This window comes from Durio zibethinus, chromosome 2, assembly GCF_047325235.1.
Source record: "Durio zibethinus cultivar Kanyao isolate XHJ-2024 chromosome 2, ASM4732523v1, whole genome shotgun sequence".
In the NCBI taxonomy this organism is placed as follows: Eukaryota; Viridiplantae; Streptophyta; class Magnoliopsida; order Malvales; family Malvaceae; genus Durio; species Durio zibethinus.
In genome coordinates, this window is record NC_143163.1 from 14,118,846 (window position 1) to 14,190,934 (window position 72,089).

The 72,089-nt window shown below is 31.0% G+C and overlaps 1 protein-coding gene across 3 annotated transcripts; it reads right to left on the minus strand.

Annotated features, from left to right (window-relative positions):
• Nucleotides 1-22,965: 22,965 nt before the first annotated feature.
• Nucleotides 22,966-26,542, minus strand: LOC111308474 (protein NRT1/ PTR FAMILY 6.1-like). 3 transcript variants are annotated; one of them, XM_022906799.2, is made up of 6 exons: nucleotides 26,379-26,542; nucleotides 25,846-25,944; nucleotides 25,234-25,485; nucleotides 24,749-24,966; nucleotides 24,060-24,640; nucleotides 22,966-23,917 (listed from the first exon to the last, which is right to left on the minus strand). In XM_022906799.2, exons 3-6 carry the CDS (start codon nucleotides 25,469-25,471, stop codon nucleotides 23,053-23,055), a joined length of 1,902 nt encoding a protein of 633 aa, XP_022762534.2. In that variant the 5' UTR covers nucleotides 25,472-25,485; nucleotides 25,846-25,944; nucleotides 26,379-26,542; the 3' UTR covers nucleotides 22,966-23,052. The 3 variants fall into 3 exon arrangements, with proteins under 3 accessions (XP_022762534.2, XP_089606789.1, XP_089606788.1); XM_089750663.1 differs by lacking the exon at nucleotides 26,379-26,542 and adding an exon at nucleotides 26,092-26,364; XM_089750662.1 differs by lacking the exon at nucleotides 26,379-26,542 and adding an exon at nucleotides 26,068-26,364.
• Between the last annotated feature and the right edge of the window lie 45,547 nt (nucleotides 26,543-72,089).

Here is a 72,089-nt window from a genome sequence, read left to right on the forward strand (position 1 = left end):
TTTTTGTTTCAGTTGTCTTTGTACATTTTAGAAGCACTTAATCTCGACTTTTCTTACATAGCACTTCTCCATCAAGAAAGAATCCCACAGTCATTCTTTGAATGATTTTTTTGTTATTTTTTGTTGTATGCTTAAGATACTGTAGACATTTAAGGTACTATAGAATATCATGGTACCAAGGTTGCCTATCCACTTCCTTTAATACTTGAACAATGTGTTGGCAGGTTTTTTACTTCCAACTTGATGGGTTGGATTTCAAAATTCTTATTCACTTTCATCCTGGTAGCCAATGTAGCTAGTGAATTAGCAATTTGATTTTCTTTTCTAGAAAAATGTTCAAATTGAATCTTTTCTAATTGCTTGATCAATTCATAGATGTAGTTATGGTATCAAACTACTTTGGCATCCCTTATTTCCTATTCTCCATGCAACTGATAAATTACCTTGGTTGAATCTCCATACACTTCTAATATTCTAAATTTCCTTTTAATTAAAGTTTGTAATCCCATAACACATGTTTCATATTCAACTATATTATTTGTGTAACTGAAATTCAACCTAGCAATGATTGGGTAATAATGGTCATCTAGTGGCATCAAGATTGCCCCAATCTTATGTCCAAAAGAATTTGAAACCCTATCAAAGAACATTTTCCATGATTTATCTATGGATCCCTCATCTTCAATAATCATTAAGTCTTCATCAAGAAAGTCAAGCTTCATTGGCTGATAATCATTAGCAACTCGATCTACCAAGAATTTAGTTATTGCTCTTCCTTTAATCAATTTCTAACTCATATAAATAATGTTATATTTTGAAAAGCATGAATTGCCATCTAGTGAGTTTCTCATATAATAAAGGCTTCTCAAAAATATACTTCAGAAGATCCAATTTTGCAACAAGCCAAGTGGTGTTGTATACCATATACTGCTTAAGCTTTCGAGTTGGTTAAGCTAGTACACACCACATTTTTTTCCAAAGGCATATACCTTGACTCATAGTTGGTAAATTTCTTACTTAAACAATAATGGCTTGTTTTTCTTGCCTGATTCATCGTGTTACTCCAATACACTTTTTATGAAATTCTCATTCATCATTAGATATAATATTAGAGGTTCCTAAAGACTGGCAGTACCAACAATGGTGGACTTGATAAGTATTCTTTAATTCTTTCAAAAGCCACTTGACATTCATTGTTACATTCACTTGGATTATTTTTGTGAATAAATTTAAAAATAGGATCACACTTCAACATAAGTTGAGAGATAAAGTGAGAAATGTAATTCAATCTTTCTAAAAAACCTCACTTTTTTTTGTATTCATAGAGGAGATAGATTTTGAATAGCATGCATCTTATTTGGATTCACCTCTATTCTTTTTTTTGCTAACTATGAACCCTACGATTTTTCAAATTTTGCACTAAATGTGCATTTGGCATGATTGAGCTTAAGTTGGAACTTTCTTAATCTTTCAAGCAACTTTATGAGATTAGTGACATGATCCTCTCCTTAATGAGATTTGGTAATCATAATATCAACATATACCTTGATCTATTTATGTATCATGTCATGGAAGAAAGTTACCATTATTTGATATATGGCTTCAGCATTCTTTAATGTAAAAGATATTACTTTGTAGTAGAAAGTTCCATACATTATTACAAATGTAGTTTTTCCATGTTGTTAGGGGTAATCTTAATTTGGTTGTAACCTGAAAAACCATCTATGAATGAGAACATAGAATGTTTGACAGTGTTATCCACAAATGTGTTAATGTAGGCAGTGAAACATTGTTTTTGGGACTACTTCTATTCAGATTTTGATAATCTACCCACATTCTAACCTTACTATCCGTTTTGGGGATTAAGACTATATTAGCCACTCATTCAGGATATTTGGCTACATTTAGAAAACCAATGTCATATTACTTTTTTACTTGCTCTTTGATTTTGAGCAACACTTCAAGCTTCATATTTCTTAGCTTTTGTTGTACTAGCTTACATTCAAGCTTCAAGGGTAGCTTACATTCAAGCTTCAAGTGCTTTACTATATCAGTATTGAGCTTTGGTTTATAAGACCATACAAATACATTCACATGCTCACAAAGTAGTTTTATTAACCTTTTTCTATCATTTGGTGAAAGTGTTGTGCCAATTTTAACTTTTTTCTTGTTATTTTCATTCCCTAAATTAACCATTTCTAGAGTTTTTTTGGTGTGGTTCAATTGCTTTCTTCTCTTGTTTCATTAGTTTCATTAACTCATGAGGAAAGGTATAATCATCTAAAGCTTTTTCATTATCAAATTCATCAATATGAATAGAATTATCAAATTTATCAATATGAATAGAATTTTCAAAATCAAATCTTAGATTATTATCATGATTGCCTTCACATTCATTATTTGGAAACCTAAAAATAAGTGTAGTGGAAAAGATGTAAGCAAGTGTATATGCAAAAAAAATGAAAGAATAAAAAGTGAAAAAGGAAATGTAATGATAATACATTATGTAAATAATTTTATTGGAATAATAATGAGTAAACTAGCCCATACATAAAAAGATACCTTTAATACTTGGGCTTAAGTAGCTGGGGTTTGACTCACTATATTACTTCTTAAAAGGTTTAAGAATAACAAGTAACTTCGTTACCTTCTAGTTCTTCAATTTTGTGCCTGGTAAGGTTAGATACACAAAAGGTATCTATTCTTGTTCTTCAGTTGCTTCACCATTCACCATCATAATAGAAAGCCCAAACAAGATCCTTCCTAAATTTCATACAATATCTTCATTAGCAGTTTGAGATAACTTGGGATAGATGTATCCTCTAGAATGAAAGGTATTATATAGATAGATCCTCAGGTTTATATCCTTAAGATTGGCCATTTTCCTCTCTTTCTTAACATTTCATTAGCTTTACCTTGTCCATTCTTATTAGTTTGTATCCCGAACCACTTTTATCCTTGTTATCTGGTATCACTACAAGTCTTTTTATTCCTTGTATTTTCATAATCTTTTCCTAACACGCCAACTTTTTTAATCATTTGCTTGAAAATCATTTTAGAACTTGTAGATAATTGAGAAACATGAAGATTAGATCTTTCCCCGCATATGTTGCATTAATCAGTTGAAAGGATCTGCAAGAATTATCAACTGCTTCTATATATGAAATGGATAATGGCTACATCACCAATAGATCTTCTTTAGAAATGCAAATAACATAACCATCAACAATGAATTTGACTTTTTGGTGCAAAGAGGAAGCAACAGTACCTGTCATGTAAATCCATGATCTTTTCAATAGGCAACTATATGCTAGAGAGATGTCCATAACTTGAAATTTGATAATAAAGGTGCAAGGACCAAAATAAAATAGTATTTCAATATCTCTCAACATTTCCTTTTGAGAACCATTAAAAGCCTTTACTGTCATATGGTTAGCTCTCATATAAGATATATTAATAAGTAGTTTAGCCAAATTATGATAGGTATAACATTGATTAAAGAGCCATTATCAATAAGAATATTGGCAATGTATGACTTTTGCACCTAGCAGTAATGTAAAGGGGTTTTGCATTTCCTCGTCCTTCAAGCGTTATCTCATCATCATTGAAGGCATATAGGTTGCGACAGTAATAGTGTTAACATCTTCCACAGATATGTTGTAAGACATATGTTTGATTTAAAACTTTCAATAGAGAATTTTTGTGTGATTTTGAAGAAAAAAGCAAAGAAAAAAATTAAATCCTTGCAGGCATCCTTTCAATTGTTCCACTACGCTATATTCGCTATGCTAGATTAACTTTAAAAATTCACATACTTCTTTTTAATGACTGGCTTTTGGTATCCCACATCAAGAACCTCTACATGATTGATTTTCTAACCCTCTTCACCTTCCTTGGTCTTCTTTTTTGAGGCCTTTTTCATCATCTTAGGTAAGTAGCATTGCCCACTCCCAGTTTTACCCTCTACTCTAGTTATATTTGTAGTATTGGTGGAGGTTTGATTATTACCCAATCCTTGAATCACCATATCATAGTTGTATTTTCATGGTACTGCGTTGTTGTTTTGGTATAAAAAAAGGCTTGGGACTTTAATTATTACAATTGGCTTTGGAAAAGGCATTTTTTTTACTTTAAGTTTGATAACACTAAAATATATAGTGTTTTACGAGCCATTTTTAGTCTAAAAATTTAAAAATTTGATGGATTTTGGTGCTTTAACGTTTATTTTCTTGATCTTTAGGTATAATGCACATGGGACGTGAATTTCATGCAAGATCATGCAAATTCCATGCAAAAATGGATAATAGTCGAATCCCAATGATGTTAGGACTTTTAGGTTCACTTAGAGAAAGGAATCCTAATGGCATTATAACTCTATACATATTTGGCTATCCCATTTAAGAAGAAGAATCCTACATCCACTTGGTAATTTGAGACTTATACTTGAACAAAGACTTCTAGTTGTATTTAGCCAAGAGAGATTTAATTGTAAAATGACTCTTTAATTTATCTTACAAGAGTTTAAAATGAAAAAAGACACTTTTACAAGTGATAAGGCTAGAGTTTACATTGAAGACAAATTTTTATCTCAAGAATTTGAGCCTAATCCAACCACTTTAAAAGGATATGCTATTAGATATTCATTCTAGTCGAAACTCCTTCAAAATTGCAAGATGAAGATGGTGTGACATATGGGTTGATAAGATTAACTCAAGAACTCCCATTCGGCCAAGGCACTCCATAATTGAAGAATCTTTGGTAGGCCATACCTCTTCAAGACTACAATTAAGCTTAATCTTTTAAGAGTTTGAGTTATAAAAGGACTTGTAATCTTTATCCCTATCTTAGTTAAACCTAACCCTATAAATAGTCTAGGCCTATTTAATTGTAAATCATCCTTCACTTCTCCTTTCCTCTATTTTTTCTTCTTTCTTAGTTATTTTCTTTATTTTTTAATTTAATTATTAGCTTAGGTGATAGATTTGCCAATAATAAAAGCCTTGTTCTTTAAATTACTTTCTTTCAATCAAAGAAGTATTTTTTCAAGATCTCTTTTCATTACTTTTAGATTTCAAATCTTGTTTTAATATTCTTATTTTTGGCAAAGCATTCTTTTACAAGTTTCATTTAAGAATTTCTACTTTAGTTCCTTGTAAGTTTCAGCCATTGCTTTTCGTTACAAGATTTCATGCAATTTAGTTTTTTTACTCTTTTATGCAATTTTATACCCGTCAGCTTTTATCATTTTTTCTTATTTTCCAAGTTGTTTTCATTAGTTATTTGTGGCTACTCTTTTTTACTTCCCAAATGATAGTTGGTGAAGTAAAGATCTAAGCCTACATCATTTTCCAATCTTTCATTTATATAGATTTGTAACCAAACCCAAGTTTTCATCTGTTTAGATATAAAATTTTAGGATTTCACCTTTGATAATTGTGAACAACCCAACATTACAATCTATAATCCCTTAGGAGATGATATTAGAATATTTCTATTTTATTACTTGATTTGTGCACTTGTAAGCTATTTAAAATGTAGCAATCAAGTTTTTTGCATTGTTATCAGGGATTCTAGCAATGTTTTTAGTATCAATAAGAATTTACTAAACTTTTATAATATAAACAATTTTTAACTTGCTTTAATGTGTTATCTTTTCTTTTACTGTTATGTCAGACTTTTATTGTAATGTGGCCAAAACCTTTTGAGGAATATGACGAGCCAACTTTTGAGTATTCTCGTATCTAACCACCATTCCAAATTTCTTAATCATGGAGCACTTTTGAAAGGTATGACGAAGACCCACTTAAAACTATATCCTCATAACTGGCATTTTTAGTTAAAAAGGTAAATGTTATTAAAAGAAGGAATAATCTTAATCATGTTTATTCAGTTCAAAGCTCATTTGATCATTATCATGTCTATGGTGGGAAATATTATAGTGATAGGTGTCAGTATACCCAACAATCCAACTTTTACCCAAACACTTACATTAAAAATTAAGAGTATCATCCTTATTATGCATGGGGAAGCTATTAAGAGCCATCATCCATATATACCTGAACCTACCTTATGAACCTTCCATCTTAACAATACTCTCTTCCACCATAAATCCACCTCAAGAAAAGAAGTCAAACTTAGAGATATTGGCCCAATTGATACAATCCAACAATGTAACAATCCAAAACCAAGTTACATACATTGAGAACTTGCAAACCTAAATAGGTCAACTAGCTTAAACTATAGCCAATCACCCATTAGGAATCTTACCTAGCAATATTGAGTTAAACCTTAAGAAACAAGGCAAGGAAGCATTAAACTATATGTACTCGTATGAGGAAAAAGGGATTTATTTTTCTAATAATGATGAGAAGGATCTAATAGATAAGCTTCTGGCAGTGAACTTACCTAGTTTGGTGAAAGTACTTAAGGAAAAAGAAAATCAAGAGGCAGATCCATAAAAAGATGAAGATAAATAAATAGATTCTACAAGGGATGATAAAGAACTCATCGTAGTTGCAAAGGCACTCTTGGCAAGTATAAAACTTGAGGTGGAAGGCAATTGTGAGGAAATGTATGAAATTGAAGAAGATCCAAACTCCTAAGAGGAGAAAATGGCTAAAAAAGAGTAAGATGATGAGGTGCCTATTGTGATTCTAACATCTGTTAAGAGGAAAGGCAAAGAAATGATGGAAGTGGAAGATCATCTTGATACAATGAAAGTAGAATCAGCTCTAAGATCTAACATTTTGAAGGAGTTTAGCAATAATGCCACTAAAGTTAAGCCTGTGCCTTGCAATCCACCTTTGCTAATTCTCTAACTTTATGAAGATCTTGATTTGGAATTGAATAAGGTGGAGAAACCTATTATTGAGTGTTGTTTGGTGGAAAAGTTACTTACACCTTTAGAAACACCCTCTATTAAGCTAAAAGAAAAGGATGGAACACATCACCCACTTTAATGAAACCAACCATGGAGGAACTTTCAGTTTTTGAAATCAACCTTATAGTTTTCATAGTTGTACCTCTTTCATTGATATTGAAGCCAGTGCCTACCTACTATAGTCTAACAGTAATGAAGATATTGCTAGAGATGAGAGATCTGGCCATAATAATTACGCCATATTACGATTTAGTACTTGTTAATGAAAATATGGTAAGTAGAAAGATCTTTAAATGGGTGGATACTGGTGTTAAATGTAGAGTAATTATGTAATCCTCTTTGGAAAAGGGTATGGTCAAGCTTGACCAAAACTGGCACTATTTGGGAGGCAACCCAATTTTATTTTTATGGTTTATGTTTTCTTTATTTTTATTAGGACATTTATGTTTTAATGTTTGGTTTTGTGTTTTAATTTGTTTTTGTAGGGATGAAGTGAAGCAAGGATGATGCCTCATACAAATTGATAGTAAGCCTATAAGTAAATTTAGGGAGTATTTTTTCCCTTTTTTCTCTGCTTTCGACATTGTTCAATTTAAGTGTGGGTGGAAAAAGAATGTTTTGAGTGCTTAATTTTTTTTTTTTTTGAAATTTGTGATCACAATTTTGCTTTCAAACCAAAATTGACATACTAGATCTCATTATTATGCACATTTAGTTGAATTTGCATATATTTTCTAAGATTAACTAAAGTATAACATGAAGTGTAATTATGAATATTGTGGAACTTGAAAGGAATTCTTAAACATGTCTATCTTTGGATATGATTTTTGTGCATATGTTTCTATTCTCTTTTAATGAAATGTTGTACTTTTTGTGAAAGTCTGCGAGATGTGGATTTACATGAGGTTTGTGGATATGAATAAGCGCTTTAGAATTCACCTATTTAACCATCGAGGCAAAATCTTATACTACATTTGACTCAAGAGATGATCTAGGTAATTTTTTGGATCGTTTAAGCCTTTTTCAAGCACCTTGTTACGATCTAGCACTAGTACCTTTATTTTGAGCCTGTTCTAGTAGAGATATATTAGTCTTTCCATAGTGGTCCAATAGCATTAAAAATGCAACCTTGGGCCATGAATGTTCTCAACTATGGGATGATCTTGAGGGGCTGGACCAATGGTGAAAGGTGGCTTCTTGCAAAACAAAACAAGGGAGAAAAGATGGCCACTAGTTGAAAATTTGATCTAAGGGTTTGCATGGCTTGTGCATAAGATATTTATTCTTCATTAAAGGCTGGAAAAAGAGAAAAAATAAGAGGCAACTAGGAGTGGTGTGAACACAGTGAGAAAAATAATAAAAGAAAATTTAGAAAAGCTTGGAGAGAGGTATAATTTCTATTACTTGTTTGAATTTTCATAACATTCCATGACATTTTATCATATTTTGTCATATCATTTAGTGTTTAATTTTTCATATCATATCATTCTATTACTTGTGTCTCCCATGGCTAAACCTTCTTTAGTCTATTCTTAATGTTTTCCTTTCTTCTAATTTTGCTCATGAATGATTTGATTGTTGGTTTACTTGTTATTTGCATGAATTTTGCTTAGTTTAGTGATGTATGTTTGGTGATTGGATATATATGTTTGTTTTTATGGTTTCCTCATTTCTTAATCGATTACATGTTTGATAAAATTCTTCTTATGATATCTTTATATTATGATTCTATAAATGCTTGATGCATCATGTGGTTATAAGAGATGTGAAATTGTGGGGATGCCATAAAGAAGTTCAACCAAGCTATTCCCATGCTTGGACAAAACCCCCTAGCATGATTGGTGGCTAGATGCTATTTATACTATATGTGTTATGTTCTTGTATTGTTCTTCAAGTTTTCAATGTGTTTGATCAAATTTTCCATGAGTAAAATACTGGTATAGTAGACTCTTTGGTTGTTTTATGATTATTTGCATGAATTTCAAAAGAAAAAAAATGGTGAAACATGCATTTTAAATTTTAAAAATCTTAGTGTTTGATCTATTTTCATCATGTTTTTGCATAGACATTTAGCTTATAATATAGTTTCAAGAATGCCTAGATTTGTACTAAGTTTGTTTCATAGTCATACATTTTTCATACATCAATATTTACATTTTTGGCAATGGCATTTTCATTTTTTATATTTGTCACATTCATTTTTCATGAAACCCCAAAACCACCCTCAAAATCCTAAACCACTTCTCAAACCATACACCACCTTCCAAACCTTAAATCACCTTTAAACCCTAAACCCTAAAACTAACTTAAACCCTAAGCTAACCTTAACCTCTAAACCCTAAAGCCCAACCTAAACCCTAAACTAACCCTAACCCTTAAACCGAACCCCAAAATCCTAACCAAGACCCTAACTAACTCTAAATCCTAAGCTAAACTCCAAACCCTAACTTAGACCTTAAATCGATCCAAACCCTAAATCAAGCCCCAAACCCTAACCTAGACCCTAAACTTACTCTTAACCCTACAAACCTAAACCAACCCTCAAACCCAAAAATCAACCTTTGACCCTATTCATGCATTTGCATTTCATTTTACTTTGTTGTTAAATGCATTTTTAAATTGTCATGCATTCATACTTTATCATTATATTCAATTGTCATGCATCAATGTTATTATTCTGTACATAAATGTTATGCATATGTTTCCTAAAATGAGTTTTGCAAAAGAAAAGAATTAACTTCTAAACATTAGAATAAGACCATTTTCATCAAACTCTAAAGATAAAATACAATCAATTGGTATGGTTTTCGATAGGCACTGTGGGTGTGCTAATCCTTCCTCACGTATAACTAACTCCTGGACCTAAACTTTATTTTCGTAGATCACAAATTATTCTTTTATAAAACTTTAAACCCGTTTTAAGTATATTATTGAAAGGACAAAATTTTTGGGTGATTAATCGGACCTTGAAAAAGATTGGTAGTGACTCATTGTTTTTGGATTTTATCGAAAATGCTTTTAAGCATCCCACTCATTTTTTTTGTTCCCTAAGCTTAGTGGTTAGGTTCCTCGAACTCGTATGCCACAACAGCTTAATGACTCTATTGGGATACATTTTGAGAGAGTCAAGCTAAAGATTGATTGTATGTTATCCAAGAATTTGGTTTAATGGTCCTAATTAGTGTTTAATCTTAATTTCTTGATTTTGATTTTCTTGTTTTCTTAAAAAGTGAATTTTTTTTTAAAAAAATAAAAAACTAAAAAAATGAAAATGAAAAAATATTTTGATTTTAATTTCTTTCCAAAATTTTTTAAAAATCTGTGTGTGTTTTACATTTCATGCATATTTTAATAATTTCATTTATTTGAAGTTGTTATTTATTCTATTTTTAATAATTGTGGGACATTTAGGATAGGTGTATTTTAGGAAAATGCAAAAGGTTTGTATGTTTCTTCATGCACACTCACATTATATTGTATGTAGAAGCTCTATACTTGGGCTCTAACCTTTTAGGAGGAACTAAAGTAGCTATTCTCTTGTGAGTTGTAAACCTCTAAAATGGCTAGTAAAACATTTTCACTCGAATTGAACTCTTTCTGTTTAAAGCCTGTAATAAGTGAGTATTGGGATGTCTCATTAGTCTGTGATGGATGATGATATGCGAAACAATTTGAGAAAATTTAGATATGTCAATTCCCAAGCCCGCATATAATTAACCGTAAGGAGTCAGCCTTAAGAAGAGCCATGCCCCTTCTTATAGTAATTACCAGAAATAAGCCACATGGAAAAACACTCTGATACAATCTATATTTAAAGGTAATAATGGTGTGAATGAAACTAAAATTTTGAAAAAAAAAAAGCATTCTTTAAAAAAAAATTCCTTTTGACATACAACTTGATTCACTTTATGTTTGTCCAAAATGTGTATCTTCAAGAAATGTTTTAAAATAAAATTTCTTTTTACCATATAACAAAGCCAAAAAAACAAAAACAAATTTTTTTATAAAAAATAAAAGAAAAAAGGAAATTTTTTTGTTTATTAGCTAAATAAAAAAAAACTTTTGAATCCTAGTCATTCTATGTAGAATAAAAAAATGTGTGTTTTTGAATTTTTTCCCTTCTAAAAAAAGAAAAAAAAAGAAGAGAGAGTCAAGGTTGTTTCATTCTTTTCATTTGATTTGGTTCTGTTTCCATACATTCTCATGTTTTTGGAGTTGGAAATAATAAGATAGCACATGCACTCCATTTCATGCACATATCAATAGATAACACATGCATTCCATCTCATGCACATATTAATAGATAGTACATATATTCTCCTCATGCACATCATAATAGACATACATGCAATCTATCTCATACATATCTTAATGGATAATATAAGCATTCCATCCCATCCACATTTTAATGGTAGTGTCAACCTCATTAGGTTTGCATAACATAAGCATTGCGTTTCATGTAAACATATCTCATATATATAATATGTCAATGCATCTCATATAAGTATGCTGCATCAATCATAAGTTACATCTCATTACTCATGAAGTATGTCATTGCATTTCATGCATAAAGATTCATGAACAGTAGGATGTTATAAAACATGTATTGTACAAATTGCATTTTATGAGAACATATACCACAACCCCTACAATAAGAAATTAGATTTCTCGCATACATATTCATTTTTATCATTTAGGGCCTTGTACATATGAAATTTTATTATTTTAGACATCTTTGCATTTCATGACATTCTCTTGCATCATTATCATATTCATGCATTCATAAATATGTTTGGTGTGTCAAGCAAAAAATTATTTTATGACATTCATTCATAAAAGTAAAACCATAGACTTATGGTCAAAACCCTTGAACTAAAATCTTAAAAATAAGCATTAGGAAGGTGAAAATGGGAGATTGATTGAAGGTAAGGATTAGCACATTAAAATTGAATCAAGAGGAAGTTGAGTATGAGTTTCGTGAGATGAAGCAACAAATCACTCAAAGGAATACCTTTAAATGACTCAGCCTATATATAGAAGGGAATTTAGTGGGTTTTATTTCAAACAAACATAATAAAATTTGACTTACATGTCATGCATCATTTGTTTGAACATATTATTCATGATAGGAAAAGACAAGGAATAATGATAGTAAATATACTTTCATCAAACCTTCAAAGTAAGAAGATATCCTTGAAAATCTTGCCAAAATATTAAAGGATTTTTAAGAGTTAGCTTTTAAGGCTAATAATAAAATTCGCATCATACACTTCTAACTTTTGGTAATTAATAAAAGGTTCAAAGATAGCGTGATTTAAAAAACAGGATCAGTTAATCCCTTGCATCTATAATATGCGAGCTTATTCAAGAGTCATAGAGAATGAGAATGCTAACCGGATTGGAAAGGTGGAAATGGCACAGGAAGAGATAAGGGAAATGGTTGTGGGAATGCAACAAAACTTAATAGGCAATACATAAAATTGCAACAAATATTGGTAAGACTTTTGAAAGGAAAAAGAATTTCAGAAACACATGGGGCAAGGGAAGAAATAGCTATTGAAAAACCATTGTATCCATTGGGATTTACATACCCTTATATTTAGAATCCCCATGTTACGTAAGGACCCTCAACAGGTTATCAACCATATGCTAGCACTTCTGCTAGGCCATATTGGTTTAAATAAATGTTAACTTTAGTTTACTCTTTTTGATCATATCACTGTCCCCAATATAGATGATCCAAAAGAATGGGAGAAGCTAAAAGGGATAACAGAGTTGGTAGAGGACACAGATGAAAAACAAGTATGACCTACTAAAATAGAGACTAAAGGGCATGACATGATATACCGACCAAATTTAAAGTTCCTGATTTTGAAAAGTACAATGGGACTAAATGCCCCTAGGCACATATCACCTTGTACTGTCAGAAAATGATGAGCCATACTCATAATGACAAGTTACTGATTTATTGTTTTCAAGATAATCTTATAGGGTCCAATGGTATATCAAATTAGACTGAAGCAAAATTCACTCTTGAAAAGATTTGGCTAGGGCCTTTATAGCATAATATAAACATATGGTAGACATGGTGCTGAATAGTTTGACCTTGCAAAACATGGAGAAAAGGGCTATTAAAACTTTCAAGGAATATGCTCATCAATGGAGAGATATGACAACTCAAGTCCAACCACTGCTAATAAAGAAAAAAACTATGGTATTTTTTATGAGTGCTTTGAAGGCCTTTTACTATGATAAATTGATGGATAATGCCACATAGAACTTTGTCGATATGGTAATATCGAGGGAGATAATTAAAAACGCAATCAAGAATGGTGGGCAAGAGGCTTCTGGTGCTAAGGAAAGCCCTCTCTCCAAAAAGAAAAAGTTAGAGAACTATGCAATTATTGTTAGAAGCCCTTCGCCTAAACCTTTCATTCTCTACCAACCATACCAGACCCGTTCCCCCTATTATCCTTCATTTAATCAAGTGTCCCAAATACCATACACCTATCAACCAATATCAGCTTCAACTCTTCATCCTATGTTTCAAACCCCTATTATTTCACCCATGACTAGATTAGTCTCAAAGCCCAATAACTAGACAAATGGTTCTAGGAAAGCATAAGTTCGTCAAGAAAGAGGTTATGACAAAATTTCTATATCATATACTGAGTTATTCTCAAAACTCATTAAGAGTCATTTGGTATCATCTATTCATCTAAAACCATTGAAACCTTCATATCCCAAATGATATGATACCAACGTTATATGTGATTATCACTATGGAAACATGGGTCAGTCCATACAAAGTTGCTTTGCTTTTCAGCATAAGGTTCAAATCTAATCAGAGCAGGCTCAATAAGTTTTAGTAAGTAAGAAAGTTTGGATGTCAAATCTGAACCAGATTGTATAGGGGTGTAATTCTCAAAATTATGAGATATGCCATAGTTGGTTGGGAATGACTTTCTTAAATATATGTTAAGGGTTACTTGGATTTCTTTTTATGTATGATGCATTTTTATAGTATCTTTATTTTCATCCACTTGAATAGTTATTTTCTTCAATATTCTTTCTTAAAGGATTAAATGCTTTAATTGATTTTTATGATATTTTGATTATTGGATAATAAAGTCCCACATAATTAATTTTTAAAATAATAAAAAAAACACCTTGAAAAAAAAAGAAGAAAAAGAAAAAAAATGAGTTTTCTTTTATAATAAAAGGTGAAGGGAGTCTCGAAAGAGTTGACAATCACTATTAGAAATAAACTCATCAAATACCTTCATACCTTTTTCAAATAAGCTAATTCCATTTATCATCTATAAACCCTCAAAAGACATGAACTTGAATTCGTGAGCCTTGCCTTCGCTTGATAATACCATGATATCAAAGAGTGGTAATCTTTTCATATGCAATGAGCAATGAGAGATCTAATTTCAAAACAACCAAAAAGAAAATTTGGGATTCCTAGAAAATCAGGCCAAAAAGATATTTTTTAAAAAATTTTGGATGCGGTGATTTGATGTGTCAAGACTATGCTTTAAAAATTGTCAAGATCGAAGCCACCCAAATCTTTTTAAATGACCCCAAACATACCAACTTCCTAGTTCTTTACCCTAAAATGGTCTTTGTTCAATGTCTGGAAGCATATTGACTAATAAAAGAAAGACCTCATTGCTCTTAAGATAACTTGAGTTATGGTTAACCCATTTCTTATTATGAATTGGCATGAACTCTTTGACACCCTAAATGAGTTCATTTTACATAACTTTTTTTCTCGCATTAACCTTCATTAAGGGTGATTTATCAATAAATCATCTTTTTTGAATTATGGTAAGGGGCATGCAAAAAAAAAAAAAGAACAAGAACAAGAAGAAAAAAGAAAGAAAAAGATGAAAAGAAATGAAAATTCGAACCAACCCTCAAACCCAAAAATCAACACATGACCTTGTTTATACATTTGTATTTCATTTTACTTTATTGTTACATGCAATCTTAAATTGTCATGCATTCATACTTTGTCATTCATATTCAATTGTCATGCATCCATATTATTATTATGTACATACATGTTATGCATAAGTTTCCTAAAATGAGTTTTCAAAGAAAAATATTTTTAAATAAACTGACATATCAATTAAAAATAGCCTTCGAGATTTGGCCTAAATATAAGGAGACTCTTAATGGTTATTATTTATACGAGATATTAACTAGATTTTGTGGGACAATTTGAAAACTTTTAAGTTAGAGATACTTTTGAAACTCCACCTAAATATAAGAGAGTGAAAGAGGTATATCGATACTCAAGACATTTTCATTGTGATCTAAAAAAATAAAAATAAAAATAAAATGCTTTGTTTAAAAAAATGATTTGTTTTCAAAAGAAAAGAAAAAAATTCAAGTTTTGCAAATGAAAGGAATTAACTTTTAAACATTAGAATAGGACCATTTTTATCAAACTTTGATGATAGCATGCAATCAATTGGTACCATTTTCGATGGGCACTATAGGGGTGCTAATCCTTCCCCGAACATAGCTATTCTCATACCCAAACTTTGTTTTTGCATATCATAAATTGTTCTTTTATAAAACTTTAAATTCATTTTAAATGTTTTATCAAAAGGATAAAATTTTTGGATGGCTAATCGTACCATAAAAAAGATTGGTGGTGATTTCTCTTTTTTGTTTTTATTGACAATGCTTTTTAGCACCCCCTTCATTTTTTTTTTTCATTCCCCAAGTCCAGCTATCAAGTTCTTCAGACCTGTATGTCACGACAGTAGACTAATGCTACTGATAAATTTTGGTCAACAGTATTCTTTGAAGAAAATGATGGAAAAAGATAGATATGTGAATACAAAAGTTCAAAGTTCAAAGTCTCAGAATCCACTATCATTCTACTTTAAAAGAGATACTTATAGTAAAATATGGAATCTAGAAATTTAAATTTCATCTCACTGGCTATCATTTTCTTATGGAATTAAACATATAAGCTTTTAAGCAAATGCCTAATTTAAAAAAAAAACAATGCCCAATGCATAATTGTTACGCTTATCACATTGGTTTTCAAAATACTTTTTTATAGCCAAGCATGTAAAAAGTAAGGATAATGTCATTTCGAATATGCTATCCATACCTAATCCATTGAGCCTTTTAAAAATCTTTATTGTAATAGCTATGCTGAATCCCTTTTAGCCTTCCTTCTTAAATCTAAAATCACCTACTTTTTTCAATCTTTCATTTTTCAAAGAACCCATCCTTTCAGATCTTTTTAACTTACATAATAACCTAAATGTTCTAATTAAATAACTCTTTCATGAACTCTAATAGCTCATTGTAACAAAAACCCTTATGTAAATGCAAATCATCTCCTATTCAAATGCCAAACCAAAATCCTCAAAACATTTGGTGTTGCATCCATTCAATCCATAAAAATACATCTAGTACATCATTCACCCTTTCACCTTCCTTGAACCATTTCATTTCTCTAAAGAAACTATAGGTTTCCTTTGGTATCATTACGACCTCTACTATAATGCAATCAAGTTTCTCTTGCATAACCTAATGAAACTATTTCAAAAATTGCACCAAGGTACTATCTAGCCTAGAAAGACACCTCTAGGCCCAACCATGAAAATATAAAATTCTTTCTCCAATGGTTTAGGGCAATTCCTATATGGATTTGTTGGTTAGAGACTTATGAGAGATATACTAAACTCTCTCATGTTCACCATATCAATATTCTTTTCTATAGGCCATGTGGATATGCTATGGGTATAGCTTAGTTTTTTTCATATGTAGGAATTTATGGTTCTCAGTTTGCTCTTTTTCACATTCAATGTATGAACATCCTAGTGAATATTGAGAGTTATAGAAAAGACTTTGTGAGTTTAATTGCAGAATTCCTCCTTAGACCTAGCCTTTTATTGAAGATGATACATTTTGGTCAAACTACCCATCATAATGTCTTTTAGTTATAGATAAATAGAAAAGTTGACAAGAATTTCAAGTCCATGGTTCAAACTTCTAACCTCTTACAACAAACATTGAATTCAATCTTAAATATGCCAAACTAGTTCCATGGAATCCTTATTGGAATTTGTTTGAAACTTTTGAAGATCCACCACCTTATATGCAAAACTCCCAAGATCCATTTGACATTAATGATCCAAACTTTAACCAAGTTCAATGGTTAAAAAACTTTGGTTATGATCCCACTTCATGAGCAAATAATTCTCACATAAACCTATCTCTAAACCACAACTTTATCTACAAAAAAAACCATTTTTTAGTTGCCATGTTCCAATCCAAAAATCTAACTTGTATAATTAAAGTTATGTTTTTAGTATGAATGTCTCATTAATATGTCAAATGTCTTTATTTACCTCGTTAGATGTGTCCTCAATATGTGTACAAACTTATCATTTTGATATTCATAAAAGTTATGTTATCACATCAATTTTATTAAAGTTACTTATCCATCATATTAAAATTGTTTCCTTATTTTGTTATAGTTGTTTGTCTTTTTATATTAAATCACATAAAAAGGTAGTGTATGTCTAGTCGTTGTCAATTTATCGAGTCCCTATTGTCATAATATTATGTAATAATTATAGTTAGCCTCTTAGGCTTATAAATATGTTTGTAACTACTTTTACTATGAAGGTAAATCTTGCCTTCCTCCCAACTTCTCTTGTAAACTAAGATCTTCCTCCCAATTTTTCTTGTAAACTATTGTGTGAAATATAAACTATAAGCTTTCAAATTTATGTTCTTTTGGCTATTTTCTTCCTTTCAATGTAGACACCCTATTTTGTCCTATGTTATCCTCGAATCTCGAGTTGGTTTGACTTGGGCTTTAGACCCAACCTATTTAGATTTGGATTTAGCATTTGAGTTTCAGGGCTAGATTATATTTTGTATTAGACCAGGCCATTTGTAATTGTTTTGTCTCTATTAAAATTTTTCAAAAAAATAAATAAAAAGAATAAAAAAGGGATAAATCAAGTGATAAGGGTATGTGTTTGAAATTTAAAGCATCGGATTAAATCTTTAAAACTTCGGTGCTTTTTTTTTAAAAACTCAAAATTCATATTATAGGGGATAGGATGCTCATTTTTTTTAATTGAAATCCTATCTTCATCATGTTATTTAAACCCTGGTTCGAGAGTGAAAAAAGACAGAGTGAAAAACACACAAAGTGAAAAATACAAAGCAAAACCCAACTACTGGCAACTCCACCTCATTTTTGTTCTTTTCTCCACCAAACTACCTAATCCTACCACCAATGAAATTGGTGTGATCATAGTCCAAACACCCACTATCAAAAATCAATCACCCACGACATACCCAAAACTCAGAATACATGAAACTCAATAGATAACCCACCATCAACCTAAAATTTAGTCATAATAAGTAGCAAAAAAGGTAGTGGTGGTTGTGACTTACATAGATGGAGTGACAATGATCAAACAATAGGGTTTTAGGGTTTAAGGTGTAATATTTTGTTGTGACTTACATTTACAGAATGTATGCAATCAAAGAGTAGGGTTTTAGGTGCAAGATTCTGTTGCGACTCACATCGACAGAACGACAATGATCAAAAGTATGATTTCAGGTGCAGGATTCTATTGTGACTCACATTAACAGAATGACAACGATCAAAGAGTGGGGTTTCAGGTGCAGGATTCTTGACTAGAATTTTGAGGTAAAAGAAAGGAAAACCAAAAACCAAAGAAAAATGTGGTGGTGGTGACTTGTGATGCTAATGGTGTCGATGATGCACCAAAATCTGAAAAAACCTATAAACCTTTTTAAGCGTTTTGGATTACCAGAAAAAGAGCCACCAAGCCTTATTCACTCTTATAGTGAGCCAAGCCAAGCCGAGACTTGTTTAGTATTTTTTTTATGTTATTTTGTTTATTTACTTAATTATTTTGTTGGTAAATCTTTGTTCTTTAAAAATAAAAATAATTTCAAATTTTCAAAAAAGTCAAAGAATCAATTTTTCTTAAAAATAAAAATTTTCAAAAAAATTTTTGAGGAAAAGCTGAGATATCAATTTTCCTTAAATAACTTCAATAATAAAAAAAGGGTTTTAAGGAAAAATTAAAAGTATCAATTTTTCTTAGAAAATAAAATTTTAAAAATGTATTTAACAAGAAACGCTTTTAAAAAAAAGTTGAAAGTATCAATTTTTCTTGAAAATAAAAATTTAAAAAATTATTTTTTTGAGGAAAAGTTGAAAGTATCAATTTTTCTTAAAGATAAAATTTTCAAAAGATATTTTTTTAGGAAAAGTTGAGAGTATCAATTTTTCTTGAAAATAAAAATTTGAAAATGTGTTTTTTGAAGAAAAGTTGAAAGTATCTAATTTCCTTGAATGAAGGCATTAATCCTTTTAAAAAATAAAATAAAGAAAGCAATCTTAGAAAAAGTTAAAGTATTAATTTTTTTCTTAAATTTTTTTTTAAATGTTAAATAATCAGATGATGAAGCCCATGCAAAAGAAACAATAGTTTTCTTAGATACTTTTGAGGTTAGGAAATTTTTTTAATTTTTTATCAAAAGTATTAGAGTCAATTAAGAATAATTTCTAATAATTAACTATCTGTAAGATTTTTAAGGTTCAATGGATAACATGAAATCAGGCTAGTACCATCTATTGATGGACGTTGTAGGGGTGCTATAGCCTTCCTCACACGTAATCGTATCTCAGACCTAATTTTGGCTTTATAGACGTTGAATCTAGCTTTTAAAGATACATGAGTCAAATTTAAGATTTCTCTTTAAAATGAGATAGATTCATTTAGGTGGCCAATCGCACCTAAATAAAAAAGATTGGTGGTGACTCTTTAAGTCAATATCTAGCAATAAGTTCATGAATCTAGACATTATAATAATTTGGTGACTCCACTAGGGACATGACGAGAGTCAAGCTAGCAAATAAATTTGTGTTATCTAAAAGCCTAATAAAATTGATCTTTTAAAAAGATTTTTATTTATTTATTTATTTGTTTCTTGTGTCATTCACATGCATGTGCATGTTATTTAAACTTTGGTTCGAGAGTGAAAAAGGACAAAGCAAAAAATGCACAAAGTGAACAATATAGAGCAAAACCTAACAACTACAGGCAGCTCCACCTCATTTTTGTTCTTTTCTCCACCAAACTGCCTAATCCTACCACTATTAAAATTGGCATGTTTGTAGCCTAAACACCCACTATCAAAAATCAATCACCAACGACATACCCAAAACCCAAAATACCTGAAACTCAATAGATAACCCACCATCAACCTAAAAACAATCATAATAAGTGGCAAAGAAGGTAGTGGTGGTTGTGACTTACGTCGACAAAGCACTGGTAATCAAACAATAGGGTTTAGGGTTTCAGGTGCAATATTTTATTGTGATTTACGTCCACAAAATAGGGACGATCAAAGAGTAGGGTTTTAAGTGTAGGATTCTGTTGCAACTCACATCAACAGAACAACAATAATCAAAGAGTAGGGTTTCATGTGTAGGATTCTGTTGTGACTCACATCAGCAGAATGACAACGATCAAAGAGTGGGGTTTCAAGTGTAGGATTCTTGACTAGAATTTTGAGGTTGAAGAAAGGAAAAAGCAAAAAACAAAAATCAGGGTGGTGGTGGTGACTTGTGATGTTGATGGTGTCGATGATGCACCAAAATTTGAAAAAACCCATAAACCTTCTTAAGCATTTTGGAATACCAAAAAAAAAGCCACCAAGCCTCATTCACTCTTGTAGCAAGCCAAGCCGAGCTGGGACTTGTTTGGTATTTTTTTGTGTTATTTTGTTTATTTACTTAATTATTTTTTTGGTAAATCTTTATTCTAAAAAAATAAAAATAAAAATAATTTTAAATTTTCAAAAAAGTTAAAGAATCAATTTTTCTTAAAAATAAAAATTTTTAAAAAAATTTTTTGAGGAAAAGTTGAAGTATCAATTTTCTTTAAATAACTTCAATAATAAAAAAGGGATTTTAAGGAAAAGTTAAAAGTATCAATTTTTCTTAGAAAATAAAATTAAAAAATGTATTTCACAAGAAACATTTTTAATGAAAAGTTGAAAGTATCAATTTTTCTTGAAAATGAAAATTTCAAAAAATGTTTCTTTGAAGAAAAATTAAAAGTATCAATTTTTTTTTAAGATAAAATTTTCAAAAGATATTTTTTGAGAAAAAGTTTAGAGTATCAATTTTTTTTTAAATAAAAATTTCAAAAAATATTTTTTTAGGAAAAGTTGAAGGTATCAATTTTCCTTGAATAAATGCATTAATCCTTTTTTAAAAAAATAAAATTAGGAAAGAAATCTTAGAAAAAAGTTAAAGTATTAATTTTTTCTTGAATTTTTTTTAAATGTTAAATAATCTGACGATAGAGCCATTGTAAGAGAAAAGTAATTTTCTTGTATACTCTTGAGGTGAGGAGATTTATTTAATTTTCTGTCAAAAGTATTAGAGTCAATTAAGTATAATTTTTAATTATTAACTATCTGTTAAATTTTTAAGGTTGAAATCAAGCTGGTACTATCCTTTGATGGATGTTGTAGGAGTGCTATAACCTTCGTCACATGTAACCATACTCCCAGACCTAGTTTTAGTTTTGTAGACATTGAATCTACTTTTTAAAGATATTTGAGTCAAACTTAGGATTTCTTTTTAAAATAAGACAGATTCAGTTAGGTGGCGAATCACACCTAAATAAATAAAAAAAAGTGGTGACTCCTTAAGTCAATATCTAACGATGAGTCTACGGATTTTTATGTTATGACACCCAATATAAAGAGTTGATCAATCTATTACTCGATCATGATTTGCAGTGACATAAATAGTATGCTCTACAATTGTCATAATAGTGAATCCTTTGCATCAAGAAGGTTATGAAATTGTTATCATATCATTGATCCATCCACAGAAGAAAAAGTTACTGTAGCAAAGTTTACTAAAATAAACTACTATAGTGAAAGGTATACCTTTCATAAACGTCAAGTTACATGCTCAACATTTATGCCAAGAGGCTTCTTGAGTTTTGAGCACCAACTAGGATATCTTAGTTTATGCTTGAGCTATGCACTATTTATTTTTAGTAATCCCTTACAAAGGGAACGATCCTATTGTTGCAATATACAACATCATTGTTGCAAGAGCTTTTCTTCTCTTCCATGCCATAATAGTATATGCTTGTGGACCAGGTCAATGTTATGGGCACCATAATGTTTTAGTGCTTCAACTTATTAAGTTACAACAATAGTTTGAAGACTTTGAACATTCTGCTTTTGTTCTTTCCAGAAATTCGGTGCGGAAAAATCAATGGATTAAATTATAGATGTGCTGCTTGAGATTCTATCAAACAAGCTTTTTCCTTGTTGGCTAGATTTATCTAATAAGTTCGGTGGTTCTTTAACAAATATTAGATTAGAATATCCAAGATTCATATTTCAATGTGCTTTCGGATTAATTCCAAGACTCGTAGTGCTCATTTGAGCTTGAATTTGAGGAAGCTGGTAGTTCGATGCTGAATATCTGAGCTTTTATCAGTGATATACCCATGATTTATTTATTTGCCCATCGACCAATTATAGTAGGTCCGTTTTCACCAACTAGTGCCTAATTTAGATTCGAGATTTTAGCACTGTGCTAACGTGCCAATAGCAGAATCCTTTTTCCAAGATATTAGTGTTATTGTAGACTTCAATTTAGTATATGACTCCAACCACCTTGATGAGATCTTTCGGAGCTTTCTCTTTATAACGTAGGACCCAACATATTGGAAAAGTCTTGACCAGTTATCAGTTAATGAATCGACACATGAAGTGGGAGTCCATTGTAGGGTCATAAGGCATTTTCATTTATATTATTTGTGGATCTTACATTTGGTGGTCTTTAAAACACGCAGGGAACATGAGCTATCTATCAGCCAGTAGTAGTTGAAGAAGGCAACCTGCACAGCTGGCGATGCTGAAAAGCCTATGCAACCAACCAACCTTAGAAGATCTAAGGTAAGAGAAGCCAATGCTACCACATATTTTAGAGCATTTGCTCCCTTGCAAAAAAATTACCCTTTCAACGAACTAGAATATGTTATTGTGGAGGGTTATCGAATAAGGGAAAAGAACATATGTATGCAACCTAAATTCTTGATGTTTATTTAGTTTTCCCCAACTGGTTTGGTTTCTTTCACATCAAAAGTCTGCTCTGTCCTGTATTTGTACCTATGTGCTGAATACAGGAAAATGCAGAAATTGATTACACAAAGAACTGCCAGTAGCCAGTAAAAGCAATCGAATTTCCCAGTGTTTATATTCTGAGATAGCCAAGACTGCTGCCTGTTCTCGGGGTTCCTTGTAACAGATTTGATGATATTGTTTATTATACTGGCAACAAAACAACCCAAGCCACCAGCTAGAGCAGCGTATGCAGAGCCTATACTCTTCATTGCATCAGGAGCTTCCTCGTACAGGAATTCTAGTAGGCCAACTATGCAAAATACTTCAGCTATACCGATCAGGCAGTATTGAATCAACAACCAGTATGCACTTAGATCAGGCATAGGAGTTAGGAAACCAAATTCATACCCATGTCTTGTAGCATAGCCTCTTCGAAACCTTTCAAAAGCCCCAGCCCAGGCCACAGATAAGATCGAAATAAACAGACCAATGCCTACTCTCTGAAGCTGAGAAGCACCATGGGGATGACCAGTGATTCGTCGGGATATAGGAACAAATAGAGAGTAATATAGACACAGTATAAGAAAAATGCTGAGGCCAGGAAATACAGGCATGCATGTAACTGGGAGTTTCAGTTTACCAATGTGAGTATTCAAAGTATATGCCTGCTGTACCGAGAGAGTTAAAAATTCTGTTAAGACAACATTGAGCATTATTGTGCAAGCTGGTATCGGAATAAGTTTAACGAGTATCTTGACTTCCTCTACTTGAGTTACTGTGCAAAGCCTCCACGGACTTGGATTATTTCCGTCTTCCTTCAGTTGGAGAGCTGCCTTGTCCAAGCATCTACAAGCAATAAAAAAAGGAAAATTAAAAATCAGAAGTCTCGAATCAAGCTGACTAATGAGTAGTAACATAAATCAATTTGATCTGAAATTTATCCACATAACTAAGAAATGGAAATAGAATGAATAAGAGCACATTATACCTGAAATCATCAGTGTGAGGTATCTTCCCACTACCCTTTATAGCAGAATGCCTTCCAGGGAGCTCGTACAGGCCTACTAACTCGCTCCTAGTAAAAGGGATATTTCGCTTCTTGAAGGCAGCAACCAGAACCTGGGCAACTCGCGTTAGGGGGCTGCCTCCTGGCAACCTATGCCTGTATAAAGGAGTACCAGCAAAGAATAACATGTTGGATATGCCCATAGCTATAGCCAATGAACCGAAGGCAGCTCCCCACCCACACTTTATCTGAATGAAGACTACCAAAGTGAATGCCACAATGGCCCCAATAGTAACAGAGAGATAAAAGAAGTTGAAAAATCTATCCAGGAGAGTCTTGTAATCTTTACTTCTTTCATCAAACTGATCAGCCCCAAAAGAAGAGACGCAGGGCCTTATACCTGCGGCTCCAAAAGCAGTTATATAAAGGACCGTGTAGAGATAAAGCATCTGCCATGGTTTTGCTGGCTGGCAACTACCCAGAACGAGGGACAGCTGATCGCATTGATCTTGATTTGGCACAAAAAGTTTCATCGTTGCACATAAAGTTATCCCTGTCAAACCCTGTAGGGAAAAAGATTGAACAGTGGTTAAAAACGAAGGAAACTGTTACTTAACAATGGTTTTATAAGGTCTCTTGGAAAAACAACGGGTTCTATAGGGATATCTCACCGCAAGATAGATTGTGGTGAAAATCGCTATTGTCCAATATCGACCAAGATAGGCGTCGGCAAGAAAACCGCCAAGGACAGATGATGCTTGAGATATCCCGAGGAAATTGTTAACTGCATTTGAAGAACTTGAAAAGGGTCTATGCATAACATAGAACATAAAGGCTACCATGTTCACTGAAAGGCCAAAATAAGCCATTCGTTCTGCCATCTCATTTCCTAGATGGAAAAAGAGTCAAGTTCACCATGAGATTCTCTTCTCCAAAAAGCTTTAATTTTGAGAAAACGCACGCGTGCAACACCTTACAACTCATAGAACAGTATAACACTCATGACTCAACTGCACAAATTAGCAAAAACCTACTACCATAGAACACAACACTTCCAGTAGTACTTTAAATTTTCTCTCCGATTCTCAACAACTAAACAGATGGTAAGCTAAAGTAGAATAAACTTATGTTATATATAAAGAGAGACTTCATTTACCAAAAATGAAGAAGGCAGCAGCCCATCCACCCGTCTTTGAGAGATCTGCAATGGGCTTCCCATGGATATTAACGGGCGTCGTCCCCCCAGTATAACCACGCCCAAAAGCGGTTCGCCTATTATCAGACTCGATAAAATACACTCCGAGTTTCTTTCTGTGAACAGAGTCAGACATTCCATCCAAACTAGCTGGTGTCTCACGCAGATCTTCAGCCGACTTGATTTCTCTGGTACCCATATTTCTTTAGCTTCCTGGAAAATTTAAAACTCTCTTAACCTTTATATCCCTAAGGATACAAATAAGGAAATTTAAATTGCTTGGCAACCATTTCCATCTAAATTCAATGGCTTTTCAAGTTTGCTTCAAACCCTGTAGTTCCATCAAGTTTCTACTAAAAATAAAGGAAGACTAAGCTTCTATTATATTGGTTTAGGTAACAATTTGGGACCATATGTTAAATCATTGAGTTAGAAATTAAAATCTGAGTACGGCTACTGAGCATACCTATGTTGCAAAAAAAAAAAAAAAAAGTGAAACGCATGCTCTCTAAGTTCTACCAGCGATATCTTTAATAAATGACTGAGAAACGGAAACAAGAACAGGTTACATACCTCTCTATACTAAGGCACTTTGGATTCAGAGTTCCAAGAGTAACTATTTCACCAACTTTACTCTCACATCACTGAAGATTGAAGAACAAAAGGTACTACCTGATATCATAACAGTATGAGTTATGGAAGCTTAAAAAATGAGAGATAAGAGAATTCAGCTTCTTGGGGACAGTGAGTACAATCAATTCAAATATTTATTAAATGAAAAGGAAAGAATTAAACCACAATAACAAAGGAAGATCCAACCATGAGGACCCATCATCAGAAAATGGCAAAAAGGTAATAAATGGAATGAGAAAAGCAGTAGCCAATAGAGAGATAGTGTTGGCTGGGAAGCCGTATTAATGGCTACTAATGTAAGATTTCAACTTAATGTCGACTCCACGTTTTTAAGTATACACGAAAATGGTGGCCTTCATATCTTCAAAACCTAAAACTATCTCTCTTTGCTACTGTTTTAGTGCCAACAGGAAAATGGTGTTTTAAGTTTGATTTAAAGAAAGTGAGAAATATAGGTGCAAATCAATATGAACCTTTTGGGAGGCTTTAATGTTGAAGATATGAAACTTTTTGCTCCACTTTTCAGGGCTCTTCTCAATGTCATTGTAAATGATAGGGTATCCGCATTATCGGAGAGGGAGAGATAGAGAGAGTAGACTTTATGTTCTTTGCTAGTCTTTGGCGTTATTTACTCGTCAGTCTTGTTTTGATGGTGCAGATTATGAATAAATGCTCCTTGATGAAAAGAGAATAATTTTTTTAAAATAAAAACATAGACCGAAAATAGATTTAATTTTTAATAATCTTAAATAAATAAAAAAAAGCTGGATACTAGTACTTGATAATTAAGTTTATAGAACCTTGAGAACTTAGAATATAGAGATTTTAGATTAATGTTTTATTATATGTAAATTTAATTGTTTAATTATGTTTATGTTAATTAATTAGTTGATTATTCATTAATATAATTATGATGTAATAATTGATTGTTTAGTCAAATATATAAATGTAATATTTAATTATAATTTTTTTATACTTACAAAATTTCAAAGAGACAAAGACTGGCTCTGTTAAACTAAAAATAAGTTGATAACTACGATTAGGAAGGACCATAATTAGTAGCAACTGTTAAATTGCCCCTTATTGTAAAAGGGCGAAACTTGATCACCTTGAACTCGAGATCGATATAAGAAACCTTAGAGAAAATTTTCATGTGTTATAGGCCTGTGTTGAGGACCAAGACTGCCGATAAGGAAACCAGGAAAAAATCATAGTATGATACTATTTCTAGCCCCATCGTACAAGGCACGTCATAGGCATTATCGTTATCTCATTTAGAAAAGTACAAAGATCACTGCCAATGGCCAGACCATATTCCACGGATGCAACTCTCTACGAAGGACTGAGGACCGTCCATATAAAGGCCTCCGTAATCCAAAGGAGCCAGTTTCACTCTTCTCGTCTTCGCATAGGATTCCCCTCTCGGGTGTAATAATATATTACTGCTGGTAAATATATATAATAATTAAAAATACAATATGATAATATATTATAAAATTGATATAAAAAATATAAAAATAATATAATTTAAAATTTTAATAAAAATTATAAATGAATTTAATAAAATATATTTTTTATATTTTTATATTGATATGAATTATAAAATATAATATTTTTATAAAATATAATATAAATATATGTATCGTTAACATTTTATACAATATAAATATTTAAGTTATCATGTCTACTAGTAAAATATTCAAATTTAATTAATAAAAAATTTAAATTTAATTGAATCATTGTTAAATTAAATTAGAGTTCAAATAATTTGATTTATTGGATAAGTTAAATTTTAAGTATATTAATGCATGATATAAAGCAATTTATATGTTTATTTGAATTTTTTTTATTTTAATATATATTTTATCATTTTAAAAAATAAATATACGTAACCAGAAAACCCTAAATCTATCGAGTCTCTCCTTCGAATCCCCCTCCCCCTACCTAAACGACGCTCCTTCCTATATGTCGGGCTCCGATCCCATACCGACATTCGGCATCCCCACTCTCTGGCAGATACTTTCGCCCTAAACTATAGGTGCTTTCTCTTCTTTTGCTGCATAAACTCTTTGTCATTTTTTGTTGCAAGTCGAATCCTCGTTAAAAAATGTAAGATCCAACTCTTTGCCTGCCAAGTATCAAAGTGTTAGTTTACCTCATGAATTATCCCATCATTTTATGTTTCTGCAATCATTAATGCCTTCCCATTACGTTGTGGGTCTTGAGTTATTTTTTCCTTATATTTTTTTCATACAAAGAGAGGCTTGAACCATTAAAGAAACTCCAAGGATGATGTGGAAAACCAATGCCACCTCAAGACTTCGTAACTGATGATGTGGGAATTCCCAGAGGCTGTTCAAATATAAAAGTCTGCTGCTTACTTGCGAGTTTTATTATATTATTTTACAGCAATCTATACTACTCAAATAAAATGCAGAGACATGTGTGTGCTCTTTCAAATTTTTTCTGGTTTAGTATTTTCTTAGATTTGATTATTTGGATCTTCAATTTTTTTTGGTTTAGTATTTTTTAGATTTGATATTTGGATTTAATTTGCTAAGTATCATTGTCTTGAACAATCAGTCATTAGATCTCTCTAACATGAAATTTTTTTATTATGATTCAAGTTTAATCAAACGAATTAAAATTCTCTTTGAACTCTATTTCGAGTTGAGTTCGAATTTAAAAAATAAAAGTTGATCGAGTTTATATTAAATTTTAAATTTTAAATTTTAAATCGAATTTGAGTATCATAATGTATTAACTCGACTTGACTCACTTATTCTTCTACTCAAGAGTACATATTAATTTAAGTATCGAAGTGTAAACATTGGAGATCCCTTAAACATAAGGTGTTCAAAATTCAATTTTAACCGAATTAAAAATCGAATTAATTTATCAAACCAATTTAATTTAGTTAATCGATCAGTAATTAAATTAATTTACATAAATTTTCAAAAATAATTTTGGAAAATTTTCAATCTTCAATTAAGAAAATTAAAGTAACTGAATAATTGAATAAATAGCAAAATGTACCTAAAAAATGCACTGCTTCATTGCGAGGTTTTTAACACTGCCCTCAGCCCTAATTTCATTTCACAATTTTGCCTCTCTGTTTCGCGGCTTTTGCCTACCTTCTTTCTCCCTTTTAGCCCTTCTTACATTAGGAATTTAAATTGTGCTTGCGATCGGATTTTCAATCGTATTTATCATTATTACAGATATGATAAAAATTATCATAATTATTGTTGTCATAAATCTTTTTTAATTTTATATAACTTACTATAAAATATAGTATTATAATTATAATTATAAAAACTTTTATTTTATAATTTTTAAAGTAGCTTATAATACCTTATATCTTTTATTTAATTGAGAAAATTTTATTCATATTTTTTAAAGATTATAATAAAATATTAATATTTTATTTAACAGTAAATCCTTACATGAGTCAAGTTTATATTTAATATTAACTTCAAATAAATCAAATATTAATAAAATAGGATAAGTTATATGCCAAGCATTTATATTTAATAATATTACAAACTTAAAATATTAACACTTGGCTCACCTTATACTCTTTTACTGGGTAACTCCTTAAGTTACGACATGCTTCATATTTAGTATAAACGAAAAATGAATTTGAATTTAGCACTATGTTACTCATTCAATCATTCAAAATTTAATCTACTTTAAATTTCTTAAGTTTTAGTTTTTAATCATAAGAGTAATAGATTTTTAAATGCTCAATTTATTAAGTATTTTTTTTTTTTTTGCCTATTAATTGATTTAACGTTTTATCATACATTACTTTTAAATTATTATATAATGAATGGCATTTTCAATTCTTATTTAATTGCACAAAAAATAATAATAACTAATCTAATATACTAAAAAAATTAAAAATAATACAACTAACAAAACAAAAAATGCTAAAATTTAAATACAAAATCATAAATTAATAAATAATAAAATCAACGTATAATCACTTAACTTTAACTAAATTATACAAAAACTTTATCTCTTCAATTTTCATCAAACCTTTTTCTTTAAAATCTCTCTATGTTAAATTTATTTAATTTAAAACTTCCTCATAAAATTTTCTTCCAATTAAAATTTTTAAAAGTTCCTTCCATTAATAAATTATTCCCTAAATTAAAAAAAAAAAAAATTGCAAAGTAACAAAACCCCTCCCCATTCATGTTTCACTTAGTCACGCACTCCACATGTACCAAAAATTTTCTCCCTAGTCCCCTTGATCCCCTACCCTGTCTCGCAACTCATTTATTTTTCTTCTTTTCTTAGTCTCATTCTCACACTTTAATCTGTCTTCTCATCTCACTCTCAGACTCAATTTTCTGCCTTATCTCTCTCAACAATCAAACTCAACTTCCAAATGGCTAAAACACCACCCTCTTTTCCTTCCCTTGAAGTAGCCTACCACCCTACCTGATAATTCTATATTTTATAGAATTATCTTAGATCTTATTGTATGAATTTTAACATTTTAGATTTAATTTAAGCTTATTCTTTAGTAATTTTTTGCAAATTTTCTTAAACTTGTTTATTTTGTGATGTGTAGGTTAATAATTTAAATAAGAGAATCAAGGTCATTAAGCATTAATTTGATGGATTAAAGGATACCATGAGACTAAAAATATTAAAGCTGAGCTAAGTGGACCATAGAAAAAAGTTGACTTTTGAGGGTTGACTTATTTGACTTCGTGGTAGTATGAATCAATGGTAATCTTCAGCTCTTTGGAAAATTATTTTAATCTTGATCAAGTCAAAGAAATGAATGGAGAAAAAGTGACAATTGGTAGATTATATTGTGGATGCACATAAATGAGATCAACCTAAGAGATTTAAATTGGAGAATTTTTTAGCTGCCGTCATTTGAGGCTTCTGGAAGAAATTTGAGAGCTGAAATTTTTAGTGGTGATGTGGAATACTTAAGCAATTTCATTGTTCAAGAAGGTAGCATAAAGCTCACAAAGAAAGCTTATCACATGAGCTAAAAATTGCAAGCTGCCAATTTCTTACTCCTTGTAAAGAAAGCCATAGAGAGCCAAGCCAATGCGCAAGGAGAACAAAGGAAAATTTTAGCTGTTTGTTGCACAAAAAGACAAAAAAATCTGTTGTTGTCCTAGCCCCATATGTCACGGTTTTTGCTCAAATTCTGAAGGAAGGAGAACAAGCTGAGCTAGAGGCTAACTTGGCATTTCAAAGGCACGGTATTGGAGCCACCTAAGCCAATCATATGCACCGCATGAGAAAGAACAAGCTACCTCTCCACTAATGTGCCGAACTTGTCACCATTTGTCCAAGTTTTCTGCCTCAGCTTATTGGCCCATTTGGACAGCTAAAAATGCAACCTTTGAAAGCTCTAGAAGCTTGACAACTCACTTCACACATGAAGCTTTGAAGACACCTCATTGGGCCAGCAAAACAAGGCTGCACATGGGAAAAAGCCAACTGGAAATTCCAGCTCATGCAGCACTAATTCTGGGTAGCTGTGCATCTTCTAGCACCAATTCTGAGATTGCACCATTTGGAGCTTTCATCAACCATTAAAAAACCTCTCACTCAGTTATAAAAGGACCTCAAGAGCTGGACTTGGGACTTCTTTCGCCAATTTTTAATTTTTTTCTTAGTCTATGTAGTTTTCCCAAATTAAGCTGGTGGCAGCATTTTTTCTAACCAGCCAAATCTCCCTTTGAGACCTATTTTCCTTTTTGTTTCATTTTATTTTCTAGTGTTTTCCTTTGTTCTTTAAGCCTTTATTACGACTTGTTTAGTTCATTTCCCTTACAACATTTACTTTGTAAATTTTTAATTTAATTCAAGTTTGATTTACTTCATTTGCAGCTAGTTTTCATTTTCTGCTTTCAGTTTCAGTTTTCTTTATTTTTTTTAGCAATTTTTTAATGATGTTTGAGCTCTTTGAAGCTTAAAAAGGATGGCCTTAGATGCTAATGTGATGGTCTCATTATAGGGCTCCAAGAGCTTCATCATTGTGTGCTTTTTATTTGTAACCCTTTACATTTGATACTCTTTAGTTTTCTGCCAGTTTTATTATGCTATTTTATTTACATTTGCAAGCTGTTTACTTGCTGCTTTTGTCTTCTTTTCTTGCTCTTATTTTATGTTTATTAGTTCTTTACATGTTGACTAAATACTTTAGCCGTAGATGTTTATTTCCTGCATTTGCTTACATTTTCTTCATGCATCTTACAACCAATTTTTCTTTAAATTCTGTTCGGTTTTTGTTGATAGTCACCTACATGTTTTCTACTCATTTTTAAGTCTATTTTAAGCTTGTGCTATTGGTTTTCAAATTTCATGAAAAAAATTTTTGCTAGCATTTAAGTTGATAAGTCATTAGGTTAGGGTAGCTTTTCTTATTCGGATTCAACCCAGATTTTTCTTACATTCTGTTCAATTTTAGCTTGATGTTTGCTTTTAATTTTTCCTTCATTTTGCAGTCTATTTGAATTCTATATTTTTGGTTTTCATGTAGCAAGTAGGTATTTTCACTTTTTATTGCATTTAGCTAATTAGGTCACCAGTTTAGGTCAGATTTCATCACTACTTTTGCCTACTATTTTTCGCCAATTTTGGTTGCTTCTAGAAAATGCTTTCCTACATGTTTTTGTTTTATTTTCAAGTCTATTTTAAGCCCATAAACACAGTTTTTACAATTCCCTTTCATATTTGAATAGCATTTTAGGCCACATGATGCATTTAACTTGCATTTTATGTTTCGATTTTCCATGCCATTTTATTTCCATTATGTTTGGTTTTCATATGTAGGTCCCTTAGGTTATTTGCTTTATTTCAATTCTATTTTATGTTAGTACAGTCTGTTTTCATGTTCATTTACATTTCATGCATGATAGGATAGCAAATTGGTAAGTTGGTCAATTAGGAACATAGGTTAATTTCATTCATTTTAATTTCCATTTTAATTTACTTTTGAAAGCCCTTAAATTTATCTTTTGTTGTGGTTAGTTTTTATTGTAGCTATGGTTAGTTTTTATTTTGTGCCTTAGTTCATTTTGGTTTAAATTCCATTTTTAGAAAGTTTTCGTTTATAGCAATTTTTATTTTTAGAAAGTTTCAGTCCCTAGTTAGATGCCTTCTTTCTTAATTTGTAGTAAGTAGATTTCTAATATTCAATAACGTTTAATTTGATGTAGGTTAATTAGAAAATAAAAATTTTTAATTGACTAGATATACTGTACGTATAGAAACAATACTTAACCCTAAGTCTAGTACTCAATCCCTGTCAAGACAATACTCTAATACTTTTTACTTTGTTACTTATACGACCTACCCACTTGTAGTAGATTAGGAAAAATCGTATCCCTAGTCCCTTTAATCCCCTCCCTTATCTTGCAATTCATTTCTTTTTCTTCTTTTCTCAATCTCATTTTCATTGTAGACACCTTATTTTATCTGGAGATTAAAAAGTGAATTTTATGCCCAATGATTAAAAGCCTGAAATTTTTAATTTGATTTTAATTTTAATTTTGCTTTTAATTTTAATTTTAATTTTAATTTAGATTTTATTTTTAGTTTTAGTTTGTACATGGTTAATGGTTAAAAAAAATCAGAAAACACATGAAAAAATTATAGAAGGAAATTGATAGGTTTGATCTTCAATTTGGATTTTGGAATTTATTGATGAATTGCCTACAGAAATATTTGAGCCCTAATCTATGGAAAGAAGGAAAGAATCTAGAAAAATGAAATTTTGGAAATCTTGGAGATTCTTGGAAATCTTGGAGATTTGGTGAGAACTAAAAGTTTTCCCAATTGAATTGGGATTTTATCCCTATAAAAAATAGCTCTCAATCTGTGAATAGGGGGTTTCAAAGCAATTCACTTCAAGATCAAACAGAAGTCATTGAAAAGAGAGAAACTTTGAGCAAAGTTTTGAATTAACAAGGAAGAAACAAGCAAGCATAAAATTTGTAAGAAGATTCGGTTTGAATTTTTTGAAGGAATGCTAAGATTTATAGTAGGAAGCATCAATTTTTAAAAGGTGAAAATTTGTTGGAACCTGTGATCCATAGAGGTAATGTTTGCTTTCTTTTTTTTTGTGATTTTTAACTTTTATAATATTTAATTACTTATTCTTATTATTATATTTATTACATGGTATTTATTTTTGCATGAATTTGCATGACTATTAATATGATTGCATGATTGCTAATTTATCTATGTTAATTTATTTGCTGATTATCAATTTATTTATTTGTGTGATTGCATGATTATTATTATATATTTAATTGCATGATTTATATTATTATTTGCATTATTATATATTTAATTGCATAATTTACATTGCTAATTACATGATTATATATTTAATTGAATGTCTATTTGCATGATTATTAATTTATTTATTTGTGTGATTGTATGATTATTAATATGTTTATTTGCATGGTTATATATTTATATGATTATTATTGCACGATTTTATATTTATTACATGATATGATATTATATGTTATTGCATGATTAATATTATATTTGAATGATATTTAATTGCATGTTTCTATATTTATTGTGCCCATAATTGCATAATTACACATAATTATTAATATATTTGTGTGATTATATTTGATTTCATGATTATATATTTCCATGAATGGTTATTATATATTTGAATGGTATTTTATATTATTGCATGATAATATATTTGCATGATATTATATATTTACATGATTGTTATTATTGTATGATAATTGATATATTTGCATGACATTTTGCATGAATACTTTAGTATGATCTAGGCATGATATTATTACATAATATTTGGTACGATTTATAATATTTCGCATGGTATGATTTAATATTTATTTCATGATTGCATGATTACTTGATATTTTGATAGAATTTTTATGCCACCATATTTTATAAATAAATAAAAGGATTGGAATTGATTTATTTGCATGATAAGACTATGTTTGATAAGGCTTGGGTAAGTTAACACATAATTAATGTGGTACCAATTTTGGGCGTAATGAGGTGCTAAAACCTTCCTTACATGTAATCAACTCCTAAACTTAGTTCTATTGATGTGCACTAGAAACTTTAGGGACCTTTGGTTTACACTTAAGACAACCTTAGAAAGGATAAATTCACATAAGTGGCCAATCACACCTAGAAAAAAAATTGGTGGAAACTTCATGATTTTTTGTGTCTAATGGGTAAGTTCTCCCAACCTAAACATTATAATAGTTTGGCGACTCTACTAAGGACATTAGAGAGTCAAGCCATTAGTTATTTATGTTATTTTAAGTCTAGCTTTGATGGTTTTATTATGTAATTATCTGTGATTTTTTATGTGGACTAATTTATTTATGATTTCTTATTTTTTGTTTTGCAGATTTTAATTTTATGTCCACCGATTTATTTTATTATTTGGCATGTCTTTTTTCACACACCACTCTTGCATTCATGCATAAGCTCTAGACCCGGGCTTTGTCCTTTATTAAAAGGGAGCAAGTACCTACACTCTCATGAGGTGATAACCTCAATGTGAGCTAGCAAAAACTCCCACTTAAATTGAACCATTTTTGTTTGAGCCTATAATGGTGGGCAAGGATTGGAGTGCCTTATTGGTTTATAATGGATGATGATGTAAGGAACAATTTAAGAGCTTTTAGATTGTCAAGCCTTTGAACCTAGCATGTACATGAACCGAAATGATCCAAACCTAAGTTAGAGCCCTGCCCTCCATTTGTTAGAAAATCCTAAAAATGACACATGATGGGACAGTTATTATTATTCTTATAAATTTATTATTCTTTGTATATGTTATTTGCATACTAACTCTTTATATTGTTCCTTATATATATATTATGTTGACTAACCCTTTTTTTTTTTACTTTATTGTGCATGCATGCATCATTAGATTTATCATAAAGAGTGATTACCATAAGACAATCTTAACAAAAAGAATCTTAATTACATATATGGAGAGCCTAGCAAAATCTCCTACTAGCCTGAAAAGAAAGTTTGAGAATTTGAAACTTGCAAACAAAAGCCTCAAATTGGAAGCCCAAGCACTCAAACAAGAAAATGATGAACAAAAAAAATATGTTCATTGACATTAACACCACAAAGTCATCTACCACTCATGAGTTAGCCTAACTTTTGAAGGAAAATGGACAATTACAAGTAAAGATGCAAGAAAAGAAAGAAGCACTCATTGAAACAAAAAAACACATCCAAATACTCAATGGGGTAATGGTCAAAATTGGAACACAAATGGGTGTTGTGAATGAAGAATGTGAGCAAGTAAATGAGGCATATGAGAGAAAGCATAACTAGTTGGAGTGCTTGCTTGATCCACCATGGCTATTTACAAGCTACGGACATGGTTGAAAAAATTGAAGAATAAAAAACAAGGGTGCCATCCGTAAGAGCACATGACTAAATAACTACTAGATTTCCTTAATGAAATGCAATGCCAATATCGATAAATGGGGGATTATTTTTCATAATAAATTTTAGACTTTTCATTGATGTAATATTGGATTTAATTAGAAATAACTTTCAATTTAATAAAGATTTTTTTTGTTAATAATTGTTATGCAGTAATCCTCCTTATTGCATTCATGCATTTATAAATAAACATATTCTAAAGTGCATGATAATAAGTCATCCTAATTCTTAAAATTTATGAAAAATCAAGGTTCAAAAATAGCTTAATCTTCAAACAATCTGAAGCATTACAACATTAGATATCAAGTAAAGATCATGGAAAAAGAAAACATTTTTAGCTTTCAAAAGCTAGAAAAAGCACAAAAAGAACTGAGAGGGTAGTTGGAAACTATTATCGAATTATTGAAAAACATGAGCGCGAGAAAAAAAGTTATGGAAGAAGTAGTGATACAAAATGAGATTGATACACTATATCCTCTTGGCTTTGACCCATATTCAATACATGCATCTCAAGAGGCCCAGCACTAAATGCCATTCACTATAAGTTATCCTTATGTGCAGACTGATATGCCGACAACTACTACTCATGCTCCTATTTTCCCTATTCTTTACATCAAGACATTTAGTCCTACATAAGTTTCAAATCTTAATGATCTCAAGGAATAAGAAAAGCTGAAGATAGGCTTTATTAAAACTAAAGAAAGCTTTGATTTTCAAAAGATAGATATCATAGAAGAGAGGCTTAGAGTCATTAAAACAACAAACTTTTATCGGTCAATGGATGCTACTAGATTATGCCTGGTTGCTGATGTCATAATTCCACCAAAGTTTAAAATGCTTGAGTTTGAAAAGTATGATAGGACAAATGCCCTACTACACATATTATTATGCATTGTCACAAGATGACTGCATACGTACAAAAAGAAAAGTTGCTCATCCATGTTTTTCAAAACAGTCTTATTTGTTCATCAGCTAGATGTTATGTGCAATTGGATAGATCTCACATTTGTGGATGGAGAGAACTTGCAAGGGCTTTTATTGCATAATATAAGCACATTATAGATTTGGCACCAAATCACATGTCTCTAAAAAGCATGAAAAAGAAGGATACTAAAAATTTCAAATAATATACCTAGACATGAAAGGCTATTATTGTCCAAATTCAACCACCGTTTATTAAAAAATAAACCACAATCCTATTTGTCAATACTCTCAAGGCTTTTTATATGAAAAAATGATTGGAAATGCCACTAAAAATTTCAATGATATGGTAATTTATAAAGAGATTATTGAAAATGCCATCAAGAATGGAAGGCTTGAAGGTGGTGATGCAAAAAAAAAAAGGTTGTGCTAAAAAAGAAAGAAAGAAATGCTCAAGTTGTAATTCATGAAAGGCAACAAGTTGAAAGCTTCACCCTATATTATCCTTACCCAATGTATCAACCTTATTACCCAACTATCAATAATGTCTTCCCAAGTCCTTATACTCATCAACTAGTTATATAGTCACCTAACTCTCGGCCAGTAGCTCAACCTAAGAACCAAGTGAAAAGAGAAAGAGCTCATATAGATCCAACTCTTTTGGCATACAGTAAGCTACTTCCTTAATTCATTAAGAACTATTAGGTTGCACCAATTTATTCATAACCTATGAAACTTTCTTACCCTAAGTGGTATGATGCTAATGCTATATGTGACTATCATCTTGGGATTGTTGGCCATTCTATAGAAAATTGCACAACATTATAGTATAAAATGCAAAGTTTAGTCAAAAATGGATTGGTGAATTTTAATTAAGAAGCAGTGTCATTAAAAACCCTTTGTCTAATCATATTGGGGCATAATTTTGAATGAGTTCTTATAAATATCTATTACATTAGGAACTTTAAGAAATAATGCAAGTTTTGAGCATTTGAGAGTCTTTTATTTATCTTTCATTATTTCAATAAAGCAACAGATGCATTTTCATTACATTTTCTCATTTGTTTCATTGCTTTTATATACATGCCTTTCTTATTTCACCCACTCCCATGTTCTAAATAATGAATGTTCAAACAATCATGACAATAATTTAGGATTTGATTTTGAAAGCATCATTCATATTGATGAAATTGATAAGTTGAGACTCTTAATCTACTAGGATCATTGAAGTAAAATATGATAGGTTTCATGAAATGAAACTAGCATGGGATTTCTTTTATTCATTGATAGAAGTGATATAGTGTGTGATTTTTTGTGATGGTTTACTCATAAGTTTGCTCTTAGTCAATAAATTTCTTCATTAACAGTATTCATATTTGAAATGAAAAATGACCATCTTTCTTCTAACCTTTACATAAGGAGTAAAATTATCCATTTGGTATCCCATTTGAGCCTATTGAAGTTTCTTTGAAAAAAACTCTAACCAAGGATCACCTTTCATCCTATGAGGCAAAGTTTGAAAAAGGCTTAATCATAAAGAGAAAAAAAAAAGTAAAGGTCTTTAATGATTTCAGGGGCAAGAAAAAAAAACCCTCATTGGTGCTTAAATCTTTCTTGAAAAAAGATGAAAAGAACAAATCAAAAAAATATGAAGAAAAAAAAGAAAAAAAAAAGAGAGAATTGATAAAGAATGGGGTAAAAAACCAAGCTGCTCCATATAATAATAAATGATCCTTTGTTTGATTACCCTTAAACACATTTTTAGGCCTATTTATCCTTTATTTCATAATCTTAAACCTCAGCCATATTACATCATTCTAAAAGTGCATTTTGATCAAGTATAGATATCTAAATTGACGAGTTTTTCTTTAGGAAATCACCATCACTTTTTTATTTTGGATGAATTTTGAGTTTTCAAATGCATGATGGAATAGTCAAAGAAAAAGAAAAAAAAGAAAAGAAAAGAAAAAAAAGATTAAATGGAGCTCTAGAATGAAAACATGAAAAGGCAATCTAGAGCGAGATTAAAAGCAACTCAAGCAATGTCATTAAAGGAAGTGATTTTGAAGGAACTAATGAACAATGAAAATCTTTGAGAAATTCAAAAAGATGAACCCTAATTTGAAGCTTTGTTTTAAAATTTGAGCATGTATTTCTTTTCCAAAAATTTTGAGCCTATCACAGCTAGTCTTGACATTTTTGTTAAATTGCCATATCAAGAAATTAAGAGAATGCAAAAATGGTTGTGCTTTAAAAGATGATTTTCCATTGGTGAGCCCAAATGAAGAAATACTAATTTGCTTTCTCCTATCTAGTGACAAAATCTCCTTTAAGACCTCGATGTGTCGAACTATGTCATTCCCTTAAATAGACTAAATTGTGATTCACTTTCATCATTCTATACAATAATCACCAGTTTCTAAGAGATTTAATCACATGTTTTAAAAAGAATATACTTTTTTTAGATCATAGAATAGTTATATGGGTAATTTTTTTGGTTGTCATGAACATATTAGGGCATTTTGTTGTGAAGGCATTCATATTTGAATTAACATGAATTGGTGTGGATAAGAGAAAGGTGATTATAATAAGAATGACTTTTTAAAACAAAGAGAATGGTCAAGGTAAAAGGTTTGAAGAAGATCCATTGATAAAAGGAATCGTTTCGAGTGAAAAGACAATGGTGAATCATGAAAACTAGTTTAGAGAAATTGTTAGTCAGTTCTAAAGCTCGGTGAAAAAAATTGGAGAAAAGCTTAAGGACCTCTTTACCATAATTATAGGTGCATGACATGAGCTCTTTTTTGTAGTACATGTATAACATTCATCTCATTACATATTCAATTTTGACTTTGGATTTTGAGAATTTGAAAATGTGAAATTCTAACCCTCGATTAAGAAGAATTTTTCAAGTATGAGATTTCAATTTTTGATTGAGGAAAAATTTTCATGACAAAAATGATAAGTTTTGTGAAACTTTTCCAAGATGAGATATTTTTTTTTAAAAGAAATGACATTTAAAGTTTTAAAACCTCTATTAAGGAGGAGCTTTTTCAAAGATGAGAAATGATTTGTAAGACCTTTGAGCATAATCTTCAAGACTTTTGGGTATAATTTGTAAGACTTCCAAGCATGATTTGTAAGACCTTTGGGCCTAATCTCAAAGACTTCCAAGCATAATCTTCAAGACCTTTGGGCAAGATTTATAAGAGCTCTGGGCATAATTTTCAAGACCTTTGGACATGATTTGCAAGACCTTCAAGCATAATCTCAAGAAAACTAAAGTTTGAATTTTGAGGTTGAATTTGGAATTTTATGGCATTCATTGCATTTAATTTTGAATTTTAAATTAAAATTCTAAGAGTTTTCCTGAAAAAGTTGGACTTGACATTTCTTGATTAAAGGATTTAAGTCCAACTAGGTAGGCACATGAAAATAAAAAATGTTGATTTTTTTTAAAATTTCAATGCCTTTGTTAAGGAGGAGCTAGATAAGAATGATCCCCAAGACCCCCGGGCATGATTTGTAAAACCTCTGGATATAATCTTCAAGACCTCTAAACATGTTCTCTAAAGCCTCAAGGCATGATCTTTGAAACCCTTTTTAGATTTGATTGTTTAAAGTTTCAAGCCTTAGTTATGGGGGAGCTTTTATTTAAAGTTTCAAGCCTTAATTATGGGGGAGTTTTTGGGATTTTCTTTTTCAATTGTCATGACCAAAATAAAATGGATGTCTTTTGTCTTTGTACATTTTCTATTTCATATAAAATGCACAAAAAGGGGCAACTATGACACCCCACTTTGTCCAACGATTTTTTTGAAATTAAATGGGCTTCGATTATGCAATTAGGCCTTAATACAAAATGTAAATTTTGGGTCCAAGGATTAAAATACTAAAATTTTTAATCTGATTTTAATTTTGATTTCACTTTTCATTTTAATTTTCATTTCAATTTTATTTTTGGTTTTAGTTTGGTCATGGTCAAAGGTAAAAGAAAAAAAAATTCAAAAAACACATGAAAAAAATTACAAAAGGAAATTGATAGGTTTGTTCTTGGATTTGGATTCTAGAATTTATTGATGAATTGCCTAAGGAAATATTTGAGCCTAATCTATGGAAAGAAGGAAAGAATCCAAAAAAATAAAATTTTGAAAATCTTGGAGATTCTTAGAAATCTTGGAGATTCGATGAGAACTAAAAGTTTTTCCAATTGAATTGGGATTTTATCTCTATAAAAAAGAGTTTTCAATCTATGAATAGGGGGTCTCAAAGCAATTCACTTTAAGATAAAATAGAAGTCATTGAAGAAAAATTTTTGGGCTAAGTTTTGAATCAACAAGGAAGAAAGAATGAAGCAAAAAATTTGCAAGAAGATTCAGTTTGAGGTTTTGGAAAGAATGTTAAGATTTATGGTATGAAGTATCAGTTTTTGAAAGGTGAAAAATTGTTGGAACCTATGATCCATTGAGGTAATGTTTGCTTCCTTGTTTTTGTGATTTTTGCATAACTTTTTGTAATATTTAATTGCTTTTATTTTCATATTTATTACATGGTATTTATTTTTGCATGAATTTGCATGACTATTAATTTGTTTGCATGATTGTTAATTTATCTGCATGATTGTTAATTTATTTGCATGATTATCAATTTATTTATTTGTGTGATTACATGATTATTATTATATATTTAAATGCATGTTTATTTGCATGATTTATATTATTATTTGCATAATTATATAGTTAATCGCATATTTTACATTATTAATTGCATGATTATATATTTAATTGAATGTCTATTTACATGATTATTAATTTATTTATTTGTGTGATTGTATGATTATTAATATATTTATTTGCATGGTTATATATTTATATGATTATTATTGCATGATTTTATATTTATTGCATGATGTGATATTATATATTATTGCATGATTAATATTATATTTGAATGATATTTAATTGCATGTTTCTATATTTATTGTGTGCATAGTTGCATAATTATACATAATTGCTAATATATTTGTGCTATTACATTTGATTTCATGATTATATATTTGCATGGTATTTTATATGATTGCATGATAATATGTTTGCATGATTGTTATTATTGTCTGATAATTAATATATTTGCATGACATTCTTACATGAATACTTTAGCATGATCTAGGCATGATATTATTACATGATATTTGGTATGATTTATAATATATTTGCATGATAATTTTTGCATGGTGTGATTTGATATTTATTGCATGATTGCATGATTACTTGATATTTTGATAGAATTCTTGTACCACCATGTTTTGTAAATAAATAAAAGGATTGGAATTAATTTATTTGCATGATAAAACTATTTTTGACAAGGCTTAGATAAGATAACACATAATTAATGTCATACCAATTTTAGGCACAATGGGGTGCTAGTGTCACGTCTTGGGCGGGTGCACCAGCACTCAGGCCCGAACACCAGGGACCAAGGCTTGAGCACCAAGGACAATTGTTGGGGTTGGCGTAATAAGCATGGGAAAAGTGTCTTGACCACCCGCACAGCATGTAGGCTTACCCGCATAACTAAGACCAAGCCCACAACGTACTCGCATCACACCCAGGTGAACCCAGGGGAGCCTAGAAAATCTAGAATCTTCCAAAGGCATCTAGGATGGGCAACATTCAATAAGAGGATCTGGTTGACCCTAAAAATCAAAATGAGCCTCATGTAATTTGCGTAATAATGTGTAATCCCTGATTTTTAGGAATCTTGTAAATCCTTTGATTTTAAAAGATAGCCATAAGTAGAGCTAGGGGCCTCAACTATAAATAAAGGGTCACCCTATCCTCAGTTGTACATCATCAAACATATTTTATCTTCAATAATATATAGCATATTTCTGCATTCTCTGTGTTTACTCTAACTTGTGTATTATGCCTTTCCAATTATTTGTTTACCCACACACTTGGTTTTTAGGCTAACTTAGACCCAAGGAACATATTTCTGGTTTAAGGCCACATGGATTCTGAGTCAGAGGTCAGAGCTTGTGATAGTTGGTATCAGAGTAGTTTCGGTGTAGGTTCTGTTCGGTGGTGTTCAAATCGTACTCAAGGCATTCATGGAAATGGCATCCCAGAGTGATGTTGCTAGCCAATAACTAGAGGCCCAAGAGTAAGGCCATAGAAGGAGCAAGAAAACCAGTTCAAGAGACATCTGGTCTACTTTAAAGGGGCATGTGGCTAAGGTGAAGGTGACAATGGGCGATATGAAAGAGAAGCTTGATAAGCTAGATGCTCACTTCAAGGCATTAGACTTCATGGAAAATGAGCTTAAAGGTGAGTTACAAGTTGCTCTGAATAAAGGTATCGACATGATCACCTAGTGAAATACAACCTTAGAGGCCCAAATGAAACCATGCACAAGAAAATGGAAGAGCTCAAAAGAGAGCTCACTATTTGCAATACTACCATTAAGAATGGCGTGATTGCTAGAGTGCATAAGACTCGTATAGAGATTCCCAATCCCAAGGAGTTCAAAGGGACTAAGGTAGCCAAAGAAGTAGACAACTATCTATGAGGGATGGAGTAGTACTTTCAGGCTATGAGTAAGCAGAACAATGCTACTAAGGTAAGCACCGCTTCAATGTATCTTATTGATGTTGCCTTACTATGGTGAAGGTGCAAGTGTGATGATGTGAGGTGTAAAGGTACCTTAATTAGAGCCTGAAAGGAGTTTCAAAAGGAGTTCAGATAGTAGTTTTACCCAAAGTATGCCAATGATAAGGTATAGGCAAAGTTAAGTTGGCTTACTTAGCAAAGGGACATAAGAGAGTATGTCTTGAAGTTCTCTGAATTGATGCTTCAGATTTCAAATCTGAGTGAGATTAAGGGTTTGTTTGTCTTTATGGATGGGATCAAGCCATGGATGAAACACAAGTTACAAAGGAAGGGAGTTCATGAGTTGGCCAAGGCCATAACCATAGTTAAGTCTTTGATGGAGTTCAAGCCATAAAACAAGTCAGAGTCTACCAAGCCTAAGGGGAAAGGCAAGGATAAAAGGGACCAGAATAAGCAATCTAAGAGAAAAGACCATGACTGACAGTCTAAGGATGAAGATCGAGACCATTCAGATAAGGGTAAGCCACCAGTAGGGAAGTAGAAGGCAAAAAAAGATCGAGAATTGATCTCATGCTACTTATGTGGGGAAGCACATTTAGCTCGAAACTACCAAATGAAAAGCAAGTTGGTTGCCATAGACAAGGAATCAAATAAGAAGCTAGAAGATGGGATAACAAAGCTTGGGTTGTTAGTGCTCAATGTTGTCCAAGGTAAGGGAAGTTGCATGTCAAAAGGGTTGATGTTTTTGAATCTGATGGTTGTGGGTAAAGTGAGCATATTGGTGGACATAAGTACCTCACATTTGTTTATTTCAGGTGATAGAGCCTAGAAACTCATACTGAAGGTGTACAAAGGTTATGGTACCATCAAAGCAGTGAACTCTAATAAGGTTCTAGCCATTGGAGTAACATGGGGAGTGGAGTTACAGCTTGGAGCTTGGATGGCAAGAAAACCATTGAAGTAATACCTTTAGATGATTATGAGTTTATGATTGGGTTAGATTTCCTTGTTCAGATTAACACCCTCTTTATGCCTTTTGCAAACTGTGTATACATTCTGGATATACGTGCCAATACCTTGTACCATTAAAGCATGGGTCTAAGATTGGATCCAACATGCTATTGGCTATTCAATTTGCCAAAGCGATGAGCAAGGATGAAAACACCTTCTTAGCTGCTCTGAAGTATAAGGAATCGAGGGAGAATGAGCCCTTTAAGGTGCTAGAAGTGCTAGAGACCTTTAGCAATGTGATGCCTGCAAAGCTGCCTAGCAAGTTGCCACATAAGAGAGAGGTGGACCATAAGATCGAGCTGGTGCTCGAGGCTAAGCCACTAGCCAAGGCCCTTTACCAAATATCCATACTAGAGTTAAAAGAGCTGAGAAAGTAGCTTGGAGAATTGATTAATACTGGCTACATTAAACCATCTAAGGCCTATATGGTGCCCTGGTTCTTTTCTAATGCAAGTATAATGGGTCCTTATAGTTGTGTGTTGACTATCGGGCTTTGAACAAGCTGACCATCAAGAACAAGAATCCTATCCCACTCATTGCGAACATGTTCAACCAACTTGGAGGTGCAAGGTGGTTCACCAAGCTGGATTTGAGGTCAAGATATTACCAGGTCTGGATCAAAAAAAGAATGAACCCAAGACAATGTGTGTCACCTGTTATAGTTCTTACAAGTTCTTGGTTATGCCATTCAGACTCATAATGCCCCAACAACATTCTACACATTCATGAACAAGGTACTTCAGTCGTTCTTTGATCATTTTGTTATGGTTTATCTTGATGATATTATGATCTATAGCCAGACATTAAGAAAGCATATAGACCACATAAGACAAGTGTTTGGGGTGTTGTAGGTGCATGAATTGTATGTAAAGAAGGAGAAGTGCTTATTTTCCCAATAAGAAGTACCATTTCTAGGTCACATAATGGAAGGTGGTAAGATACGCATAGATGTAGGCAAGGTGTATGCCATTTTGGATTGGAAATCGCCAGTCAAGGTAACTGAGTTGAAGACGTTCCTTGGGTTGGTTAACTACTACCAGTGTTTCATCAAAGGCCACTCAGCTATAGCCACACCATTGATTGATTTGCTCAAGAAAGGAAGAGTGTGGGTATGAAACATTGGGTGCTAGAAAGCCTTGATCAATTGAAGAAGACAATGATCAAGAAGCTAGTGTTGGCCTTACTAGACCATGCTAAATCGTATAAGGTGCATACGGATGCATCAAACTTTATTATAGGGGTGCTAATACATGAGAACCATCTAGTTGCATTTTAGAGCCAAAAGCTCAACAAAACCAAGCGCAGGTACATGGTCCAAGAGAAAAAAATGACATCAGTGGTGCACTACTTGCACACTTGGCTACATTACCTATTAGGGTCAAGGTTCGTGGTCAGAATGGATAATATGACAACTAGTTACTTCCAGACGTAAAAGAAGCTATCCCCTAAGCAGGCCTATTGGTAGGATTTTCTTATAGAATTTGATTATAGGTTGGAGTATAACCTAGGGTGAGAGAACACAGTAGCTGATACCTTACGCAAGAAGGCAAACCTTGCTGCCATTAACCAACTAGAGGGGTGCTTGGTGCTGCATATCAAAAAAGGGCTCATGCATGATCCTACAACAAAGACTCTCATCAAATATGCCAAAAAAGGTAAGACTAGGCAATTTTAATTGTAGGATGATTTGTTGTACACCAAGGGTAGTAGGCTATTTGTGCTATAGCATGGGAAGCTCTACAGGGAAGTTTTGTAAGAATGCAGAGGGGTGAGCTACACCTTAGCCTTGCTAGAGGACTGGTATTACTGGTTGTACATGAAAAATGGTACAAAGGCCTATGTGAAGGCTTATCTTGTGTGCCTATAGGACAAGGTGGAGCTCAAGAAACCAGGCAGTCTCTTAAAGCCATTACCGATACCAAAGCAACCATAAGAGAGTATCATTCTAGACTTTATAGTCAGTCTATCAAAAATAAAAAAGTTTGGGAGCAATATAGTAGTGGTGATAGGTTTTCCAAGTATAGGATTTTCATTCTAGCAACCAAGGAGTGCCTAGCCGATGAGGTAGCCCATTTATTCCTGAAGAACATGGTGAAATACTAAGGAGTATCAAAGACTATTGTTAGTGATCAGGATGGGTATTTCATAAGGTAGTTATAGACTGAGTTGTTCAAGCTGTTAAGGTCAAACTTAAACTTTTCCACTAACATGCATCCACAAACCTATGGGCAAATTGAGTGAGTGAATAGACTATTGGAAATCTACTTTAGGCACTATGTGAGTGCAACACAAAAAGGCTAGCCAAAACTATTAAATGTCGACCAATTCCCATACAACCTACAGAAAAATGAAGCAACAAACTAAAATCTTTTTAAGATTATTATAGGTCAATAACCACTAACACCTAATTCACTATAGGTTATACAGGGCCCAATCTAGCAATATACAAGCTTGCCAAGGCTTGGCAAGAGCAAGCCAACTTGGCCAAAGTTTATCTACACAAAGCCATGAAGAGGTCAAAGAAATGGGCAAACTAAAAGATGAGGGACGTGCAGTTCTAACTGGGAGACTTAGTTTTGATGAAGTTGCACCCTATTGTGTGCCATAAAGGGCTACACAAAAGCATAGTTTAGAGGTATAAGGGACCTTTCAGAGTTTATAAAAAGATAAGCAAAAGCTGGATATGCCACCCAAGTTGAGGGTACACCCAATGCTCCATGTTAGCATGCTCAAGTCATTTCATGAGGATGAGAGAGATCCAGGATAGGCAGAGTCAAAGCATGCACCATTGAGAGCCAGGGCCTCATATGAAAGGGAGGTCCATAGAATTCTTGCTGATTGGATGATGAGACAAAAGAACTATCAACCAAGATAAGAGTACTTGGTGTACTAAAAGAGACTTTCAGACAGTGAGGTGAGTTAGGAACCAACAAAAGACTTATGGTAGTTTTAGGACCAGATCAAGCAATTTCACGTAGAGGATGGGATGAAGGCATCATGCAATTAGGTTGGAGAGAATGTCATGCCCTGGGCAATCATACCAGCCACTCAAGCCCTAGCACCAGAGACAGTTGTGAGGGTTGGCACAATAAGCATAGAAAAAGTGTCCAGACCACTTGCACAACATGCAGGCCTGCTCGTACAACCAAGACCAGGCTCGCAACATGCCCGCACCACACCCAGGTGGACCCAAGGGAGCTTGGCTGATCCAGAATCTTTCAAAGGCATCCAGGCTTGGCAACATTCAATAAGAGGATCTAGCTGACCCTATAAATCATGAGCCTCATATAGTCTATGTAATAATATGTAATCCCTTATTTTTAGGAATCTTGTAAATCCCTTGATTTTAGAAGATAGCCATAAATAGAGCTGTGAGCCTTAACTATAAATAGAGGGTCGCCTCACCCTCAGTTGTACATCATCAAATATATTCTATCTTTAGTAGTATACAGTATATTCCTATATTCCCTGTATTCTCTCTAACTTGTGTATTCTCCCTTTCTAATTGTTTAATTACCTGCATGCTTGGTTTTTAGGCTAACTTAATGGAACATATTTCTAGTTTAAGGCCGCTGAGATTTTGAGTCAAAGGTCAGAGCCTGTGAAACTAGAACCTTTTTTGCACGTAATTAACTCCCAAACTTAGTTCTATTGATGTAGACCAAAACCTATTCTTTTTAGGGACCTTTTGTTTACCCATAGGATAACCTTAGAAAAGATAAATTCACATAGGTGGCCAATCACTCCTAGATAAAAAAGATCGGTGGTAACTCTATAATTTTTTGCATTTAATGGGTAGGTTTTTCCAACTTAAACATTATGACACATTTTAATCTGTCTTACTTCTCATCTCACTCTCAAACTCAGTTCTCAGCCTCATCTTTCTGAGCTATCAAACTCAATTTCCAAATGGCCAAAACATCACATTTTTTTCCTTCCTTTGAAGTAACCTAACAACCTATCGCTTTTACCCTCCCTTGACTCTATTGATTCCATTATTCATTTCAAAATTCATCCCATTCTACTCATATGACCATGGCACCTCTGAGGCTTTAGTTTTCCCTATCTCAAATCCCAATACTAATTAAGAAAATCCACTACCCACTAGCAACCAACAACCTTTAGCCATTCCCACCTCAATGACCAACCTCTTATTCAAAGATTTAGAAGTTAGATTATTGAGAAGAGCTCTCACCGTCTAAGTCAGAGCTCTCAATCAGTCAATTTTAGGGATTTAACATGAAATTAGAATTTTCCAAAAAAAGGTAATTGCTTATGCTGAAATTTTGATTATGTTAGATTAAGGATGAGTTTGTGTTTCATTGAAGCTGAATTGATGTTAAAAAAAATTAAGGTTGCTTGTTTTGGGGGGCTTTTTCTAGTTTGCCCAATTGAATACCATTTCTTTTAAAATAGAGTAGCGAAGATAATGGCTCATTATTACCATAATTCATTATCGTGACGCACAACTACCAATGCGATTCAAATTCTCACCCAATATTTTTCCAATAATGACGGTGATGGTGGCTTTACCATTAAATAGTGGTCAGTATACCACCACTGCACCACTATTTAATTCCTTATACATACACACCTTCATTTTTATGATCTCTCAACTTTAATTCTTTCAAGAGTTGAGTCTCATATGTCATTTGTCTATACAATTAATGGTGCAAATTTGGAAAGATCAAGTGTTACAAGTGTTGAAAGCGAGGCCTTTGGACATGAAAGGTCTAATTCAAATTTGGTAGGAAAATAGTAGTGTAAGAATGTGGCAAAAAATCCTATAGAAAGCTAAAGGTTATTTATCATTATATGTTTTTGTGCCTTAAGCTTATTAAGTTCAACTATCTAGCACCATGGCAGGGCAATAGGGCCTGCATTATCTTTTAGAAGAGAGTGAGTGCATTTACCTCAATTGTGAGTTATATGTGCATTCTCTATTCTACTGTAGCTCTTTCACTAGCAATTCTAATTTGCAACAAGCTAACTTTGAAGTGTTTAACATGTTTGCATTACATAATTTGTTTCTCATTTCCTACTAGGAATAAGGAAATGTCTAAGATATTGCATATCTATGTAAGATATATTTGTACAATATAATTTTTTTTATTCTATTAATTAAAAAATTAACTAAACAAATCGAATTAAATTAGGTTTGATTATTTTTATATTAATAATTTTGGTTCAAATAATGAAAATAAGATAAATTAATTCAATTTTGAGTAATTCAGTTTGAACTTAATCGAACCAACTAAATGAACATTGTATTTAGGCATCTACTCACTTTTCACTTTTTTGCAAATAAACAAAACTCTTCACTTGTGAAGCACAAATACGAACACGTAATATGGGTACTAAACAGACATGGACATGATAACATGATAATTTCTAAAATGTAAAGATGTAAGGATGGCAAGACATCAGAATAAAAAGTATTTTTATATATTTTTATTTAAAAATATTCAATATAAATAAAAGTATGGATATAATAATATATAATTAAATTTTTACAAAATTCATATGTCATTACATAAAACAAAATTAAATTTATTTATTTTTTGCTTAAAGTCCAATTAAATAAATATAACTCTTTTGAGACTTGTTAATGTGATTTGGATATTAGTTTTGGGTTTTAAACAAATGAATTGGGTGAAGAAAAATTAATATGGTTTGGAGTATGTGGGTTTGAGTTCCTGATAACCTATTATTCCTTTCTTTTTTCCTTTTCTTCAATATTATGTCATTTTAGCTCTTACAATAAAAAAAAAAATCTGAAAGCAAACCTTACAATTTCTCATCCATTTCATTATCTTTCTAAATTTTCTCAAACCATCCAACTACCTTTCTTTCTCATCTTTTCTTTTTACTTTTTCCTTCTATGCTAACCTTTTTTCATCTTTTTTTTTTAAATCAATATCCATTATCCTTCATACACTTTCCCTTTTTTCTTTCATCTTTTTCTTCTTTACATTGAAAAACAAATAGGCAGTTATTTTGGTTTTTACTAAAATTTTTTGATGAAAAAATGATTTAGTTAGTTTTTTTGTCCAATTTTCTAGAGTGGGGCTTTATGATTTGCCTTATCAAAGATTGTGTCCATTTTTTTTGGTGCATCCATTCATGTCCAATACGTGTTTTCTTATGTTGTGTACGTATCGAACTTTAGTACGACACTAGTATGGTCAGGAAAATGTCGTATCTATGCTACATGTCACTTAAATAATTTAGGTATCAAGGTATAAATCCATTCACCTTTCACTCTTGCAAATAAAGAGGTCTTGTGGAAGAATGTAGGCAATCTAGAGAACAATTTAACAAGTGGCACCATTAGTGTGGAAGTTGTTGGAACATTTTCAATAATGATATATCACAAGAATTGCATGTGACGGTAAAAAGTTATGTTTCCTTAAAAGACATGATTATTTGTTAAGAGTTGTGTTTGAAAATTGTGTATGTTTAAATTGACACATATTTGAACTATTATGTCTATACAAATAGACATCTACTTGGGTGGTCATGTATTTACAAAGAGATTTTTGTTACAGATAGATCTCTAATTTTGGAAAGTAAAAATAATTTTCAGATATGGCAATTTATGTTAAATTCTCCGTTCATTGTTTAAATAAATTTCAAATTACTTCTATAAAGTATTGCTATGAAAATTCCTTACAGAAAAACAATAGTCTTGCTATATGTTGGTGAAGGCTCAATGGATTGATTTTGTTAATGCAAAATACAGTCAATCATTAGGTTTCATTGTATCTTCGAAATTTATCGCTAGTAACTTTTTTGCATACCAATTAATCAAGTGGTGGGGGCAAATAAAATAGGTGGCACCTTTACACGTCTTGAAGTCTTTCCTCAATTTTTTATGCTTTTAGAGACCCCATGTTCTAACAATCTTGAGATTTTATTTTGGCATTTTAGAAATGATTCTTACAAATTTGGAGATAGAGGAGGCTCAAGGTATTAAAGGATAAATGTGAGTAATCTTTTTACAAGTATGACTGGTGGAATCTTTGAATTTAAGTTGGTGATATTTTACATATTAAGGTATGTTTTCTTATCGACCAGAATGTTAATTTTCACATAAAATTTTTTTTTAGAGGTATATATTTTATTTTATAAATTATTGCTAATAAGAAGATTGGCTTGAGATAATCACATTAATAGTTACTTTCATTAACATGTAAGGTTAAAATATTAGATGAAAAACATTGCTACATTGCATAAGTTTTTGTATATATTGAAATCGGCTCCACGATTGAGTTTAATAAATTGTATCATGTCTATTTGAAAAATCAATGCATATAAAAGCCAAGATGGAAAATAGCCTGACCATATAAAATATAGAGATTTGAATTGGTCTAAGGTTAGAATAGTCAAATTTTCCCATGGTTTTTATGAAAAAAAAAATTAAAACTTGGTGAAGGAATTTCCCATGAAAAACTAAATGCAAGTGGAAGATATATATAGAAAATAAGATTCAGTTGCAAGATTGGTTATATTCTAATTATGGCATCAAAATTAATATAACAAATTGAGTCAATTTATTTATATGGTTTAGATTTTTTAATAGTGTCCAATTTTCATGAAAACCAATTAAAATTAAATTGATGTATGTTCTTAGTTATTATCAAAATATGGTGTTTCATGGATTAATTGGTGGACAGTAAACTAAATAATGATTTATTATATACAGCAACATAAGTTTTATTATCAAGAACGTGGGCAATGTGACATGTCTTTTGCCTACTGGATGTATTACACTAGAAGTAATTTTATAAAATAGAATGTTATTGTGAACAATCACAAAGTGGAAATCATAAGTAGCCATGAAAGGGTTAATCAATGGCTACACAAAAGCATTGTTACTTCTGGCATATGGGATATTACTTAAAAGGACAAGCTTATCATAAACATTAAGACAATTGCCAATTACCAGCAATTTGAAGGCAATCCAGTAATGTCTTATTAGCAATGTTTGTAGATTTGAAAAGTTCCATTTTGGAATACCATGGAAAAAATGACACAGTTTGCAACTAAAACAATTTAAGTAAAGTTTGTTTTAATGTAAACAGAGATTATAAATAATTGTAATGATATATGGCATTTATGTTCATAAAATTAATAAAAAAATGCACTAGTCTCTATGGATTTTTTATAATTTTATGGCAAGGATATGTGTTGGTCATGCACCATTAATGTATGGATTAGATAATGATGTTGATTTTCAAAGTCATAAGCTTTGGATTGTCATGTTTCATGACTTGTATTGGCATTAGAAATTAGAATTAAAATATCAATGGATTCTAATTGCTTTTAGGCATATTGGTCTTAAGAGTAAAGTTTGAAATTATTATATATCTAGAACTAGTGTTATGATCCATTTGGGTAGTGGACATGGTTTTGATTAAGGCCATAAAATAAGCTAATAATTTCCATGATAAAAGATACATATATATGATATTTTGATATTTATTTGATTAGTCTATTGATAGTCTTCTAATATAGCTATGTTCTAAAAAGGATATGTGAAGCACCCTTATGGATATATGTAATTTGTTGATGAAAAGTAATGCCAAAAAAATAACAAAATGATTGTCTTATTTCACCAAGGGATTTAAGGCTTTTTTACGATAATTTACTTAGTGAAAAAGACTATAATGTATGATTTACACATTTGGTGGCAATGAAATTAATTTCTTGGGATATCAAGAAATATATAAATGGATAAATATGAAACCATCATGACAAGAATAAAGATAAGTGATCACCATGAACTAAAAGAATTTATGATAATTGTACAAAGGATATCCATAATAGTTGAATTATTATGGAAATAGTATTATTTAAAGAATGGATATATGTACATGGTGGTGGTATTGGTTTTATAAACCTTTTAGATAAAATAAGTTAAAATTTCATTATGTGGCATGAAAAATTAACATAGCTATGTTGGACATTTCGAGATGAGGTTCAAGCCTACAATATGAAGTCATCCATAATGAAAACTCGACTCAACGCTTGGTATAACATCAAGTCTTGAGTTCAATGAGCCAAAATACATCATTTGTATGTGGTTGCAAGCACTATAACCTTATAGTTTCATCCCAAGTAAAGTGTTCGATACTCGTAATGATAAAGAAAGAATAAGACTATACTCTTAATAGACCCATAACATAAATAGATTATATTGTTATAGTTACGGGACACTCTTAATGGGAGCTACCTATGTAAGTGTGAAGTGTGGGCGCTTCTTAAAAGTTCAAGGGCTTGGCTCTAATAGCACTTATGAAAAAGGATGCAAACACATGGCCAAAATAGTGTCCCTAAATACTGAGTATTCATTGTATGTTGAAATTATTGTGTGAGATAAGTTCAGTTAATCAAATGGAATAACTACTTTAAAACATAGTCTACCATGCAATTTCAGTTAACTTTAACTTATTGTTACTAAGTGAGGGTTCAAATCATAAGATACCTTCATTTATGCAATTGATTTCTAAGATTATCATAAATCTAGATTATTTTGAAAATGGTGAGGGATTGTTGGAACATTTTCAACAATAATACATCACATGAAGTTACATGTGATAGTAAAAAGTTATGTTCCTTTAAAAGACATGATTATTTATTAAAAATTGGGTTTGAAAATTTGTGCAAGTCTAAATAGACACAAATTTGAACTGTTACATCTATACAAATAGACATCTATTTGGATGGTCATGTTTGTACAAAGAGATGTCTATTTTATTACAAACAGATCTTTGATTTTGGAAAGTAAAAACAAATTTTAGATATAGCAATTTATGTTAAATTCTCCTTTTATTGTTCAAATAAATTTCAAATTACTTTCATAAAGTATTGTTACAGAAATTCTTTATAAAAGAACAATAGTCCTATTATATGCTGTGAATGCTCACTAGATTGATTTCATCAATACAAAGCATAGTCAATCATTGGGCTTCATTGTATCTTTGAGATTTATCGCCAGTAACTCTTTTGCATATTAATTAATCAAGTGGTAGGGTGAATAAAACCTTAAGGAAAGTGGCACCATTAGATGGCTTGAAGCCTTTTCTTAATTTCTTATATTTTTTTCATACCCTATGTTTTAATAAAAGCAAAACCATTCCGCTTCCACCCCTACCTCAACTTCAAATTGTTCAACCTCTCTAGGATTCAACAATACTTGATTGTAGATTAAAAAAACATAACAAAAACTAAAAGGAGAGAACTAAATCCTCCAAGGATCAAATTTATTGTGTAGTCAATCAAAAAATCATACAAGAACACAAAGGAATTGAATTGTATACATCTTACAATGGATTGAGCATGAAAAATCCAAAAGCATAAAATTCCTCCTCTTTGTTCTTGTGTACCAAGCCCATTGTCGTAAACTAAAGTAGTCCAAATATCCAACCTTTAACGATAATCCACACAGATGACAATGGGGTCAGGTTAGGGTAGATTTTTGCTCACCCTAACCCTGACTTGATTTTTAAACAATTATATTAGACTCTGAATTACTGATGATTGTGAAATTTATAGCTTTTCTTAGGCCATCTTTACTTTTAAATTTTAAAAATTTTCATGAAATTTGTGCCTTAATGTGTTAAAATGTTGATTTTTAGGTTTGCATGAAAAAATAAGTAAACTTGGATGTAAGTGTCAAAATCCATGCAAACCATGCAAAGGTGACAAAAAGAAGCCATGCATGAACCACGCACTCCATGCAAAGTTGGTGGATGACATTCGGCCAAGCCATAAAGATGTTTACCAAAGCCCATTTGGCCATGCATGCAAGAATAGTCAATCCATGCAAAAGTGGTAACTATGGGAACCCAATATGTAGTTAAACCAAGATGCCCAATGAATGCTAGACTTATATTTAGCTAAAAAAGAATCGGTGTGCTTGAGGACTCTTTTAAATTAAAAAGAGTCTTAAGCCAAGTGAAAGAATCCAAGATCACATTTTTATATTCAAAAGTGTTTAGGCTTAAGTGAAACTGTCCATATCCATCCCCTCTAGGCCAAGCTGTGTACTATAACTAGGCCATTCTAGTAACTTGTAATTCATTCTTCATTCCATTATTCACTTCATTTTCTTTCTTTTCTTTTTACTTTTTAACTTTTAAGAGCTTTCTTGTAGTTTTTATTATTTTTGGCTGGGTAACAACTAGCTTACATTTCTTGTTTTATCAAGTTTAGATCTCAATACAATCCAGTCTCCATTTCATTTCAAAGCTTCTTTACTTTATTTTGCATGCATAATCTATATATTTCAAGCACATTGTTTACTTTCAAAGGCTTTAAGTTTCAATTGTGCTCACTTTGTCATATTTGACAATTTTTCATTCCTTTTAGAAAAATTATTTGTTCTTAATTTTTCCTTTCTATTTACCTTGCAATCTTGCTTTCCTTTTACTTTACTTACTTTTTGTGGCTAGACTTTATTGCTACCAAATGAAAGTTAGTGAGCTAGGCATTCAACCCTTATAACATTCAAGTTCTTTTTGTTTTACTTAAATAAGTAATGTCTTTGGTTTTTCTAAATATAAAGCTAAAAGGAATCCCTTTTGGTACTTGGCCTGACACCGTAACATAATCCTCGAGGGAACGATACTTTATTCATCACTTTATTACTTAGTGGTGATTCGTGCACTTGCAAGCTAACAAAGAGCAACAATCACCAAACCTTACATCTGATTATTATGTTTTATACCTTACTCTAACCTAACATATATATATAATCTACATCCGATCTGAATCTAACTTGAAGTTAATTTAATAATTTTAATTTATTATTATACTTATAAAATTATTAATTTTTGAAATAAATTGTATTTTAATTAAATAATAATTTTATTATCATATATATACATATATAAACATAAAATTAAATAAATAAAAAATATTTGTTTTTATACTCTAGGGTGAGTCGAGGCGAAATACCCTAAAACCAATTTTCAACTCGACCTCAACATTTTAAAAAATACCTAACCTATTTTCAACCCAACCTCTGATTTCAAAAAAACTATCCCTATCGAAATGAGTTGAGTCAAAACCCTTCAAGTACAGGTTGTTTTGCCATCCCTAGTGATCTATTAGGTGCTCAACGAGTTGGCAATTATATAAATTAATCTTAATAAGAATTCATTTATTCAAAAACCATGAGTAATATCTAACAACGCATCATGGCCAAAAAAATTATACAAGTCAATATCATTTGACTAACCTTTCAATGTATAATAGGTTAGTGTAGTTCAATCCTTGTATCATTTATGTCAAAAGAAGAGAAAGCATGGTACAATATCTATTCTTTAACCCTTTTCCATATTAATTAAACCTGCAGCTTCTATATTAACTCCTTCAAATTGGCTTCTCCAAAAATTTTCTCGAGTTAATGTAGACACCCTATTTTGTCCGAAAGTTTCTCCGAAATTGAAATGGGCCTTTAACCATAAATTGGGCTTGATTGGGAAGCTTTGAGCCTAATAAAATAAAAGCCCATTTTTTAAAATGTAATTTGATTTCAATCTTGATTTTGATTTTAATTTTTTTAGTTTTGATTTTAACTTTGTGATTTATTTTGGTTAAAAAAAACAAAAAGTTAAAGCTAAAAAGTAAAAAAAAAAACCAAAAAATATTTTAAAAAACAAAGGTTTTGTTTGGGATTCAACTCAAATCCGATTTTGAATTTAATGGCTCATTCATGCAATATCAAATCATGTAAAAAAGGAAACTTAGAAAATCAAATCAAATCTAATTCACAAAAAAAAATCAAAAAAAAAAAAAAACAGATTACAAAATCAAATCATATGGTGGAATTTTCCAAATTAAAAAGGATTCAATGCTTATATATGAACAAGCAATTAACAACACACAATCAGCAATAAAGAGTAATAGGCAAAAACAAAATAAAACAAATAGAGGGTTCTAGGTTTTGTGTTTTTGGGTTCTTGGTGTCTTGAAATCAATTCTAGAAGTTTTAATTTCTTAGGATTTGATTTTTTTATTGGGTCTTGTTTGGAATTTTTTAAATTAATTTGTTTTCGGGTTTTGATTGAGAATGCATATGCTGTTTTGGAATTTGTGTGAGATTTCTAAGATTTTGAATATTTGGGCTTCTGGAATTCATGCTTGAATTTCTAGAAATTTTTAAGGAATTTGTGGATTTTTTAGAACTGTTAGATTTTTCTAGGTATTTTTGGGCTTAGTATGAATATTCCAATGAGTTTTTCAGTTTCTTGATGAGTTCATGATGGTTGAAGAATTTTAGGTGGTGGTTTCTGGGTGGTTTTTAGGTTGGTTTGAAGATCTTGGTGACCATTTGAAGTTTTCAATACTAGTTTCTGGAAATTAGGTTATCAAGTTGAAGTTCCCAATTGAATTTTTAAAGAGAAGTTACAAGGTTTTTCAATTAGAGAGAGAGAGAGCATAAGGTGATTTTGACGCAAGGGCTGAAAGTTGGCTTTTATACCTAGGCACATTTGATGTTGTTTGCCCCTAGGATCCACGCATTGACTCCCATGGGATCCACATGCTAACCTAGTTGAAACCCACCTAATTCACAAGTTTTCCCTTTTTTCCTTTTTTTCTGCTTTGATTTTTTGTTTTTTCTATTATTTTTATATTTATTGTTTTAAATGATTGATTGAATTAATGTGGTGAGAAAAGAAAAATAAAAATAGTTTTTGCATTATGTTTTTATGAGTTTAATATATTTTCTTGACTTCTTAATATCTACTTACATGTTTTCATATTTATTGTGTGATTTATTAAATATATTTTGCATATTTGCATGATAATTTTTATTCATTTTAATTGATTTTTTTTCAAATTAAAAAAATGGTTTTCAAAAAAAAATTTCAATCCTACCAAACTATTGGAGGATTTAAATCTTGAATTAAGTCTTACCAAATTATTGAAGGACTTAATGAATTTTCTTGAAAAAATAAATTTCTAATCTTACCAACAAATTGAAAGATTTTTTTTTAACAGAGAATCTTACCGACATATTGGAGAATATTTCTGAAAATAAATTATTTTTATAAAAATTAGATTTTGAATATCTGATGATAGAATTACTAAAAGTGTTGCAAATAACAATCATTATGTAAATTCTTAGGTGAGAAAATCTTTTCTAAATTTTACCAACATATTGGAGAATTTGGATGAGAATTTTTTGATATCATGGCTCTAGATCTCATTTTCACAAATAAAAGTTTTTTATAAAAAAAATTAATAAATCTAACGATAGAGTCTTTTTAAAGTGGGACACTAGCCTCCATGAATACTCATGAAGTGAGAAAATTATCTTAAATTGCTACCATACTATTGGAGTAATTTTAAGATCAATTTTCAATAAATAAGCTAATTGGTAAATTATAAAGATGTTCTAAGGCTTGGATAACTTGAAATCAAATTGGTATCATCTTTTAGATAGGCATTGTAATGGTGCTATAACCTTCTTCATACGTAACTACACTCCCAAACCTAAATTTGGTTTCATAGACTAGAATCTACTATTTAAAGATACCTAAGTCAAATGGGATAAATTCAGTTAGGTGGCCAATCACACCGAAACAAAAATGATTGGTGGTAACTTTTTAAGTCTATGTCTAGTGATAGTCCATGGATCTATACATTATGATAGTTTGGTGACTCCATTAGGGATGCCAAGAATCAGGTCAATAAATGATTTCTTGTTATCCAAGCCTAATTTAATAAATTTAAGAATTTTTCTTCTTGTTTATGTTTTATTTGTCATTATTATTATTTTTATATTTGTCATTATTTTGCTATGCATAACATGAGCTTTACATTCAGCTCCATCTCTTAGAAGGGAGTAAAGTACCTATGACTTCATGAGATTTCATATCTCTGTCTAGGCTAATGAAATACTTCCACTAAAATTGAATACTTTCCACTTGTAACTTGTAATGGGTGAAGATTGGGGTGCCTTACTAGTCTATAATAGATAATGATGTAAGGAACAATTTGGGAACCCTTAGACTATCATACCTTTGAACCTAGCATATAAACAAACCCTAAGGGTATAAACCTAAGTTAAAGTCATGCCTTCCCTTGTGTTAGAAAAACCTAAATATGACATATGATGGTTGTTCATTCTTCTTGTAAATTTATGTCTTATTTTTTTATAGATATTATTTGTATAATAACCCTTTTATGTTGTTCTTTGTATTTATATATTACATGCATACTAATCCTAATCTTTTACTATGCATGCATCCATATCATTAGATTTATCATAAGGAATAACTACCATAAAATAATTTTAATAAGAAAAATCTTAGTTACATCTATGAAGAGCTTAGTGAAGTCCTTTACTAGCCTAAAAAAAGAGTCTAAAGAGTTGAAACTTGCAAACAGAATGCCAAAAATGGAAGCTCAAACACTCAAATAAGAGAATGATGAATAAAAGAGTCTGTTTGCCAACCTTAACACAATATAGTCATCTACCAATCGAACGCTGGCCCAACTTTTGAAAAAAAAATGGATAATTGTAAGCAAAGCTACAAGAAAAAAAAAAGAGGCACTCTTTGAGGTAGAAAGGCACATCTAAATGCTAAATGGAGTTGTGGTTGAAATTGAAATACATATGGGAGCCATGAATAAAGAATGTGAGCAAGTATAGGAGGCATGTATAAGAAAACATGACCAGTTAGAGTCCTTGCTCGACTAAATCATTGTAGCTACTTACAAAGCAAAATACATGGTAGAAATGGTTGAAAATTAGAAAATAAGGGTGCCACTAGTGGGAGCACATGGCCAAGAACTGCTAGATTTCCTTAATGAATTGCAAAGCCAATATCGACAAATTAAGGATTTCTTTTCTCAATAAATTCTAGACTTTTCATGAATGTAATATTAGATTTGATTAGAAATAACTTTTAATTCAATAAAGATTTTCTTTGTTAACAATTTTTATATGGTAAATTCTCTTTATTGCATTCCTGCATTCTTGCATTCATTCTCATGCATAATTGGATGGTTTCATGAATATCATTCTTAATATGTACCTCAATTATGATAAATCAAGGTTTAAGGATAATTCAAACAACTCACCACCAAAATAACACCTGAGTTCAAGCCAAAAAAATGAAGTAAGAGAATATGAATCAATTGGAGAAATAGAAAGGGCCTAAAAAGAGCTTAAAAGGGAACTAAGCAAAATTTTGGAAACACTGAGCAAGCTAAACAAAGGAAAAATTGTAAAAAAAAATGCTAGACCTAAAGACCATCTATTGTAGGATGTTGTTGAACCTTTGTATCCTCTTGGTTATGGCTCACATCAAGCCCAGTCCACTCAAGGCACTTTATCACAATAATTCACATTCCCTGCAAGGTATACTTACTCAAGAAGGCCATCTACACCAATTCAAGGGCAATATCAAAGTTTCGCTAATCCTATCTTTATTGAAAGGTAGTAGGCTAGTTCTAGTCCCCAACTTAGATAACCCAAACAAGAATGAGAAGTAAAGGTCAGTTAAAATTTAGAAGACTCAAAAGTTGAACAGAAGATGAACCTATTGAAAGAGAGACTACAAGCTGTTAAGGGTGTAGACTTTTATGGCTCCATGATTTTTTCAAAATTTAAAGCTTTGAATTTTGAAAAGTATAATGGTACTAAGTGTTTGATAATTCATGTCACCATGTATTATCAAAAAATAGCTATTTACACCAGTGATGAAAAGTTATTGATGCATGTGTTTCAAAATAGTCTTTTAGATCAACTACAAGGTGGTATGTTTAGCTAGATTAAACCCATATCTACTTGTGAAAGGAGCTCACTAGGACATTTATTAATTAGTACTGCCACATCATTGACTTAGCCCCTTAGTCACCTTTCTTTATAAAACATGGAGAAGGAGGCAACAAAGTCCTTCAAAGAGTATATCCAACGATGGAAAAATATGGCTACTCAAGTTCAACCTCCTTTAACTATGAAAAAAACTACAACACTATTTGTTAGCACCTTAAAAGAACCTTATTATGAGAAAATGATAGGGAACACAATTAAAAAACTTAGCTAACATGGTGATCTAAAGGGAGATAACTAAAAATGCTATCAAGAGTGGCAAGCTTGAAAAAAGTGAGCAAAACAATGCTAAGAAATGTAGGATGCCTAAAAAAAAAGCTGAAACCCAAGCTATAAGTTTTGAAGGGCAACAATTTAGAAGTTATGCTCCATACCCACCATTTGTTCATCTAGCTTACTACCGTACAGTTAATAATGTTGCACAAGTCCTTTATCAACCTCATTATCGAATCATGAATAACATCTCCTAAAATTTTTATCAACCAGCATTTCAAGCACCTACATATGGGCCTGATCTTGTCACTGCACTAGTCTCAAGGCCTAACAATCAAGCAAATGGTTTGAAAAGATCAAAGAACAACCAAGAAAAAGTTCACATTGATCCTATACCTATCACCTATATTGTGCTATTCCTAGAATTGGTCAAGAATAACTTGGTATCAACAGTTCTTTTGGAACCATTGAAGCCACTCAATCCCAAATAAAACAATGCTAATGCCACATATGATTACCATAATGGCAATATAGGTCACTCTATAGAAACCTGCCTTACTTTCAAGCATAAAGTGTAAAGTTTGATCCGAGCAGGCTTAGTGAGTTTTAATGAATCAACGAAACTGAATGTCAACAAAAACCCTTTACTTGATTACCTAGGGGCATAATTTTGAGAAAGATACAAAAATGCTAATTGAAACTGCTTATCATCTTAAGATTTTTTTAAAATATGGACTTCTTTTATGTACTTGAATTTTATTTTATTTTTTATCATTTCAATAAAAGTGATAGATATCATACATTTTCATGATATTTTCTTTTTTCTATGAATCACTGTTATATGTTTTTACCTTTTCACATCTTTTCCTATACCCATTATTAAACTCCAAATAATGAATGCACAAATAGCCATGACAATAACTTAGTGTTTAATTTTAAAAGCATCATTCCTGTTGATATGATTGATAAGTTGAGATTATTAATCTATTGAGATTAATAAATAGAAGAAAATGAATATGGTGAAGAATTTTGCTCAGTAAAGGATAAAACTGATGTAGTACTTGATCTTCAGTTTTGGTCAATAAATGTTTTTCATTAAGAGTATCCATGTTTGAGATGAAAAATGACCGTCTTTCTTTTACCCTTCATACAAAAAGTAAAATTACCCTTTATTATCCCAATTGAGCCTGTTGAAATTTGCTTTTAAGAAATCTTAACCAACGATCACCCCCACACTAGGGGCAAAGTTTGAGAAGTTTAAAAAGTAAAAATCCTTAGTTATCTCAAGAGTAAAGCCCTTTTATGCTCAAATCTTTATGGAAAAATGATGAAAATACAAATAAAAAAAGTAAAAAAAAAAAATGCAATGAAACAAAAAGCAAAAAAAAAAAGAGAAAAAAATGAGAAAGAAGAAGAAATTGATGGGGTAAAATATCAAGTACTCTACATAAAGAGAAATGATCCTCAATTTAATTACCCTTCAAATATAGTTTGGGTTTGTCTTTTTCATTTCTTTCATAACCCCTCACCCTAGCTTACATTATTTCCTTTAAAAATTCATTTTGATTGAATATGAATACTCGAATTGGATAATAATGAGTTGAACTAAGGTAGGTGTCTAATTAGATTGTTTGGGAATTTTGGTGTCCTTGATGAATAAAAGGAAAAAAAAAAAAAAAGATGAGATGGAGATGTGAAAAAAAAACAAAACAAAAAAAAAGAAAAAAAAGTGAAAAAAAAAACTTAAATTAAAAACATAAAAAGGTAGTTTAAGTAAACATAATGACTCAAACAAATAGTTTTATTTGAGGATCACAGAAATATGGATGATGACTGGCTCAAAGATCAAAAATATCAATGAAATGTGTTTTTAAGAAAGAATTATCAGCTAAAGTTTCACAATTGTCTAAATAGTTATTATTTTGAATGTTAATATCCTATTTAAATTGTCACAGTATTTTACTTTTATTCATCTTTGATTTGTTATTGACCAAATCTCCTTTCAATACCCAATTTTCTTGTTCTTTACCAAATGTATATCCCTTGAATGAATTGAGAAAATGTATCATATTTGTCATAAATTAGAATAATGTTAAATAAGTGAATGACAATATCAGTAAAAGATTTTTCCATTCTTTTGTAAGAAATCTAAGATGAAAAAATGAAATAAGCCTAGAAAAATTATTTGAAAAGAGCAAATGAGATAGACCTAGGGATGAATACAATGATGGATTGGTCAACATAACTTGTGAGTTATGACAAGATCAGAAATATAACATAGATCAATTGATGGAATGATGGAATTTGTTCCAAAAACATTAGTGTTAAGGAGCTAAGGAGAAATATATAAGATGGTGGAGTCTTAAGAACCTTATTACCATAATTAGAATTTCATGGCATTGATTTAGTGACATCTGCCTCACATACATTGTGTTCACATTGTTGTTTGAACAAGTACATTTGAATTCTTGTTTTGATAACTGCATTTGCATTATGGTTGGGGCATACATTTACATCATGTACTAAACATTTGAATCAGGGTATGGCATTTACATTGTTTATTAGGACATGAATTTGCATCATTTAGTAAAAATATGGATTGTTACATTTACAACATGTAGAAGACATTTGCATTGACATTTATCACATACAAAATTTGACTTTGATTGGATGCAAAACCATAAAATTTTTCGAATGAGAATCTTTAAAATTTTGGATGTGAAGCCATAAAGTTTTTGAAAAAGAACATTTGAAACTTTGGATGTGAATATCTAAAACTTTTTAAATGCAAATCTTTAAAATTTTTTATGTGAATCCTTAAATTTTTCAAATGAAAATGTTTAACATTTTGGCATGAATCTCTAAAATTTTTTAATGAGAATCTTTGAATTTTAGAGGTGGGCCTTGAAATCTTTGATGTGGATCCATTAATTTTTTTTTAAGTATGAAACTTTCAATTTTGGATGTGAATCACTAGCAAAAATATTTTAAGTATGAATCTTTAAATCTAGAAATTTTGGCAGTGACAAGTTTAAATTCTTATGAATCTTCCATTATGAGTTCTTGCAAATCTAAAAATATTGTGAATATTCCATTTTTGTGAAACTAAAGTTTTTGTGAACCTAAATTTTTTGCAAATCTAAAATTTTTGTGAACCTGAAGTTCTTGCAAACCTGAAGTTCTTGCAAACCTGAAATTATTGAGAACCTGGAACTCTTACAAATCTAAAATTCTTACGAACTTAAAGTTCTTATGAATCTGAAGTCCTTGCGAACTTGAAATTCTTGTGAAATTGAATTTCTTGCAAATCTAAAAGTCTTGTGAATCTTTAACTCTTGTGAATCCCAGAAGATTTATGAATCTTTAAAATTATTGTGAATCTAAAAATCTGTGCAAATCTGAAACTTTTATGAGTTTGGAACTTTTAAAAATTTTGGAACCTTTGCAAATAGGGAAACTCTATGAAATTTGGAATCTTTGCAAATCAAAACCTCTATGAAACTTGGAATCTTTACAAATCTAGAACCTCTATGATACTTGAAATCTTTGTGAATTAGGAACCTTTAAGAATCTTAAAATTTTTATGAATCTTGAAACCTTTTGCAAATCTTTAAAATTTTTTGAACTTTTGATGAACCCTTAAATTTTCAAATTGTGAATATTTGGATTTTAAGCTAAAAGTTTTGAATTTTTTTGGACCCGAGCAAAATGGATGTCTTTTTTACATGTTCTATTTAAAGTTTTTAAAATTGTTTAGCTTCTGTATAGAGGATTTCATTTTGTTGAGCCCTGGTTAAAGGAGTTTATTTCTTATTTTAAAGTTTTTAAAGTCGTTAAACATCTATTTAGAAGAGCCAATATCCTATTCATTTTTTAAGTTACATACCTCTATTTAAAGGATCCTTAAGTTGAACCAAACGTAACGGTTGCCTATGTCTTTATGCAATTCTTGTTTCATAGAACATGCATAAAGATGGGCAATTGTAGATACTCCATTTTGTCAAAAGTTTCATCAGAATTGAAACGGGCCTTCAATCGTAAATTGGGCTTAATTAAGAAGCTTTGGGCCCAATAAGATAAAACCCAAAATTTTTAATTGTAATTTGATTTCAATCTTGATTTTGATTTTAATTTTGTGATTTATTTTGGTTAAAAAAACAAGAAAAATCGAAGTCAGAAAGTTAAAAAAAATAAAAAAACCTAAAATTAATTTTAAAAAAAAAAAAAGATTTTGTTTGGGATTTAACTCAAATCTGATTCTAAATTTAATGGCTTGATTCAAGCAAGACCAAACCATGTAAAAATGGAAACTTAAAAAATCAAATCAAACCCAATTCACAGAAAAAATCAAATAAAAAATCATAGATTACAAAATCACAGGAAAATCAAATCATATGGTGGAATTCTCCAAATTGAAAAGGATTGTATCCCTATAAATGAACAAGCAATTGACAATACATAATTAGCAATAGAGAACGATATGCAAAAACAAAGTAAAACAATTAAAGGGTTTGGGTTTTATGTTTCTGGGTTCTTGGTGTCTTGAAATCGATTCTAGATGTTTTAATTTCTTGGGGCTTTTTTTTTTTAGGTCTTTTTCAAAATTTTTTAAATTAACTTGTTTTTGGGTTTTGATTGAGATAGTTGATACCGTTCTAGAATTTGTGTGAGATTTCTAGGATTTTCGATCTTTGGGCTTTTGGAATTCAAGTTTGAATTTCTAAAAATTTTTAGGGAAATTTTGGATTTTCTTTGGATATTTTTGGAGTATGAATACTCTGATGAGTTTTTGAATTTCTCAATGAATTCACAGTGGTCGGAGAATTTTGGGTAGTGCTTTTTAGGTTGATTTGAATATCCCAATGGCCGTTTAAAGTTTTTAGTGTCAATTTCTGAAAACTAGGTTATCCAGTTAAAGTTGTCGATTGGTTTTTTAAAAAGAAGTTAGAGGGTTTTTTAGTTAGAGAGAGAGCAGAAGATGATTCTGAGGCAAGGGATTGAAAGTTGACTTTTATACCTAAGCACATACAACTCTGTTTTGCCCCTAGGATCCGCACGTTGACTCACGTGGGATCCATTTGCTAACCTAATTGAAACCTGCCCGATTATAGGTTATCCTTTATTTTTTTTTTTTTTTTTGCTTTGAATTTTTATTTTTATTTTTTGTTTTATTTTTATATTTATATTTTAATATTTAGTATTTTAAATGGTTGATTGAATTAATATGGTAAGAAAAGAAAAATAAAAAATAGTTTTTGCATGATGTTTTTATGAGTTTAATATATTTGCTTGACTTTTGTATATCTAATTGCATGTTTTATATTTATTGTGTCATCTATTAAATATATTTTGCATATTTGCAAGATGATTTTTTGCATGATAATTTTTATACATTTTAATTGATGATTTTTTCAAATTAAAAAAAAGGTTTAAAAATAAATAAATTTTTAATCCTATCAAATTATTGGAGGACTTAAATTTTAAATTAAGTCTTACCAAATTATTGGAGGACTTAATAAATTTTCTTGAAAAAATAAATTCCTAATCCTACCAACATATTGGATGATAAATTTTTTTGATAAAAAAATCTTACCAACATATTGGAGGATATTTTTAAAAATAAATTATTTTTATAAAAATTAGATTTTGAATCTCTAATAATAGAATTACTAAAAGTGTTGCGAATAACAATCTTTATGTAAATTCTTAGGTGAGAAAATCTTTTCTAAATTTTACTAACATATTGGAGAACTTGGATGAGAATTTTTCAATACCAAGGTTCTAATTCTCATTTTCATAAAAATAAAAGTTTTCTACAAAAAAATTAAATGAATCTGACAACAGAGCATTTTCAGAGTAGGACATTAGTCTTCATGAATATTCTTAAGGTAATAAAATTATCTTAAATTGCTACCAAGCTATTGGAGCAATTTTAAGATCAATTTTCAATAATTAAACTAAGTGGTAAACTATAAAGATGTTTTAAGGCTTGGATAACTTGAAATTAAACTAGCACCATTCTTTGGATAGGTGTTATGAGAATATTATAATCTCCTTCATACTTCCCAATCTTAAATCTAATTTTGTATACTAGAATATACTATTTAAAGATACGTAAGTCAAACTTGAGACTTCTCTTTAAATAGAACAAATTTAGTTAGCTGGCTAATCGCACCTAAATAAAAAAAAATTGATGATGACTCTTTAAATCTATGTCTAGCAATAGGTCCATAGATCTACATATTATGATAGTTAATATAAGATAAGAATAGACAAGATATGTCTCCATATATTACTTAAGGTGATAAATCCTCTCTAAGCTACTTATTCATTATAGTGTGCTTCACACCTCACCCAAAATCATCCTTTTTAGCATCCTTTATTAGGATCCATAAAGATGAAATTAGAGCGTGATAATTCACACACAAGATGATATGGTATCACAAGTCAAAGGATTAGTTACATTACTAACTAATGATAGTTACTACATAGAAATTTGAGTGAGATATCAAATTGCATAGCAGGTCATGTTAAGTGAACTTGTTCATTTAACAAGCATTCATATGTTATCCTTAAACATCCATGTACTTCAACCTATTAGACTAGATGCTTACTTCACAAGTAAAAAGATTTAATATTTGAGCATTGTCAATGCCATGTCTTGACAATACAATGACCAAAAATAATTTTAGGAACATGGCTATAATGCATAAGGATTTCACCATTATAACCCCTTATAATTCTTTTGCAAGGCTTTTATGTTCCAAAGGCTATATCTACATAAGTTTTTCATAACCATCATCACATAGCTTATGAATAAAGAAATACCTTAAACTTTATTTAATGATAATAATGTATAACACATGAAATGATAAAATAGTGTTATACAACCAATCATTATTAGCTTGTAGGGCTCAGCCTAACAATCTTCCACAAACACTAAACCCAATCATCTATGTATTTTATAATGTTAGGTTTAGTCTAGATAACAATTTAAGATACGGTGAATTAGATTGTCTTCAGATTCTTTCCCTAAAAAAATTCAAATAAATGTAAATTAAAAATTAAAAATATAATAATATATGAAATTAAAGCACAAATAAATAACTTGAAAGATTAAAAAGAATGGATAAAGAAATCAAACATAAGGTTCGATCTTTTTTTAAAGGCATCTATGTCCTCTTCCTTAGCTACCTTTGCCAAGGAGCCTAATTCACTAATTCTCTAATCGTAAAAATTACCTTTCAAGGTTAAGGTATAATCTTTTAACTTAAACTTTTAATGTTTTTTCCAAAATCTTACAAATAACTCAAAGTCTCTAATGAGATGGACTAGTTTTTGCAAAATAAATAACCTCGCAAAGTTTAGGTGTTTGTTATATGAAGTACAAACAAATGTATGATGAATGAATATGAAAATGAATACAGATGATGGAAATTTAAGTTCTAAACATTTTGATGCTCTTGAATTTCATGAAGAATTTATTAAATGCTCTTAAGATGTTGCATCTTAGCTTTAATGATGCTTGAAGTCTTTTTTATAGTTGAAAACGTTTTGAAGCCATTAGGGATTGATTTAGTGAAAAAAAATCTGGTTGTTTCTCTTTCAAAACTAGCCATTGGAGACTGCTAAGGGTTAGGAAATCGATCTCATCCATAAAGGGATCATTCTATTTAAGTTATTGACTTTACGAGCTAAGGGATCATTCCATTTTGATAATCAATTGATCCCTTCGTGTTGGACAACATTCGAGGATGATTCTGGATGTAAATGGATAAATCCTATCCACAAGTGAATTGATCCTATTTGCTATCTACTTACTAAATTGACCATATCTTGCATTATAAAACTCCAAATTATGATCCATTTAAAAATTTAGAAACTAAACTTAACGGGTTTTCCATCTATATAAAGTTAACATTTGAATCAATGTATGAAAATTACAATAAATTTCCAAATCTACCCCTTATGCTATCACATATCTTGCGTAATCTTTAGCAAAAATGCAATATTTTTACAATAAAATTTAGATTTTAAATTCATTTATTCCACTAGAAAGTAGACTCAAATAACTTTCCAACCATATATAATTTGAATTGTGGAACTTTATAAATGAATATAGAAATTAAACAAAAAATTATTGCAAAAATTCATTCTTAAAAAATTATGCATTTAAAACATGAATAAATGTTTGTTTAAACTTAAGAAACATTTTACAAATAATTGTTAATTTTGAAAACTTGTATTTCTGAGATAAACATTAAGACCAAGCTTTTAAAAATATGTTTCCAAAATATATTTCAAATCAAATAACAATTTGAAAGACATTGTATTTATTTAGTACCAAAAATAATAAAACTTATGAATATATACTAAATAAACCTCATTCAAAATCTAAAACTTTGTCCAAAATATTTTTCTTTCAAATATTACTTTTAAGAACATTGTATTTATTTAATACCAAAAATAATATAACTTAGAAACATGTACTAAATAAATATTTTTCAAATTTTGATCAAATTTATTTAGCTTAATTTTGTTTTCTTTTGTTTGTTTTTTTCAAAGAAAGAAACTTGGATTCATAACCTGAAATACAACTCTCTTGTAGTACAATATCATAAAGTTCATTAGGAAATCCATCCAACTAGATGAGATTTTCTTTCCTAGCAATAGCCATCTTTGCTAGCCTATGAGCCACCACATTTGCTTCTGTAGGAGTGTAAGAAATTTTCCATTTAGTTAGCTTGGAAAGCTAAACTTTGGTATCCTTCACTAAAGTTCCTATTGCAAATAGATTTTCTCCCATGTTTTGTTTGAATTGTGAAGTTAACATGAATATGTCCCTTTCAATGATCACCTTCAGCATTCCTAAGCTTCCTACAAACTTTGCCGCTCTGACCATTGTCATGCCCTTGATTATCTCTGGATCTCTAATGCCATTCATACTTATACAGAAACCTCCTTTAACTACACCCAAATGGTCTCTTACGACTGCATCGATTCCTACTTTGTTCTCCTTTCTTTCTAGGGCCCCATCACAATTAAATTTCATCCATCCTTCTAAAGTTGCTTTCCATTTATTTGCCATTCTTCGCACTATTTTCCTCTTTCATTCTTGAGCTCTACACTATTCTAGCAAGTACTACTATACAATTGTCACCATAGCCAGGGCCATTTTAGTTATACTACTCTTTACTTATTCATTCCTTGCCTCTCATGATGCCCAGCACAGTGTTGCGAACCTGCCCAACTTTTCTTTATTCAAAGTGTTTATACCCAAGCCAACCATTGTCTGGTATCCCCTAGCTGTCCATTCTACCAATCTTCATTCGGATAAGCAAGTCTTCAAATTTCTTTAGCATGTCCACAATCCTTTATAGCGTGCATCATGGTTTCATTTTTCCCGATGCATCTCGGACACCACGCATTTTTTATTATTCTTTTCCTCTGTAGCATTTCATGCATTGGTAAGATATCATTCCATAGCCTCCATATAAATATTCTAATATTGGTAGGTACTAACAAATGCCAAATCCGCTTCCAGAACAAACCCATACTACTATTGCCCATGCCTCCAATGCCCTCTTCCCCCTGGCTTATATTCATGTCATTTGAGACCAATAAATGATATCTGCCTATCACAGTGTAGGCTCCACTCTTAGTATAGTGCTAGACCGTTACATCCTATTGACCGCTTAAGCTAATGGGGATAGCTCTAATCTTTTTTGCAATATCCTCGTGGAATATATTGTCTAACTTTTCATCATTCCATTGTACCTCATCTGAATTGAACAAGTTTTTTACACTTTCATTAACTACCCTAATACTCTCCTCGTTTCCCGCACGCCACCTTAAGCCAAGGTTTAGGGCAGCTCTCCCCTACCAAATGCTTCTCCAAGTATAGAAAGGTGTTCTCCGCAGTTCTGCATCAAGGAAATTAGTTCTAGGGAAATACCTGGCTTTTAGAACCTTTTGAACATGCAAGAAAGGATTCTTCATGTGTTGCCATCCTTGTTTAGCAATAAGGGCCTTGTTGAACAGACTCATGTTTCTAAAACCTATACCTCCCTCTTCCTTCCTTATACACAATTTCATCCACCTCATCCAATGGATTCCCCTTT

What these genes read in the sequence shown, in the direction of transcription:
- LOC111308474 (XM_022906799.2), bottom strand. Translation starts at nt 25,471, where the DNA reads ATGGGTACCAGAGAAATCAAGTCGGCTGAAGATCTGCGTGAGACACCA. An exon ending in TGCTGCCTTCTTCATTTTTG is followed by an intron (nt 24,967 to 25,233) that starts GTAAATGAAGTC and finishes TTTTCCATCTAG; the next exon opens with GAAATGAGATGGCAGAACGA. An exon ending in CCTCACACTGATGATTTCAG is followed by an intron (nt 23,918 to 24,059) that starts GTATAATGTGCT and finishes TATTGCTTGTAG; the next exon opens with ATGCTTGGACAAGGCAGCTC.